The sequence below is a fragment of the Equus quagga genome, chromosome 11, assembly GCF_021613505.1.
Source record: "Equus quagga isolate Etosha38 chromosome 11, UCLA_HA_Equagga_1.0, whole genome shotgun sequence".
Lineage (NCBI taxonomy): Eukaryota > Metazoa > Chordata > Mammalia > Perissodactyla > Equidae > Equus > Equus quagga.
The window spans coordinates 90,585,495-90,654,142 of NC_060277.1; the positions used below are offsets into that span (position 1 = coordinate 90,585,495).

General features: G+C 48.8%; 4 protein-coding genes across 7 annotated transcripts; 2 read left to right on the forward strand and 2 right to left on the reverse strand.

The window, feature by feature from the left end:
- The first annotated feature begins 8,670 nt into the window (after nt 1-8,670).
- Nucleotides 8,671-22,320, forward strand: LRRC59 (leucine rich repeat containing 59). The gene is made up of 7 exons (XM_046676166.1): nt 8,671-8,990; nt 10,707-10,766; nt 12,437-12,595; nt 12,816-12,920; nt 16,433-16,505; nt 18,647-18,820; nt 20,316-22,320. The coding sequence occupies exons 1-7, from the start codon at nt 8,886-8,888 to the stop codon at nt 20,558-20,560; spliced, it is 921 nt and encodes a 306-aa protein (XP_046532122.1). The 5' UTR covers nt 8,671-8,885; the 3' UTR covers nt 20,561-22,320.
- Nucleotides 21,746-29,546, reverse strand: EME1 (essential meiotic structure-specific endonuclease 1). 3 transcript variants are annotated; one of them, XR_006890660.1, is made up of 10 exons: nt 29,502-29,546; nt 27,122-27,932; nt 26,909-27,036; nt 24,921-25,010; nt 24,705-24,826; nt 24,371-24,497; nt 24,034-24,149; nt 23,764-23,810; nt 23,058-23,247; nt 22,673-22,799 (listed from the first exon to the last, which is right to left on the reverse strand). XR_006890660.1 is itself a non-coding variant. In XM_046676164.1 (9 exons), exons 2-9 carry the CDS (start codon nt 27,906-27,908, stop codon nt 22,623-22,625), a joined length of 1,737 nt encoding a protein of 578 aa, XP_046532120.1. In that variant the 5' UTR covers nt 27,909-27,932; nt 29,502-29,546; the 3' UTR covers nt 21,746-22,622. The 3 variants fall into 3 exon arrangements, 2 of the variants coding, with proteins under 2 accessions (XP_046532120.1, XP_046532121.1); XM_046676164.1 differs by lacking the exon at nt 23,764-23,810 and having other exon boundaries at nt 21,746-22,799; XM_046676165.1 differs by lacking the exons at nt 23,764-23,810; nt 24,921-25,010 and having other exon boundaries at nt 21,746-22,799.
- Nucleotides 29,547-29,588: 42 nt separating this feature from the next.
- On the forward strand, nt 29,589-34,549 carry MRPL27 (mitochondrial ribosomal protein L27). Its single transcript, XM_046674458.1, has 4 exons — nt 29,589-29,648; nt 31,710-31,835; nt 32,235-32,302; nt 34,134-34,549. The coding sequence occupies exons 1-4, from the start codon at nt 29,609-29,611 to the stop codon at nt 34,338-34,340; spliced, it is 441 nt and encodes a 146-aa protein (XP_046530414.1). The 5' UTR covers nt 29,589-29,608; the 3' UTR covers nt 34,341-34,549.
- Nucleotides 34,550-40,738: 6,189 nt separating this feature from the next.
- XYLT2 (xylosyltransferase 2) lies at nt 40,739-54,736 on the reverse strand. Of its 2 annotated transcripts, none has more exons than XM_046676801.1 (11): nt 54,532-54,736; nt 47,622-48,114; nt 47,210-47,385; nt 46,710-46,912; nt 46,158-46,238; nt 45,744-45,960; nt 45,479-45,655; nt 44,961-45,223; nt 44,478-44,673; nt 43,489-43,822; nt 40,739-41,931 (listed from the first exon to the last, which is right to left on the reverse strand). In XM_046676801.1, the coding sequence occupies exons 1-11, from the start codon at nt 54,664-54,666 to the stop codon at nt 41,609-41,611; spliced, it is 2,598 nt and encodes an 865-aa protein (XP_046532757.1). In that variant the 5' UTR covers nt 54,667-54,736; the 3' UTR covers nt 40,739-41,608. The 2 variants fall into 2 exon arrangements, with proteins under 2 accessions (XP_046532757.1, XP_046532758.1); XM_046676802.1 differs by lacking the exon at nt 40,739-41,931 and adding an exon at nt 41,941-42,530.
- Between the last annotated feature and the right edge of the window lie 13,912 nt (nt 54,737-68,648).

Here is a 68,648-nt window from a genome sequence, read left to right on the forward strand (position 1 = left end):
CTTTTCTGATTTCTTCCTTCCTCCCAGGCTCCTCCTCTCCTCCATGCTGGGTATGAGCTACCTTCCTCGGAATACATTCACTTACTTGCTGTGACTGTCCTTAAATAGTTGACCTTTCTGAGCCTCAATTACTTCTTTTGTAAAACCAAAATAACATCTGCCTTATAAGGCTATTGCAAGTTAAAAGAAATAATACATGTTAATTACAGTCCTAGGCACACAGGATGTGCTTACATATGCTAGTCTGTTGTTATCACATGCAAACATACACCCACACAGCCCTGCACATTCACACAGATTTTATCTGTATGTGTTAGGGCACTTATCCTCTCTACCTTATATACAAATTATTTGTATTGACGGCAGGCTCCTTGAGGGTAGGGATAATAAGGTGTAGTGAAAAGAAACAGGACTTGGAATCAAAAAGTTTGGGTCTGCCCCTCAACCAGTTATGTGACTCAAGACAAGTTACTTCCCCTCCCTGAGTTTCTTCCTTCATAAAAGGGAGATAATCAAATGTCCTCAAGTCTCTTCATGGACATTATCAAAATAAGACAATGAGTGCTCAAAGGCTTTAGAAGTTGCCAAGCGCCAATGTATTATTCTTATTGAGCAATGACTTGCTCACCCCACGAACATAAAGAGCCAACTATTATGGCATGACCACTTGGGAAAAGAAAAAACAGCTTTATTTGTGAGATGGATCTGCAAGGAGACAGGAGAGGGATGCTTTCAGTTCTGTCTCCCTGATTCAGGGCTTGGGGCAAAATTTATGGAATGAAAGGCAAGGCAGTCTGACGTGTGGAGATAGATGATTGGAGGTAAAGAGAAGTGAGGTAATTGATGATCTGCACAAGGGTAGTCAAGCTTCATGGGTCTTCATAGGACAGAGGTTCACAAAATGGTGGTATTAGCATAATCTGAGGGTGGAGTTTTCAGCTCTTTGACATCCAAAAGGTCACTTATTGGGCATTTGCACAGGCCCCGTTGATGGCTTGGTGATCTCAACTGGCCTGAACTGGACAAGGGGTCTCAGTTCATGAAAAACCACTCTTAATGACTTTGTTGATAAGATGAGGTCAGTTGAACAGGTCCCAGAAGGCCCATGGTTAAAAATTCACCCTTTTTGTTGTTCATTCATAAATCTTGAGAGAAATGGAGTGACAACTTCTCTAGCTTCTTCCTGTTGATAAGGGGTGTAGGTTGTTCCATCTCACTGAGCCAGTCTCTTAGTAAGATAATCATGCAGGTGGGCTCCCAAAGTTAGGCCTATACTGTGTAAGCAAATAACCAGCTATTTAATAAGAAGAATTTCTGGAGAAACAAAAAGAAAAACAAGATTAATAGTTGGAGCAAATTATAAGCCAGTTTCTGAGCCCAGGGGGCAGCCAGTCAAGAAGATTTCTAGAAGTCAAGGTCAAAGCATCTTTTGCAGTTTGAAATGTCTCTGATGATGTCATCAGGTGTTCAGGTATCTTTTTGAGTGGCTTACACAGCAACAGGCATGAATCTGTCTTAAGTTTATATCAAGTTGTCCAGCTTCAGTTTGTAGGGCTTCAGGAAAAAGAGTGGTTTCAGTTCTCAATGATTCCAAATGAAAATGATGGAAAGAATTGAAAACACTAGTTTGGAGATTTGTGGCCAGATATTTCAGGGGACTAGAAGATTTCAGGATCCAGTCCAGTTTACAGATAGAAAACAAAAACCTCAAAGACAATTAACAGAACTAGAATCTAATATCCATGAATGTATAGTACAATTTTTTTTTTGAGGAAGATTAGCCCTGAGCTAACTGCTGCCAATCCTCCTCTTTTTGCTGAGGAAGACTGGCCCTGAGCTAACATCCATGGCCATCTTCCTCTGTTTTACATGTGGGATGCCTGCCATAGCATGGCTTGCCAAGCAGTGCCATGTCTGCACCCGGGATCTGAACTGGTGAACCCCAGGCTGCCAAAGCAGAACATGAGAACTTAACCATTGCGCGCCCGGGCTGGCCTCTGTAGGACAGTTTTTGTTGAAACATAATTTTTCTCTCTAAAATCACCCTCATTTTTACTAAAGATAGCCAAATTAAGACTCATAGGTTTGCAAAATAAGTCTAGTTTCAATAAACTTGGCCCAATTATTTACATAATTACAGCAAGAATAGCAATTGATCATATAGGCTCTTTTAAATCTGCTTTGCTGGGCCAGCCCCATGGCCGAGTGGTTAAGTTTGCACACCCCACTTCAGTGGCCCAGGGTTTCACCAGTTTGGATCCTGGACGGACATGGCATCACTCATCGGGCCACGTTGAGGCAATGTCCCACATGCCACAACTGGAAGGACCCACAACTAAAATATACAACTATGTACTGGGGGGATTTGGGGAGAAAGAAGGAGAAGGGGAAGGGGAAGGAGAAGGGGAAGGAGACTGGCAACAGTTGTTAGCTCAGGTGCCAATCTTTAAAAAAAAAAAAAATCTGCTTTGCTGGCACTTTTCATAAGGAATCTCAGAATGAACTTTAAAGACCTCTCTAGGCCAGGAAAACCAAGCCAAGGACTTGTCATCAGACTCTGCTTGCAATACCTATAGATTTAAGTGAATTCCTCTCTTCTCTGAGGTTCCCCCAAATATCCTGAGGTTCTTTGCATCTGCCAGAGAAGTGACCTTTTTTACTCACCTGGTAAGGTTGCTGGGAACCCTGTAAGCAAGGTACCAGGCAAATATTTCCAAGTGGCTTTACTCCATAAAGTCCAATCTCTGTTCCTCAAAGCTGTCTGATCATAACTGAGTCTATGCATGTTTCTCTCAAATATGACATTCCAGTAAAAACCTTGGTAATATAACCAATATTTTCACTTGTGTCTTGGAGACTAGATTCTTATTGCACTTATGCAAATAACTATATTGCCATGAAAATAAGAATGCTCACTCATCAAGAGTTTCCGAATTCTGGAGGCATCAGGTAGTGAGAAAAAAATAAATGTTTCAATTCTGCTTACAAAGGCATAATTTTACCAAGTTGCCATAAGTCATAGTTAGCTTAAGAGAAAAGAGGAAAAGGTTTCCTTAAATCTGGAAAAACAAAACATTAAAGATAAGTAATATTTCAAATTAAAAGTCATAAAAATTATAATCATCCTCATCAGTTCATTCAGCCCTATGTAATCAACTGCTGATCTTCTGTTACCAGTTTTATGAGGCCATCCGTTTCTCTGTTACAGTTCTGTAATTTTTTACCCAGCTCAGTTCTATAAGATGAAAGTTTGTCAGAAACCTGTATTCCAGAGCAAGTGTCAGAGTCCTTTCCACAAATCTCCCTGAAGATGAAACATTTGCTAAAGCATCAGAGTAAAACAATAACTGTCTATGAATGATGAAAGACTTAAAATGGCAACTGACAAAGAAACTTGGTTATTTCTGTGACATGCAACAATTTAAAATAACTGGAGTTATGACTGATAACCAGGACAGATCAGAATTTTTGGAATGTTATATAATTTTTAAAACATTTATATTAATAACATTTACCCATGCAATATAACCCAAGAAAGTTTATCATCATTTATTTGACAATGCTTCCCATGTAATTTAACATACCAAATAAACCTAATTAATTTAATATCTCCTTCTTTATAGAAAGAGAGAACAAATTCTTTGAGAAGTCCCAGGGCTCCCATTGGAAATTCTCAAAGTTCGAATTTTGGGGAAGTTTGTCAAAAATATCAAAAAATTTTAAAACACTTGGTAAGATAGGAAACAATCCTTAGTTATCTATTTAACCAAACTGACAGGAGAATATGTTAAAGGCAACAGAGAGAGTTAAACAAACAAACAAAAAACTCTTAGTTTTCTTAATAGACAGACCTCAGCTTTTAAGAACATAGGAAATTATTTTGACAAAACATAGAATTTCTGTCTTATAGGTAGACTTACTCAAAAATAAAGAAAAACCTCTTATAATCTGTTTATCAAGAACAGACTAAAAGTTCAAGAAAATTATCCTTTTAAGAGAGAGAAAACCAAATTCTAATTTTGAGCATTCTATGGCTTGGAAAATTTATAAATATGTTTTATAATTTCTAGAAATATGGTACTTCATAGTACAATCTTTTAATAAAATACGAGACATGATTACTAATAGACCCAAACATCTTTTAGTTACTCTAACAAGAAGCCAAAAGTAGATGAACTTAGACATGTCTAGTAATACTGTTTCAATATTTCATCTTATTTGAAAATGACCTAGACAATCAATGAATTTTTTATCATTTAATTTCACCTAGCAAAACTTCAAAGTTTCAAGTTACCAAGGAGATTTGAGAAGTTATTTTAAATATACACGTCATAACACACAATTATTGTTAAAAAGTTTACCCCAAAACTATTACCTTAGTTACATCTATTTAATTTACTTGTTCTCAATAATTATTTAGATTCCCTACAAAAACTTTGAGACATTAGGCAAAGTCAGCTATCATTCTAAGCTATTATTTTTGCTGACAGATTTTGTAATAGTGATGACATGATCTTATTTGACTAATAAAGTCTCCGTGTCGACAACATATTCAATGTTGACAACTCTGAGAACATGCCTATTTCAATCAAACTGACAAACTTAAATAAGCTTTCATTTACTGAAGATTAATTTATATCATGTTAACTTGAAAGACATTTGGGTTAGTTTCTATTACATTTAGAAATAATTTATATAAGTGCTTACTTTAAGCCAATTGAATAGAGCTCTTTAGAAATTACACCATCTGGAGGTGAGCTATCGCACATATATAACATACATATAGACACACATACACAAAGACTCCACAGCTATTGTTTTAAAATTACTGCCATGAATCAGGTACAGTAATACAAAGCTCACTAGTTATGAAAGAATAATTGAATCCAAATTTTGTTTTAAGCTTTTTCTACTACCATTTGTGGAGAAGACACCCAAGATGCTAGATTTTGGGCAAGGCGCTCTATAGGCAGTTTTTCTTTCCTTTTTTCCTTCAGTCTTAAGAATTAGTGATGGGCTAGTTAACAGTTCCTGGAGAGGCTATAGGCCTTTTTGAGATAAAGGAAATAGGTGGAATCTGAACTGCCTCTAGAGCTGCATTTCCAGTTTTGCAAGGATTTTTAAGGACATTTGCTCTTAATTCCTAAAAAATTGAGTTGTAACTTAAATGACATTGCAGGTTGATCTACCTTTCCAACTACATGATGCCTAACTTCTTTCCCTCTGAGTGCTTAGTTCTGTTTTAACTTATGGAAGAAGGCCTAAAAAAATGCCTATCCAGCTCTGAATATTGGCTTCCAGTTTGGCTGAATTTCTGATTATGAGTTGCTAAATCCTTTCAGATATCTTGTCAGGTTTCAGCTGGGTTGAGCTTTAACTATACCTGGCTGTATTAAACAGCAGTTTCCCAGAAAATCGTTCAGAGTCTCATTAACTCTGGGAGTAGATTACCTGGGTGTCTGTAAAGTCATGACCTAATAGGCTTTTCTTTTTTAGTTTTTTTTATCACTTATTTTTTCTTTTTGCAACAAAACTTTCAATAGGGTTACTTCAGAATTTTGAAGTCTTTACTTGTAAGCGTACTTTTTAAATAATCTTATCTAATGGGAATGTTCTTTCTAGTCGCCAATGTAATTCCCCTGAGGCTGATGGCAGTTTGGTAGGACCTTACCCACAAAAGGAAGCGCAACTCAAATTTCTGTCCAACCGTCTCTGACTGCAACATGGGGTGCAACCACATTTTTGTCTGACAGTGTTTTTGGGACCTCCAACCCGATGATTATTAAGCCAAGCCCTCAAGACACTGTACAAGCTTAGTAAGATTTTGTAGTTCTTAGTAAATAGTCACAGCTTCTGGAAACTTAGGTTTTGAGCAATTGTGCCAGAAGGTGGAGTCCTCAACTCTTTAAAGATTAAAGATTTCTTTGTTTCTTGGTTTGAAAGCTCAAAAGAAGCCCTAAGTGTCCACTGTAATTTTAAATTATCCCGGGTTATCTTGCCAGCTGTTTGCAGTTATTTCCATTTTATGGGGCTCTTTCCAAGGTGGCCACAACAAACAAGGTAATTTCTAAATTAGAGAGTTTGTCACAGTCACTGAGAAACTCAGTCCCCAAAACAGCCAATTCAATTTAGACAAATATCAACACAATACAATTTTACATACAACACAGACCAGGCATAACTAGCTAGTTGCTGGGAGTAGCTTAGAACCAGTGCCAGAAGCTACTCAGAACCAGATTTTTAGGAGCAACTCAAAATCAGTGCCAGGAGTTGCTCAGAACCAGGAATAGCTCAGAACTAGTGCTAGGAGCTTCTCAGGAGCAACTTCACGAGCGAGCCATTTATTCTGCCTCTAGTTACCTGGAGTGGTTCAGGCCCAAAGTTTGGGACTCAGTCCACTAGAATTTCCCAGAATACAAGCCAAACTTACATTTGCAGAGAATCAAACCAGAGATATAAGGTAAAGGGCAGTCATTTTCTTAAAGTTGCTCACCCAGAGCCCCGAGATGTCTTGATCCAGAAGCTGTTTCTTCTCCCCAAAGGAAAAAAATAAAACCACAGTGGGGCCTGGAGTACTGCAGCAGGAAATGGGAATCTAATCAGCCAAGATTTTAGACAAAATTGTCTAGGTGGCCACTTAGGGTAGACAAAAAGACCTTGCACCCTGCTCGGGGTTTCAGAGCCTTGGGCAGGTGGTGACAGGACCTTGTCCCTTCACGTCACCAAAAATTTTACTGAGCAAGGGTTTGGCACCCAATGCACATAAAGAGCCAATTATTACGGCATCAGTCTTTGGGAAAGAAAAATAGCTTTATTTACATGATCGTTCTGCAAGGGGACAGGAGAGAGATGCTCTCAGATCTGTCTCCCCGATTCAGGGCTTGGGGCAAAATTTATGGAATGAAGGACGGAGCGGTCTGAAGTGTAGAGATAGATGATTGGAGGTAAGAAGAAGTGAGGTAATTAATCTGTGAAAGCATAGTCAAGCTTCATGGGTCTTCATAGGATGCATGTTCACAAAATGGTGGTGTTAAAATGATCTGAGGGTGAAGTTTTCAGCCCTTTGACATCCAAAAGGTCACTTATTGGGTATTTGCGCAGGCCCAGTTGATGGGTTGGTGGTCTCAACTGGCCTGAACCATACCAAGGGTCTTAGTTCCCGAAAAACCACTCATAATGACTCTGTTGATAAGACAGGGTCAGTTGAACTGGTCCGAGAGGGCCCATGGTTACGTTATTACCCAGTTGCCCTTGTCTGTTTCCCAGAAGCCCAGCACAGAGCCTTTCTGGGGGGAGGGAGGGGTGTGTACAATGATTTGTTCAAGGAACAGACCATTGCACTGACTTCATTTGGTCTCAGTTCCCCTCTGAGATAAACTTTAATATCCCCATTTCAAAGATGAGCAAACTGAAGTTTGGAGTGGGTAAAGTGCTTCACTCATTCATTCATCAGGCAGTTGAATGAGCAATTATTGTGCACCAGACACTCAGGCACTGGGGATACAAAGACAAAATCCCTGCCTTTACAGTCCAGAGCCAAGGTCAGACACATAAAGAGAAGAATAACACAAGGTGGATTGTGAATTATAGTTGATATTTACTGGGTACTTACTAAATGCGGGTCACTGTGGTAAGCTCTTCATGGCTTTTACTCATTCAGTCCTCCCCAAATTCTCTCAGCTAGGTAGCATTATTATGCACATTTCTCAGAGATCCACACCTAAAGCACGGTGATTGCACAAAGTTTCATAAATAGCAAGTGGCAGAGCCAGGATTAATACCCAATTTGTCTAGTGCCAGCGGCCCCACCTTAGCCACCAAGCTCTACCACCTGTGATAATAAGGCAGCACGAAGGGCATTGCCAGAGCCCCCAGGAGGGACCTCTAACGCAGCCTGGAGTTCATGGTGGTCCGGGAGGTTTCCTGAAGGACTTGGAATTAGCTAGGCAGACAAGGTGGGTGGGTAAGGAAGGGCCATTGCAGGAGAGGGAAAGGTGAGGAGGCCACCTTCTGGAAGTCTATGCAGCATCCCATGCAGGGCCTTGGGCTTGTGAGGAGGCTGCAGAAGCAGGCAGGATCCAGTCTAGAAAGGAGAGACGTCCATACCCTACAGCTAGCTATCTGGAGGTGTGAAGGGTTTTAAGCGGAGGAGAGGCTTGGCTAGATATTTACGAAGACTATCTGGGCAGCTGGGTGGAGTGGATGGGACGGAGAGAGTAATCCAGGCGCGAGTTGATGGCGGCCTGGAGAAGGGCTGGGCAGTGAGGAGGAGATAAGAAAGGTCAAAGGCTGAGTTTTCCAGATGATGATGATTTGGAGATTGTTACACAGACGACAAGGAGCAATTTTGAAGGACACCCAGTTTCTGCTCCTAATCCAGGGGAATGGAGATGATCTGATGAGACCACTTTTGGATGCGAACCAAGGTCTTCTGGCCCCAGTCCCGTGCCCTTTCGCCTCCTGGCGCTGCCAGCGACGGTGCCTGAGCGCGGGCGCTCCGGGCCACCGGGAAATATTGCCGCTTGGCGGGGCAACCTAGCTCCGAGCACCCCTCCGGCAGCTGTGGCGGCTGCAACGCGTCTCCTGGACGCCAGAGGGCGCTCCCGCACACTCCCGGGCCGCTCTGGCCCAGTCCGTCTCTGTGGCCGCGGAAGGTGACGTGGACACGGAAGTGGTCGTCGTCGCGGCAGCGCCGGTGGGAGCAGGGCGCGGGGCTCGGAGTGCGGCGGGCGGTGGACGGGCGGCGGCGGCGGTCTCGCACCTGCGGCGGGAGGACGCGGGAGTTGTTGGTTGGGTGCGAGTCCGCTGTGCCGACAAACGGCTTCTCAGCCCCTTTCTCCTGCCCGTCGGACCCCAGAGCTGGGATCCGCTCAGCCGGCGTCACCATGACCAAGGCCAGTAGCAAGGGCGGGAACCTCCGCGACAAGCTGGACGGCAACGAGCTGGACCTGAGCCTCAGCGACCTGAATGAGGTCCCTGTCAAGGAGCTGGTCAGTACAGTCCCGCGAGGCCTAGGCGGCCACCAGTGCCTGGCGCTGGCCCCTGCTTGGGCCGCCTCCTTTCCCGTGCCTCAGTTTCCAGGTCCTAATACCAAGAGGATGGGAGTGGGACTGAGTTCCCGGGGAGGCCGTGTCCGGCCCGGGTATTCTTCCTGGGATGTACACGTGTCACTTTGGCGCAGTTCCAGAAGATGGAGAGGAGCTGCTGGTCCGGCCCTGGGCTTTTTATGGGTCAGAAGTGAATCTCCCCGCGTTCTGGGAGCTTTCACAGCTTTCGGCGCCGTGCCCGACCCAAAGTGGGCGCCCGCGGAACGGTTGCTGGAGAATGAATGAACAAATGAATGAACGACTTGGTCCGAGAGTAGGCCTCCGGGTACACTTGGGTGTGGCCCAGACCGGGCTTTTCATTGCAGCTGGCTGCCCCAGCCCTGAGGCGGCCTTCCCTGGAGAGAGTGAAGTCTCACTGCTTGGTTGGCAAGGTCTATTCCCTACTTGGCTGAAACTGGTGGGAATCTCACGCTGCCAGTGGCCCCCCCTTTCCACCCTCCTACTCCCAATCCTTACCCAGGAAACTGAGGCCTGAGGCTCCAGGGAGATTACACAACTAGTTTGTTGCAAAAGTGGAGTGAGATCGCATATCCCTGCTTTTCCCACCTGCCCCCCCATAACCCTACCTTGGATCACCTACACTTTCCTCAGTGCCTCTAACAACTACATTTGCTTCGGCACTTGGCCCAGTCTTCCCTCCTCCCTGGCTGTGTAACACCCAGGTTAGAATGGGATTCCCAGTTCATATTCCAGCTCCGCTGCTTAATAGCTGAGTACCCTTGGCAAGCTAGTTAACCTTTGTGCCTAGATTTCCTCATTTATAAATGGTGATAATAGTTCCTATCTCATAGGAGTGTTGCAAGGGTTAAATAAGATTGTAATGTAAAATACTTGGCAGGTAGCAAATGCTGATGCATGTGGCTATTATGGCATTCTTCTCAATGTAGTATCTAAAACTTTTTTAGGTAGTCAAACTTTATTCTTGGGACTTTCTGACAGTTGGAAAGTATAGGTTGGCCCAGAGTCCTTAACTGAATTTTTTCCTCCTCCTTCACCCCAGGAAGATGGCCACTCTTGTTTCAGCCTGGCCCTAGGACCAGGAACTGTTTACACCAGGCATCTGGTCAGCGCAGCATTGCCTCTAGGGAGAAAGAAGGGTCAGTTTTGCTGAGCCTCTCCAGCCCGGAACACCATGGGAAAATGGAGATGGGCTGTGAGGGCCTTGTTTTCCCTCTGGCATTCGCTCATTAACTCATTCATTCAGTCGTGAATCAGCCAACATGTATACTGAGTGCCTGGAAGGCCCTAAACTGGGGAATATGGAAATCACAAAGCTGTGTTAGACACAGTCCCTGCCCTGAAACCTAATAAGTAGGGATGCTGGAGAAAATATTAAAAGTGCTATGGAGAATTTCTAAGAATCTGTTTGTCTTTCTTGAATGTTCCACAACCGAATCCCTACTCTTTGCATTCTTCCCTAGGTCATGGTTCCTGGCTTAGTTTTTCCTCTCCTATCCCCAGGAACATTATACTTTAGTGCTGTTTTTTTTTAAAGGTCTTTCCTAATCGTGGGAACTTTCTCTGGAAAATGTTTTATTAGCAGATGTCACTGAATCATTCCGTGTTGGTTTGACATTTTGTTCTCATTCCCTTTCTTAGGCTGCCCTGCCAAAGGCCACTGTACTGGATCTGTCCTGCAATAAACTGACTACTCTACCGGTAAGATTGGCAAGTAGGCATGATTCCTTCTAGAGCCCCGATGCTTCTCCCTCCTGTTTGGGGGAGTTGTGTCATATGGTATAATCTCAGGATAGGCCTGCAGGCAGGCTACAGCTGAATCTGAGTGTGTTGGGGGCGGGGGGTGGAGTGGGGTGGTTCTCTCAGTGGGAAGGGAAGCAAGGTAGAGGCCTCTTGTTTAGAACAGTGAGAAAGTCAGGCCATGAAAACTAAAGTCAGCAGGACGCTGGCTGGGTCACTTATTGGGCTCATCCTTTTTCTGCCTTTTTTTATTCCTTTGATAAACAGTTTACCTCCCTATTGCATAGAGGAGGCTAGGACCATTTTGTAAGTTGCTGTGCGTTCCAGGGAGAAAGCGGTTTATGAGCAGCCTCCTTGTGCATCTTTTGATGGGGAACAGGAAAAAGTGAGGTTTTATAGGACTACTGTATCATTTTCCTCCCAATCCTTGACTTAGTCGATATACTTTTTTGTCTAGCACATCCAATCTATGGTCAAATCCTTTTGATTTTTCTTGTTCAACTTCTCCCAGTTCCCTTTTGCTCCACCTTTGTAGGTACTGGAGTCGTTCAGCCCCTCAGCCTCTCCTGGGTCGTGGCAGTGCTCCTTCACTGTCAGGCCTGTTTGTTGTCATTGTTGCCTTTTCCATCCATTACTCTGGCTGCGTTACTCCTTGCTGCTCTCTTGGGCTCTGGCTCAGAGATCGAGTCTCACAAGTTGGCAGCTTCTTCATTGGATCATTAGTCCATTCCCCTCTCAGTATTCTCTGGGGCCCCACTTGTCCATAGCATCTTCCCGTAGCTATCAAGAACTGTTTCTAACGTTGAAAAAAGCACCTGAGATCCCACTTCTCCGAGAGAGTGTTTTCTGTCTCATTACAGAAGGGTGGCAATTCCTTGCAACCTGACACCTGCTCTATACTGTCAGGTAGTTACTGAGCACCCCAAGTGTACTTTCAGTCTGAGTTTGTTCAGTTGTCATGCCTTCCCTGCAGTGCAGGTCCACTGGCGTTCACAAGTCCCCAGAGAACACAACTTGTGCCTCGTCAGCTGAGGTGGGAGCATCACTTCAGATGGGTGCTGAGCAAAGGCTTAATGACAAGAGGGATGTTTTGAACTGTGCTGAAGAAGAGCCAGGATGTGGGTAGGATGGGTCCCAGCCCAGTCAGTCCCTCAGTCATTCAGTCATTCAAAGAAAACTCATCGAGCGCCTGTGCTAAGTACTGTGCTAGCTGCTGCAAAGAGCACAGGGGAGAACACCGGGTGCTCAAGGGGTGCTGCATCTTTTTGGAAAATGGATGGTTGCACTGTGTTTGGCAGCTCTTGTGAAAGGTGAATATAGGGTTCTGTGAGAGGACAGAATGGGTCCCTAATCACTCCAGGAGCGATGTGGAGGATGGCTTGGAGAGAACTGAGGGTAAAGGAACCCACACTTATTTTGTGCCTAGTTTGTGCAAAGCCGTTTTGCATACACATCTCACTACTTACCACCAGGAGTGATGAGTGTGATGTCCATTTTCATTGGAGGTGGAATAGCTGGGAAAAGGTAGAGTCAGGATTTACACATAGGTGCCTCTGACACATAGGTGCTCCTGGACTGTTACATCCAAGCGTGTGAGCCTGAGGCTTAGGTGTTCTCTCTTTGGCTCCTAGTCGGATTTCTGTGGCCTCACGCACCTGGTGAAGCTGGACCTAAGTAAGAACAAACTGCAGCAACTGCCGGCCGACTTCGGCCGTCTGGTCAACCTCCAGCACCTGGATCTCCTCAACAACAGGCTGGTCACCCTGCCTGTCAGCTTTGCTCAGCTCAAGGTAACAATTCATGAACTAGTGGCCAGGTGTGGCAAAGGGCTCAGGGACACGGAGCATGGCTGGAGAAAGGCTGGCAGAAACAGCACCCTGTTGGCGCTGCCCCAGATTGCTCTCCCTGCAGCTGGGACACAGAGGAGCTTTCTTCCTGCTCCTTTTGTTCCACTTGGAGGGACTCTGTGTGAACTCGGGCTTAAGCAGCCTCTCTGCCCCATCTCTTTAGAGCCTGAAGTGGCTGGACCTGAAGGATAACCCCCTGGATCCTGTCCTGGCCAAAGTGGCAGGCGATTGCTTGGATGAGAAGCAGTGTAAGCAGTGTGCCAGCAAGGTAAGACGAAGCTCCTGGTGTCGCCTTCACATCCCCCCTGGGACCTGCCTCCGCTGCCTCTTGTTTACCACCCCCAGGACACCTGCAGCTGTGTGTTGATTAAAGCACTGAGGTCTCAGTGAAACCTGTCTCCTATGAGCCTGTCAAGCAAAGGGACCTTTGTTTCTCTGTTTACTTCACACGGAGTAGAACAGTACCGTCTTCTGCCCTACTGCAGCACTTCCCTTCTTAGGAAACCAGGACCTTGTAACACTGCACTATGTCGACAGGTGTTTAAATGGGATAGAGGGTTAGGGGCTGTGGCCTTGCTGAGTCACAGTAATTGTAGAAATTTTGATAATAAAGGTGTTAATTGTAAGTTTATAGCTGTAGACAGGCACATCTTGGGCAGATCTGGCGTTTGATTTCAGTGGAGCCCTCTGACACAAGAGTGAGGAGCTAAAGGCAGCATGGAAGGCAGACATTGCTGGTGGCCAGTAACCTTGAAGATGCCTTCCACTGCTTCTTAGGAAAAGCACTATATCCATCTCTCAGATACGCCAACTACTGTCATTTCTTTCCCTCCAGCTTTAGAACAGATTGCTGCTTCGTCACCTGAGCGCCAGATGACTTACGTGGCTATGTTTAGGGGGCATGGTGAACAAAAAGACTGAACTTTAAATGCTAGAATTAATGTAAGCAAAATGTGTGTGTGATGGGTCTCTATATGAATCTCAAGAGTAATGGCCGTTCTTTTCTTATCATTGGCTCAGGGCTTCTTATATAGTCTCGTCATCTGTATCACCCATTGTTACAAGGAACCAAGCCCAAAGTCAGTGCGATCAAATAGCTAAGGCAACAGTTTGCCCTTAGCTGGCAACAGTACATGTCATCAGTGGAATCTTGTTTTGAAAACTTGGTGCCTTAGGTCTGTTCTGAAGAGGAACTGTGGATACTATTGACCACTCTTCCTTTGTCCAACATGCTTTACATGTTTCTCATAATCCTCGTGACGCTGGGAAGTAGGTATTACTTCCATTTCTCTGACAGGAGCAACCCTCAGTATGCACACACCTTTCATTTATCCACTTATTCATTCAACAAATAATACGTTGAGCCATATGAAATTGCTGATCCACAGAAATAATTTTTGATCCACACAAGTCATTTTTACTGAGTGCAAATGTCTTTAATACTCACATATATCTCCCAGACAAAGCTCCAGGTGGCACAGTGTGTTGTGGATGTAGTACGAAAGCCGTGCTCCCTGGCACCGCTGCCCCAGAGCTTCAGCTGTCACCATGAGGCACTGTAGGAGAGCAGCTTGGGGGAGTCAGAATGAGGTCACTTGTCTCCAGGAGTTAGTTTAGGTCTCACCAGCTCTGACCTTGTGGGTGCATAGGTTAGTCATAGTAACCGATCAGCATGATGCAGAGTAAAGCACCTTTTAAAAATAATGTGTTAGGGGGCCGGCCCGGTGGCACAGCGGTTAAGTGCGCACATTCCACTTTTTTGCGGCCCAGGGTTCGCCGGTTCGGATCCCGGGTGCGGACATGGCACCGCTCGGCAAACCATGCTGTGGTAGGCGTCCCACATATAAAGTAGAGAAAGATGGGCATGGATGTGAGCTCAGGGCCAGCCTTTCTCAGCAAAAAGAGGAGGATTGGCAGCAGTTAGCTCAGGGCTAACCTTCCTCAAAAAAATAAAAATAAAAAAAAAATAAAAATAATAAAAATAAAAATAATGTGTTAGTGCAAGAGCAGTCATCAAGTGCTTACCGTATGCAGTGGACTGGGATCGGTAGAGCAGTCTGCCCTTCAGGGGCTCACAGTCTAGACTACAGGAGTCTCTGATTTCTGAACCTGGTGTGTGTTCAGATCATTAACTCCTCATATGTTGTAGTCAAAGTAAAAAGGGACATCTCTTAAACCTCCTAGCTCTTTGTTTAGCCAGCTGTACATCCGCTAAAACCAACTGAATGCTTGGTGCTTATTTAATAGTCAGAGTTCAGAGCGACACGGGGACTTTGTACTTGGATTGCCACCATCTGCCCCCCACCATCATGCTTGACCTTCCTCCAGATCCTGCAGCTCCTCATTGAGCAGGCATGTTTTAGTAAACATGACTCTTTGGAGAGGTGACAGCAGGTTCAAGTCCTGGGTTACTCAGAACAGGGTTCCTTGTGGCTTCACCCTAGGCTCTGGAAGGGAGCCGCTTTCGCAGGCCTGCTCCTCAGTACCTCATATGATGGGTGTGTGCTTGTCTGAAGTTTCCACAAAATAAAATAATTACATGTGAATACACGTCTGTCCTACACATTGTTTAGTACAGCAGTGAAACACAGTTTGCTGTCTTAACTTAGAATAGTTTAGGTTTTCCTCTCCTTATTAATGCAGTAAAGAAGATAAAGTAAAAAGCAGCAGTGTTTATTGAACCTGTGTAATGCCAGGGGTTATGTTAGGCAGCCAGTATAAGTTAGGTAATTTAATCTTCACAACAGGCTAGAGAAGTCTGTCTTATCTCCGTTTTCCAGATGAGAAAATTGGCTCAGAAAGGTTAAGTGACTTGCAAAAGTCACACAGTTAGCAACTGGTAGAGTCAGGATCGTGTTGGGCTCCAAGCTGACATTCTGGCCCCTCGATCCGAGGAATACCAGCTTCTAAAAAATACAAACAAACCAAAAAAAAAGTCTTTTACCTCCTCCTCTCTTGATGCCCATAGTGAGAATCTGGCTGTTTCAGTCAGAGGTCATCCATTGACTGAGCTGACAAGGACTTGAGGGGCTCTGGGTGCGAGTGCACTGTGTGGTGTTTGGGCCGAATGGCTCTTTCCTTTTCTCAAAGGAAGGAGCACTAGAAGTGAGCGGAACAAGCTCTGGTCTAGGAACTCTGAAGACCCACACTCTTGGCTGTGCTGCTTTCTAGCCATGCGATGTGGACAAATGGCCCTATCAGAGCCTTGTTTCCTTCCTTTGAAATGGGAATCTAGTCAGTTCATCACACATGGATTGAGTGCCTATAATTAGCTGAGCTCTGTGCTCACCTACAGACAGGACAGTAGTCCCTACTCTTAGGGAACTTGCAGTCTTAGGACTGAGATGGATAAGGAAACTCCCCAGGACCTGGAGGAGGGGAACCTGCGGTAGCCAAAGGAGGGAGGTCAGGAGAGCATCTCAGAGGAAGTGCTGTCCGTTCATCATAGAGTTGCTGGGAGAATTATATGAGATCGTGCACGTGAGAGTGTTTGTAAACGGCAGGACTTTTTAGAGATTCCAGCCGGCATTGGGTTTCACAGACTTTTTTCCCCCGAAAGCTTTAGTGACCAGGGCTCAGATGATTCTTCTCCAAGTAAGGTTGGTGCAGTAAGTTAGGATACAAAGATAGGATTGACTCCATTAGGTCTGCATTTCTGCTGGGCCAGGAGTCATCTGGGATCCTGAAAAGAGCCGTCTCTCTTTTGAGACACCTGCGCAAACGTGTGAGCTGTGAAGACTACTGCTTCGAGTAATTCAGCTCCCTCCTCCCCCTTTGCAGGTGTTACAGCACATGAAGGCTGTGCAGGCGGATCAGGAGCGAGAGAGGCAGCGGCGACTAGAAGTAGAACGAGGTAGGTGGCCATCCCTTCTCTAGTCATCTTCTGGGTCCTTATCCCAGCCAGCTGATTCTCATGCTTCAGGAGCTAGAATCCAGTAAGTGTCATGAAGAGCAGTGGGGAGCAGTGTGGTGGTAGACAGTATCATCTTTATCTGACGATTTTCTCTCCAGTCCCGGCTTCTCCACTGAGCTCCAGGGTCATATTCAACTGCTTGTCTTTCATGCCTGTTTGGAGGGTTAATAGGCTTGTCAGATTAAACATGGCTAAAACAGGTCCCCTTAACCCCTCCCAGTGTCCCCCCGTAATAGGAAATCACCATCATTGCAGTTATTCAAGCCTGAAATTGGAAGGACCTCTGTGATTCTTCTGTTACTCCCATATCCAGTCTGTCAGCAGGTCCTGTACATGACCATTTCTCCACCTCCAGAGCCACCACCGTAATCACACCGCCATGCTGTGGACCGCCACAGTACCTCCTAACACGAGGTCCTGTCTCCATACCTGTGCCCTCTCCATGAAGCCATTTTCCACACAGCAGCCAAGGAGATCTTTTTGAAACATAAATCAATTATGCTGCTATTTCCTTGAAACCCTCTAATGGGTTCCAGTTGAACTCAGAATGAAATTCAAACTCAGTAACATGGCCAACAAGGGTTGCCATGGCCCAAGCCTGCTTGCTTCTCTGGCCTTGTTCCACCCACAAGGGAGAGAAAGCAGTTAACTTGCACCACAGGAGTCTCTGCTGTTGCTTGAACACAGCAAGTACAGTCTCACCGTAGGGGCTTTGCTTGGTTTCCTTTTCCTTCAGATCTTCACATGACTGGCTCCCTACAGTCCTTCCTGTCTCTGCTCAGATGTTGCCAGGGGTTAACCTTAACCCTTTCAGAACCATCTAAACTAGAATGGCCATCCCACCTGTCATCCTCCATCACATCCCCTATTATTTCCTTTATGGCACCTATCACTGTCTTTTTTACTCTTCACTTATTTATCATCTCTCTCCTTCTTTAGAAAGTAGATGACTTAGGCACTAGAACCTGGCTTGTCTTCACTGCTGCATCTCAAGCACTTAGAACAAGGCCTGGCACACAGCAGGCGCTCTGTCAACTGGATGGCTGACTCTGAGCCCCCTTACGTGAGGGCTCCCGTGGTTAGAGGAGGAATGTATGCAGTACTGGTTACAGGCAGTCCCTGAGGTGGAACTCCTGAGTTAGAACCGTCCATTTTACACGCATGGCTGCTGTGGCGCCCATGTTTACTCTGTGACCACTGCTGCTTTTGCTTCTTGACGGCACATGTTCTCTCAAGGCTGGGGGTAGCGTGTTCTTGGCATTCTCAGTGCCCAGCTGGAACCTGGAGCTTGTTTGTACGTGGAGAGGCAGTGGAAAGCTACAGTACTTATAGTACTACTATTCAGCTACATGATGGTTCAAATAGGCTTTTCAGCCCTAAGAGGACATTTCACCATCATTTGTGGCATTCTGGCTTTGGAAAAATGTACCTCAGGCTTCCAAATAACTAATTTGGAAATGCATTTTTAGAACCCAGTAATTTGTAAGTTGGGTCCTGCGTGTAAACAGGCTTGAGCTGTGAAGTGAATCTGAACGTGTCCTGTAGATCCTGAGTTGAAGTCTAGAGGTTCCCTGTGACAAACTATTAGTCTCGCTTTTTCAGGCAAACATTTCCATCGTCTCTAACCATGAACCTGAGTGCTCACTTTCTCTTCTTACTTGCCCTCCCCACGCCACATTCCTTTCCGAAGCTGGGGAAGGTAGGAATCCTGTAAATCAACACCTCCATTGTTTCTTCTCCTCGTCTCTGAGCTGTATAGTTGCTGTGCCTTCTGAATTAGTACCTAATTCTAGAGGAGCACCAGACTCAGCACCCATGCCTTTCTCATGTCCCCCTTGTTACATCACCCTAATCTCTGCTGCTTGTGACTAGAAACCCCTCGGTAAGAATCTACTCAGCAAACCCTGAGAGCAGCTTATTGCATTTTAGGAAGAGCAGAAAGTCAGTTGTTTCCTTTTAATATATCTTAGGTGACCCATGGCATAAGGGAAAGGAAGCTGAAGCCATCCTTTTAGTCACTGAGGAAAGGATACTGGAAAGTTTGCGGGAGAGAAGTCATTTTGGGGTGTATTCTCTTGCAGAGGCTGAGAAGAAGCGGGAGGCCAAGCAGCGAGCTAAGGAGGCTCAGGAGCGGGAAGTACGGAAGCGGGAGAAGGCAGAAGAGAAGGAGCGCCGAAGAAAGGAGTACGATGCCCTCAAGGCAGCCAAGCGGGAGCAGGAGAAGAAACCTAAGAAGGAAACAAATCAGGCCGCAAGTACGTTCGCTCTCAGTTGCAGGGCTCCAGCAAGGGTGCCTTGGGGAGACTTGCTTACATTTTCAGGCATAGATGAGTGAGTGAGCAAGCAAGTGAGCGAGCGAGCGAGTTTGCAAACCTTGTCAGATACAGTATCCTCACGCCTGGGAGTAGCTTGGAGAGTTTGCTTACAGGGAATGGCGGACCTCCTAGGGAGTGAGTGCCCAGCTGGTGTGTTTCCCCAGAGCCATGAGCTTATGTGCAGGTGTTTTGGTCAGATGTGGCTTAAAGCATTCCCAGAACAGAGCTGCACATTTTGTAGGGGTTAGATTGTAAAATCCTATGGAAAAGCAAAGATTGCTTATGGTCAGATTACACCCCAAAATCCCCCAGGTCATCTGTGAAGTGTCCAGGGTGTGCTTTGGGTATGTGGTGCAATCTCAGGAAAGCCAGCGCTGCCTATGGTTCTTTCCAAGTCAGAACAGATCACTCTCTTTTTGCTTGAACACCACAGGAATCACTTGGCCTGCATTCAGAGAGCTGTTGTATAAAAAACACGTTAGTGTTTTGCCCGAATGTGTCCAGTTGAATTTGTGTGGTGATGGCTCCATGTACAAGGGAGGATTGTATACCCTCTGGGCCCAAAGAGACCCGTGAGGGAGAGGCAGCTGAGGGGCAAGGAGCTCTGGAGGGAGGTGGGGCCCCGAGGCCCTGTTCCTGCTCACTCTCTTTGGCCTTGAGCAAGTCACCTAACCTGACCACCCTTTTTGTTTCCCTATGTAAAATGAGGATCACACCTCCTCGCAGGATAGTGATAGGATTAAATGAGAAAATCTGTGTGACAGGATCATGCAGTTCTTGGCATGTGGGTGCTCAGTCAAGTTTTCCAAAATTTGGGTAAAAATCGTGAAAACAATTTTTGTCTAATTATAAATGTAATATGTGTTCATTGCAGAGAATTTAGAAAAGTTATATGTATATTATCAGAAATGGCAATCCCCTGTAGTCCCCCATTCCCAGCAGTAATCACTGTTAACAATATGGTGTACCTTCCAAGCTTTCTTTTTATATGCATCTAGTATAATAATAAGGCCATTAGCAATATTAATAACTCTTGAAACTGTTTCCCCAAATGGGGAGCACTCTATCCATGCTTGATGCCTCCTGATAGGCCCCTCCCCCTGGTCCCAGGGGGCCTGGATCGTCACCATGTTACGGAGGAGAACTTGGGACTTGGGGACTGTGTGTGCTAAGTGAGACATGGAAAAAGATTTCCAGTTTTGAGTGTAGTCCCTTGAGATCCAAGGGAGAAGGCACTTGTTTTTGTCTCTGCAAAGCAAAGTTTTTAAGAGCTCAGATGTCCTTATGACAGTTTTCTCTTCTGGGGCTGGGGAGTTTTCGTTAGAGAAGAGGGGAGTAAGTGGATCTGCGCAGAGGAGATTAGCACTGATGGGTAGAGTGTGGGTCTCCTCAAACTGCCTCAACTGTTTTGTCTACTGTGCCTTTGTCCCTCCAGAATCTAAGTCTGGCTCTCGCCCACGGAAGCCACCACCCCGGAAACACACCCGGTCCTGGGCTGTGCTGAAGCTGCTGCTGCTGCTGCTGCTGTGTGTGGCCGGTGGGCTGGTTGCTTGTCGGATGACAGAGCTGCAGCAGCAGCCCCTCTGCACCAGCGTGAACACCATCTACGACAATGCGGTCCGGGGTCTGCGCAGCCACAACATCCTCCAGTGGGTCCTGCAGACCGATTCTCAGCAGTGAGCTTGTCCTCAACACCCGCTGCCTCCCAGCCTTGGAGCTTGGATTCCTATGGAATTGGGTTCTGCTGGACACAACCTCTTTTTAGCATCAGACCTACCTGCCATCATCAAATGGCTGCTGATTGGTACTTGAGACCTCCTCTTCGTAGGACTTCTTTGTTCCTTAGTCAGGGTTCCCTGGTGGAATGAGGAGAAATGGGAGGTGGGGACAGTTAGCTGCATGCCTAAAGGAACAGGCTGGGGGGTAGGAAGAGGAAAGAACATAGCCTTTTCTAGTTGTTATACAAAGCTGTGTAAAGGCAAGGCTTGTTTCTACTAAATGGTCAGCTGTCACTACATTTATACCTTTTTTATGTCACAAACCCTCTTTCATTCCTCCCTGGGTAGCCAGGGCAGATCAGGAGGCAGTGTGTTTTTGGGGACTAGGGGAACACCACACTCAGCAAATCTAGCCTAAATTGGGGGGGAGGGGATACCTATTTTCTTAAGGACCTCAGACATTCAGACATTTTAGTGACCATACAAACTCTCAGGCCGTGAAAGGGACTTCAGGATCATCCAGTCTAATGTAACACCTGCAGACAGGAAAACTGAGACCTTCCATGACTTCCCTACAGTCTCCCAGCTAGTTTGAAGCAGAACTCCAGTATCCTTTCTTTTCCATCATTTTGCCTGCTTTGTAATGTCCCGAGAGGACAGAACTCACACCAGAATTGAGCATCTCTCAGCCAGAGTATAGAATCTCCCATGGTAGACAGATTTATGACCCACAAATGGAAATCTCATTGCCATGAGGGTCTTGGGCAGCTCCTGTGGAGTCCCCCCACAACTCGTGGCTTCCATAAAATGGGGATGGTCCAGATTCCTTGCCTCAATCTTAGAGCATTAACTCGCCAATTGCCAATAACCAGGAAGGCAGACCCTTGAAAGCCACATTGTGACAGTTCTGTTAATGACCATCTGTTAGTTGGTGTGACTAAATACCTCAAAGGCAACCTGGAAACTCAAGCTTCATGGGGACTGGGGTTTAGAATTGTTTCATTCTGGACCTATAACTACACCTGCGCAGTGAAGGGAAACCAGCAGCACCATGGAGTTTAAGAGCAGGGTGTTCACTAATGACCAGCACAGAAAAGGGCAGGACCGTCCATTCTCCTCTGCCAGATTAAGCGTTTTGTTACTCTGTGGCCTCCTTTGCCTCATCTTTTCACAGCAGCTGAATGAAGGGATCAGAAATGGCCATGTCGTGGGGCTCATTCACTAAAAACTCCCAATTGCAAGCTCCTTGCCTCCCCCCAGGGAGAGCAGGAACCTGTCACAGTTCAGAGACAAAGGTCAGGGTCCAGTTTTTTAGCCCTAGTGACCCATTTGGATAAGACTGCCACTCACAACTGTCTTGATATTGGAAGAAATGACTTGTTCTCTCCTCCCCCAAGGATAGCTCTGCTGCGTAGGCCCACACCTTACTCAGAATCACTATACATTCCTAGTCTTCCTCCAAGCTCCGGAGCCAGTGGTACAAATGCTTTATTGAATCTAAACCCAGAGTACATAAAATGAGATTGAGAGAATACAGAAGTCAGCATAGTGATCACACCCCTGTTCCTTGGCTGGTCGAGGCAGCTCCAGTGGGTGAGAGGAAGGCTGGAGCACATCCAGCCTAGTCACCAACCCACCGAGGGCAGTTCACTCATGATCTTGAGATTTGATGCTGCAGTTCTTTTGGATTTCTGCAATTATTAAATATGTGTCTGAGTGGTCTCTCTATGTTCCTTTGTCTTTTGAGGGCTGGCAGGGGTAGGGGTGGTTCGTACATGGCAGCTGATTTTTGCCAGGAGGGGAACATTAAATGCTGGTGAAGATAGAGGCAAGTATCTCAGCCTTCTGCCCCAAGTTGACAGGGAGACTTTCACAAATAATGACACCCAGGAAAGAGTCTGTTGTGGGCCTGACCCAGGCTTGGGCTCCGGGAGGCGCTTCCAATCTGTACTGTAGTCATGTTCTGAGGTGGGTGAGATCGCAGTCTCTCTCTAGCGTTCCATCCTTGTCCTTGAGGGCTATCATCAGTCTGCACTGTCTAAAGAGAGATCTGGCTGCAGAGTGGTCATCTGAAGGTAGATACGCCTGGACAGCTCTGGTCCAACCCGGCGGGAGGTGGATGTCACGCCTTCCCCACGACGCACCTGTATGCTTGCAAGCAAATTCTGGCATTCTTGCTCCGAAAAACACCGCTTATAAGCCTGAAAGTGGTAAATGATCTCTTAATACCATACCATCCATGGGCATTCCTCATCCATGAACAAGGTGGGTGGTAAACTTGGGTTGGGGATGAGAGCCTGTCCTCCCTCCCCAGTCAGTGTTAACAACTCTGATCTTAGCAGACCTGCACTGTTGACCTACAAGGCATTCTTGGGCCCTCATCAATGCTGTCCATGGAAACCATCTGGGAGTCCAGTAAGGCCAGAGGGTGCTGGGCGGTGACCCCTGGAACAGCATACCTGGACCAGGAGCTGTGGGGAGGGATAGGCATCCACAACAGCACTGGCCATTTCCAGGCTGACTCGGTTCAGCTGCTGAATCTGTCTCCTCCAGACCAGTGCAAGTCCTCTGCCAGCGCGATCCACCTTTGCCCCTCCAGCCCAGTCACTCTCCAGGCAGAAGGAGAAACTAGTTTGATCTCGGAGCTTCCTGCAAACAGCACAGTTGAAGAGCTGTGAGTTACTTGTTACTCTCCTGTACCTGTTCCCTTAACTAGGAACTTAAAACCTTCCCTCCTCTGACCTCAGAAGAGGTGGACACAATATTATATCTGACCCATATAGTGCTCGCTTTGTTCCCAAGCAGTGCTAGTTGATTTCCCTAAAAGCAACATCTAGTCCTTTCTCATTGAGAGAGAAGGTACCAGAAAAGTACTGGATTCTTTTGCATATCTTGAGATTGTTTTGTATTGACCAAGAGGGAATGTGCAAGGGGTAGGCACAAGGGACTAGGTATCAGGCAATTGGGAGCCTAGTTCTGGTTCTAACCAGCTAGGTGTTAGACAAGTCAGTCTCCCCCAGGCTCAGTTCCCTCAGGTATAAAATAAGAGACTTGGACTGGATGGTCTTAGGTCCCATATTAATTTTAAATTCTGACTATGAACACTCCTTGAACTAAGTAGGCTAAAAATTTGTTTTATGGGGTCTTATTACAGTGTGATCTGACCTGTAATGAATTCTGGTAACTTGACCTGCTGGTAACCCAGTTCCAACCTGCAGAACAGAAACTTACACACAAGCTAAAGCAGAACATTTTAGGGGGACAGCTAGAGGGCTCTTCCCAAGAATGCCTAGCAGAGGTCAGCCCCTTCTGCCTCAAGCTTGAGAGACAATGGACTGACAGCAGAGTTGAGGGGAAAGGGACATCTTTGGGTACCAGAACCGCTGTAAAGGACAAGGCCCAGCGGTGGAGCCAGGACTTGCCAGGGGCACTCACTTGAAGGGCGCCTCAGCCACAGCCTTTGTGAAGGTGCATGCAAAGTCAGCCAGCTCTTTCCAGCTCTGCACAATTTGAGCCTGTGCTTGTGTGTGTAGCTGCAGATCCACCAGTGCCTAGAAACCCAAAAGCAAGATGGACTGGAAGGGTGGGGAGAGACTAGTTTGAAGTTGTTCTCCTCTTGCTTTCACTGAAGCTGCACCCCAGCCCCTTGGCTCCCCGTTTGGCCCCTTCTCTCTTACTCAGTGCCAAGGAAAGTTGTACCGAGCAGGCATTTTACTCTTTATCAATAGCAAAGCAGACCCCCAGGCTGACTCAGGCAACAGGAAGTTCTTACCTCTTCTATGTCTACCCTGGACACCAGGGGCCCCGGGTTGGCCTCCCGTTGTCTTTGCTGTTTCTTCTCCTTGGCCAGTTCTCTATTTGCCACTCCCTGTTTCCTTCTCCTTGGAGGATTCGGAGCACTGCAGCAGGGGAGGACATCAAAGAAGGGCAGCAGCTCCAGGCTGAGCTCAGGTAGAAGAGGTGTGAGAAGACTGGACCACAGTGTCCCACAGGGCTTATCAGGGACCCTATCTTGGAGAGGGACCCAGATCTTGGATGAATAAATTCACCCCTTTTGGCCCAGGAGTTGCCCCTGTTAATGCTAAATCTCGAGGACAAATCCAAACCTGAAGGATTTCTCCTGATCCACAATCACCAGTGACAGAGCTTTCCCCGCTGTCCTTGCTGTGATGTCAGTGACAAAGCTCCGAAGTGTTTCCTTCCCTTTCTCGGTGCTGCCCAGACTTCCCTGTGTGAAGGGGCAGAAGCTGCATTAATTTTTGCTCCCTAGAATCAACCTCTGTCCCATGCGTCAGCACCGCCCCGCCTTTCGCTCTGCCCACCTGCTTGAAGTTATAGATCATGGACACAAACGCCTCTGCCTGGAGCAGCACCAGGACCATCGGCTCCTCCTTCCAGCCCTCCTCTCCATCCTGCCAAAGGACGCGGAACCCAGCAGAAGGAGGCAGATCAGCAGGTGCTCAGCACCTGCGAGAGAGTCCCGGGCCTTCTGGGTGAATGAACTCACCTCCACCAGCCTAGCCCATTTTGCATTATCTTTTTTCCTCTGGAATGAAGTCACAGTGGCAAAAAACAATAACGCATGATCCTGTCCCTCCCAGTGCTCAACTATTCAACCTTGGTGTACTGCATCTCAGAGGCAGCGAACAAGCAAGGAGCTGAGATGGGCTGAGCAGTGACTGCCAATATCCCTATGCATTTTGGATAGGGGAGTGGAGGGAAGGAGACTCTTCCAAAGGACTTGGGACAAACAAGTAACTTGGACTTTGAGGGCAGATGCCACCTATGAGCTGAGCGGCCCTTTAAACACATGGATTTTGTGTGACAAAGATAAGAACCATAAGGGAAACGTCAGTCTTTGAGAGCGCCTCCTCTTCACCACAGTCAGGGCACAATCAAATGACGCCAAGGCGGCCTCCCGGCCCACAGTCCCCAGCAGAGCAGTACCGTGGAGCGATGGGGAGCAGGACTGCAGAGCTTTCTGACTGGGTCTATAAGCAAAAGCTAAGACTCATACTACAGCAAAATGTAGGTGGGAGGGGCTCTGGGTTCTAGTTCCCACCCAGCCACTGATCAGTTGTGATCCATCACAAGGCTTTCAACTTCTCTAAGCCTCAGTATCCCCAACTGTGATGTGGGGAGAAGTCCTTACAGGATAACTGTTACTGAAACTGCCCTAAATCACGAGATCCAAACAAGAGAGGAAAAAATCTTAATGTTTCATCAATACACTCTTGAAAATGAGGGGTGGAGTATTCTGGATTCGCAGGTAAGAGGAGTGGAAGGACAGGAGCTGTAGTAACCAGGGGAGCCAGGAGAGGGAAGGAACACTTACTGAGTGCCTATGACGTGCTTGGTGCTTGGCTATCTCATTTAGTCCCAACAAGAGAAGGGACTGAAAGGGACGTAGCCGTGGCCTCACTTTATACATGAAGCACGAAGAGATGAAATAATTTGCCCAGGGTCATAGCGATAAAGCCATGAGGCTGGGATTCAAACACAAGCCCGCCCATTCCCCAAGCCCAGTGAGAGAGAACTAGGAATCCTGTGCAGATTATCTTCTCTGCCCAAAGATCCACTCTCCACCCGTCCCCACTCTGCTCTCTGCCGGAGGTGATCTCTACACACCACATCACAAGGGCCGCCCGTCCGCTGGCAGGGTATGGCCAGTGGGAATGCAGCAGGCGATTGGAAAGAGGGAGGAGTGAAGTCAGGCCATGTCTTCCCCTGGCTCCCTCCCAGTGGGGTCGCCTAGGGTTGGCTATGCTCCTCTACTGGATGTCAAGCTTCTCTCAAGGTGGGTCCTCTCTACATTTCTCTCTCCTTCCTGACTTTTGCAACCTCATCCCTTCAGGCCTAGGCATGGAAACAGCTATGCCAGTGGTTCTCAACCAGGGGCGATTTTTCCCCACAAGGGACATTTGGCAATATGTGGAGACATTTTCAACTGTCACGACGGAGGGGAGGGAGGGGTGCTATTGGCGTCTAGTGGGTGGATGCCAGGGATGCTGCTAAGCATTCTACAATGCACGGGACAGCCCAGCACAACAGAATTATCCGATCTGAAATGCAAACAGTACCTGAGGTGGAGAAACTGGTTAATGCTGTTATTACCCTGAGGTACTGCGCTGTCCCCTGTAGTTTCCTTGTACCCTGCCCATGCCTTGGAAATCCTCCTCAAATTATCCTAAGTCGAGCGTGCCATCTATTTTCCTGCTGGGGCCTTGACTGATAGATATCCTTTAGAATAAAGGCATGTTTATCCTGTAACTCTAAGGGGGAGGGGAGACATCAGCCAGAAAAGCCCTACCTCGGCTGGCCCAGCCCTCCTCCTCCAGGTGATGCTGCAAGGCACGGCCTGTGCCTCAATCACACAGCAGCACTCCATGGACTGCAGTGCTCCGAGAAGCTGGCCCCCACCTCCCATTTGTAAAAGCACTGCAACAGATGGGAAACGGGCTGTCAGTGGGTGGCCCAGAAGGCAGTTAACTCAGCAAAGAGTGAAGATAGATGCTATGAGGACCTGGATCGAGCACCACAATGATGTGCTTTAAGCATTCCTCTGGCCTCTGAGCTTTCAGCCTGTTAACCAGCGCTGCCTTCTTCTTCCTTTCCTGTTGTCTCAGGGTGTTTTCCTTCTGGCTTGCTTGTCCCCGCTGCTGGCATTCCTGTGCGCCTTTCTTCTGGACCTTCCGACTATGCTTGGTTCTCTTCTGAGGCAGGGGTTCCTCAGCATTTGTTTTGGTTTCTATCAAGCTGTTGCTCTGGACAGGGCAGGTAGCTTGGCAGGCTGGAAGCTGACGGTGTGAACTGTCTACCAAAAGGTCTTTGCTATTTAATGCACGCCTCTCTGAGGTGTCATGGAGGGGAATATCAGGGATCTTTGGAAAGGGCTGTTCTTTCCAGTCACATGATGCTCTTTCTTTATTTTGATGACCCAAAACCCTTTTAACTGGGAAACGAGACTCCTCAGGGCTCAGCTGCTTGTGGGTCAAAAACTTACGTGTAAGCCTCTCAGCCAGGGGAATAAACTCCTCCTCATCGTCACTTCCACTGCTTAGCACCCTGACCGGCTGGGTTTGTGTGACAGTTGCAGCTACATCTGGAACAGGTGATGGATCTTTCAACCTTGGTGATGAAGGACAGGAAGCCTCAGAATCTGAGGCGTCAACCACTACAATCTTCTCCTCCCTCTGAGGGTGCCTCCTCGTTGTTGAAGATGGTCCCTTCTTCAGAAAGGTAAATGTCGGCAACTCCTCAGAGTCACTCTCACTGGATTCCAGCGAGACTGATGACTTCTTTAGAGCCATCAATACTGCTATCAGATTAATTCCCTAAAAGGAAAAGAGAGATGAGATGCACTCAATCAATTCAGTCTACTAGATGTGTTCTATCGCCTAGCTTTATGGGAGTAAATACAACAGACAGAGGGAAATAGAGAAACAGAGAAATAGGACACGGTCCTAATGCGTTTATTCTGGAACTCAGAACAGCTACGTCTGTAGTCTAACAGAAACTCACTTCAGATCCTTTCTAGGTCAAGGTGAGGTATAAACAAAGTGGAGGTTACTATTACAAAACTTCAACGGGGTGATAACACCACCCTCTTGTTGATGTCCGCATTTGAATTGGAGATGCCAAGTCATCCGCTTTTAAAAAATTGAGATATAGGGGCTGGCCCTGTGGCCAAGTGGTTAAGTTCGTGCGCTCCGCTGCAGGTGGCCCAGTGTTTCGTTGGTTTGAATCCTGGGCGTGGACATGGCACTGCTCATCAAACCACGCTGAGGCAAACTCCCACATGCCACAACTAGAAGGACCCACAACGAAGAATATACAACTATGTACCAGGGGGCTTTGGGGATAAAAAGGAAAAAAATAAAATCTTAAAAAAAAAAATTGAGATATAATTCACATACCATAAAATTCATCCTTTTAAAATATACAGTTCAGTGGGTGGTTTTTGGTATATTCACAAGGTTGTACAACTCACTACTTCTAATTCCAGAACATTTTCATCACCCCCCAGCCAAAAATTCCATAGCCATTAAGCAGTCACTGTCCATTTTCCCCTTCCCCTAGCCCTTGGCAACCACAAATCTACTTCTCTCTCTAAGGATTTGCCTATTCTGCATATCTCGTATAAATGGAATCATACAGTATGTGGTCTTTTGTGACTGGCTTCTTTCACTTAGCATAACATTTTCAAGGATCATTTCTATTGTAGCATGTGTCAGTACTTAATTGCTTTTCATGCCTGAATAATATTCCACTGTATAGATATGCCACATTTTATTTATCCATTTGATATATATTTGGTTTGTTTCCATTTTTTGGTCATTATAGTAATGCTGCCATGAACATTCACATCCAAGTTTTTGTGGGGACATGTTTTCGATTCTCTTGCATAATACCAAAGACGGCAGTTGCTGGGTCGTATATAAGAGTCATTCTTCCAACAAATATTTACCAGCGCTGTTGGTGTGAGCCGGGATGAGCCACGTAACCTTTTTTGGGCCTCGCTTTCTTCTTTAGTAAAATAGGAATAACAACAATACCTACTTTATAACGTTGTGAGAACTAAATGAAAGCATGCACCTGCAGTGCTTAGTACAGTCTCTGCCACACAGCAGGCGCTCAGTAAAGTAAGCTGAAGGACTAGGGAGGGACCTCATCCCTGTCCCACCCTGGGCCTCGGCTGACTCGGGCAAAATGATGGGTCGGACAAGCCGGCCCCGCCGGGCGCGCTCCGCGCCTCTCACGCCGGCCCCCGGGAGGGGCGGTTCGCCTACACTCCGCGGCGGAGGCTCTGGGCGCCCTGACCACCAAACCCCCGCGGAGCGGGGCTCAGGGGAGAGCCCTGCCGCGCCCGCCGCGCCCGCCGCGCCAGCACCCCCAGCGCTCACCTGCGACTTCCCGCGCCACTCTTTCAACTGCCCGGCAGGCCCCGGAAGTAGATCACCCGGTAGCGGAAGCAGAAGTTTTCTGAGACCGGAAGCGAGTTTCGGCAAACATGGCGTCGGCGGTGCTGGCTCTACGGACGCGGATAGCTGGTAATCGGACCCAGTGGTCCTTGCGGGTTGAGGGGCGGAGGCGGAGTAGGGACTTTGCAGGGAGCCTGGGGTGGAGGCCATTTCTTGCGAAGGACCCTGGGTGCAGAGAAGGGAGTGTGTGGGGCCCAAGACGTTTGCCGGACGGCTGTCGCTGATCGTGTGACACATCTAAGGCACCGAGCCCTGTGGGCGGTGGTTCGAGGAGCACGTGTCTTTCCACTGCCTGGCTTGCAAGTACAGCTTTCCTGGCGGTTGGTGACATGGGCACGCCGCTTCCCCTCTCTGGGTTTGTTTGGATTCCTTCACCTATAAAAATGGGTTAATAACATTGGCACTTTGGAGCTCAAACAGTTAATACGTTCCTTCAGCAGATTAAGTGCTTTGTGCCAAACACTGTGGTAGGTGTTGGGGATCTCAGAGAAGATGGAGACATAGTCTCCATCCCCTGGACGCTTCTTCTAGTGGATAAACCAATAAATGAGCGCATAAATAAAATGGTTGTAAATGGCGACAAGCGCTGTGAAAGAAAGTAAAACTGTTTCTGTGTGTCTTTTTTTGGGGGGTTGGGTTGTCAGGGAAGCTCTCTGAGAAGGTAACATCTGAGTTAGGACCTAAAGGATGACAGGAGGCCTAGCCTTGGAAGAGAGTGAGGGCAAGAGAGTGACTTGACCCGCTTTTACATTTTGAGAAGCAAACCATTGCTCTTATGTGAATTTAAAGGGGATAGGAGTGGAACTGAGGAAACCAGATGGGAGGCTGTAATAGTAGTAGCTCTGATGAGAGATGACTTAGCTAAGATGTTGGTAGAGTCAGTGAACTCGGAGGGAAATGGATGCATCTGAGATCTATTTTGAAGGTAGAATCCACAGAGCTTGCTGGTGAACTGGATATGTGAGCTGAGTAAAGGGAAGGAATCTGCAGTGATTCCTTGATTTCTGCTTAGGTGGTAACATCATTTACTTTGAGGAGGAGGATGTGGAGTAGGGTGAAGGGCAGAGATGTGTGAGTGAGATAATATAGGTAAAGCAAAAGCCCAGTTTCTGAGCTTAAGTGAGTGAATGAGTGAATGAATAGGTGTTTATATGTAGGTAGATCCTGGTGCTGGGCATTTAACATGTTGTCTGTTTATCTCTGGTGCTTTGCCCCAGCCTGGTCTCTGTTCGCATTAGAACTTTAGAAGCCTAGGCTTCAGGAACTCTGAACTTAGAGGCTCCAGAGACCCACAAGGCTTCTCTAAAGACCATGGGATAGCCCTGATTAGCCATGGCTGTGTCTGGAGACCTGAAGGCAAGGACTGCCAGCCCTGGGCTTGTCATATAGCAGGCGGCTTCCATCTTGGTTAGTATGCATTTTAGTGCACTTTCCTTTTTAAAATAAATGCCATTGAGCACTTTGGAATGAGTATGGAGAGGTCAGATTAACAAGGGCAGGGTGTCAGTCTTCTCGGTTGGACCTGTGCTTGATGGGCTTGCTGAAGAGAGTCCAGCCTTCTGGGATGGCCAGGAGCCTGTGGGAGCCACCCTCAGAGAAGCTGCCCTTTTTGTTTACAAGTATCTGGTGTGCACTGGATGGGTGGATGGCTAAGAAAGTGGTGGATGAGGCCCAAGTAGGATCCTCTCTCTGGGTGTCCTGTTGCTGGGCTCTGTGGTCTGGCCCCTCCACAGTGCGTGGAGCCTTGAGGGATGTGGTGAGTGAGGCTGAAACAGGCAGCTCTGTGATGTCCTCTTGCTGGCTTCTGTTTCTGTGGTGTTTGTTTCTCAACAGGACTGAATGTGTCAGGACCCAGGGCACATGGTGTTTACTTAATATTTCCCTGCTGCCCTCTTCCCCCGGCCACACACACACAGTCTGTTGCAGTGCTTACACCCTGGACAATACAAGTAGTGACTTGTCCCCCGCCAACACAGTCAAGTGGCATTTCTGCTCACATATCTTCCGCACCTTCCCTGCCACTGCCCCCTGCCATCCCTCAGCTTAGCAAATGGCCCATTGAGTCAGGGAAAGAGTCTAGTTGGGAGCCTCTCCGTCTGAACAACATGTCTGTTCTCTCTGCTGTTGTAGCCCTGCTGAGCCCGCCTCAGGCCGCAGCTCTTGCCGTCAGATATGCATCCAAGAAGACAGGTGGCAGCTCCAAAAACCTTGGTGGAAAGTCACCAGGCAGACGCTTTGGCCTCAAGAAAATGGAGGGTGAGGGTGTGCCTTGGCTTCCATCTCCCAGCTGCACCCTACCCTCCTGCCCCTGGCATTCCTTTGAAGAGTAGGAAGACCCTGCAAGTGCCTGGCCCTCACTCTCCCTTAGCTCATGAGAGCATTTGGCTCCAGATTAAAGAGGCAGATAAGACCTGAGGTGGGGTGGGGGCCCTGAGGAAGAGCAGATGTGAACCTTGGCCATGCAATTGGAGAGAGGAGGCTGCTGGGTGGGGGCCGGGGGTCTACTTGTGTCGGACCATCTGGGAGTTGGTTTTATCCAGCGGGAGACTTAGAGGTTGGCACGCAGCATTTGAGCCATCCTGTGTTCTTAGTAGCTCATCGTGCTGCCCCATCACTGGGGCCCAGAGTCAGCACACTTGTGGACTTCTCTTCCAGGTCACTATGTTCATGCTGGCAACATTCTTGCGACTCAGCGCCACTTCCGTTGGCACCCAGGCGCCCACGTGAGTTTTTTGTGGCCCTCCCCGCTTTTTTCTTTTCTAGGACCACCTCTCCATGCTCCTAACACAGCAACAATAATAATATCAGTTGCATTTATTGGGTGCTTATCAAATGCCAAGCATCCTTCGTCCTTATCCCATCCCTGTGAGGCAGTAGGTATCATCTCTATTTCACAGGTAAGATGCCAGAGACCTGGAGAGTGGAGGGGCCCAAGGGACAGAGCTGGGATTTAAACCGGGTCTGCCTGACTCGCAATCACTGTGTTTTGCCTGGTATAGCATTAGCCTGGGTCTCTCGGATCTCCTTTCTAATCCCTAGTTCTTGGAGGAGATGCCTAGTGATTTAAGTTATTTTTTGAATCTTGGGAAACTAATTTCAACTTGTTCACTTTTCCTTATTTCTAATAATTTCTCTTTTGCATAAAGTTTTTATTAGATGGCTGAAAGAGAGCTTGAATTTAGTAAAATAGAATTCAGTGTGCTAGAAATTAGGTCCATACCAGGCAGGGATTTCAGTTTCAGCAAGCTGGGATTACTTTCTGAGGTAGAAAAGTTCTTGTTAACACAAATCTATGCTATACTCTTTACATTATTTTAAATATTAGTGTAGTTTCCTTTGTAATCTATCCGCCCTCCACGCCCCCTGCCCCACCCCCCGACTGTCCCCTTTTTGTCAGTTTTAGTAGGTACAGAAAGACTGATGGTAGCTCATAATTATTTCAGAAATGCTAATTTGTATGTAAATTGATTGTATTTGTAGTAGCTTTGTCTTTTAGAACTTGAGACCTTGGCTATGTTAACTGTTGGGACTTGCTAAAATAATAACGTCAACAATAATAAAAGCTAACATGTTTTGAGTGAGTCAGTATGCTAAATTTATTCAACCATTTCTTTTTTTTAATTGAGTTCAGGTGACCCTGGAGTAGTGAATATTTGTCCCCATTTTATAGATGAAAGAACTGAGACAGTGAAGTCAAGCACCTTGCCCAGATCACACAGTGGCACGTAGTAGTGCTAGGATTTGCACCAGGCATCCTGGCTCCACAATCCATTCTTTTAATCAGAGAAATTCTGAATAATGCTGGACTGCCTGGTGAAAATCACCACACATCCAATCTCAAGTTCTAAAAGAAAAAAGTTAAAATATATACAGTTAAAAAGCTGCGTATCCAACACATAGTTTAATCTCTTTGCTCGTTATTTCTCATCTGAAAAACAGGGTTAGAAACAGTGCCTACTTCACAAGGTGAGAGTTGACTGAGTTAATGTATATGAAAGAGCTTGGAACATCCCTTACACACAGTGAGCACTGTATAAGTGTTGGCTGGTATTATTCTTGTTGTTTTATTAGCATGTGCCTTACCCATATAGCTTTAGTCTATACTTTCCACAGAGCCTGAACGTTATAGATCACTGTATAGATGAAAATGTATTTCCAACTACTGTTTAATATGACAACTCCAGTGTTTTTTAAGTCTAAGTGAAGCAAGCTCCCAGGGGCAGTGATTAGGGGCATTTTCCTGGGCCTGTTTGGGGATCTATTTGGTATGGCTTCTGGCCAGTTGCAGAGATGTGGGTCCAGGTATCAGCCATCAGGGACTGAGCAGCCACCAGGATTGGCTGTTGGAGTTTTCTTTTCCCTCCTCTGTCATGGAGTCAGTAGAGAAGTAGAAGGCAAGGAAGGGCCAAGCAGTGGGAAAGGGAACCCAAGATGGAGCTTTCTGACCCTCCCCCCTTCGGCCTCAGGGCCTGAATCCTTGTGTGAAGTCTGTCCTGAAGCCGTGGGATGGACCCCCTGGCTGTCTGTCCAGCTGACCAGGTCTATGTGTTGCAGGTGGGGCTGGGGAAGAGGAAGTACCTGTATGCCCTGGAGGAGGGGGTAGTCCGCTTCACTAAGGAGGTCTACGTGCCCAATCCCAGCAACTCGGAAGCTGTGGATCTGGTTACCAGGCTGCCCAAGGGTGCTGTGCTCTACAAGACTTTTGTTCACGTGGTTCCTGCCAAGCCTGAGGGCACCTTCAAACTGGTTGCTATGCTTTGAACTCCTGGTTGAGGCCATTGGACAGAGACTGGAGCCCAGCTCACAGGAGAGGGTGGTACCAGGAGAAGTCAAGGGTTAGGGTGATGACATGGCCTCCTGAGGAAGAAGTCTGCTTGATGGTGACTGCAGGACACTCTGTGAAGTGACTGACTGGGAAACCCCTTGGGAGACCTGACCTGAGCCAAAAATAAAGTTAGCTGGAGTCATGAGTCTGTGCTATGTGGGGACAAGCCTGGATGGAGCTGTTTTCTGATTTGGTCTTCGCCCATCTCTAGTGCACACCAAGCAGGAGAGAGGCCTATCAGAGTGAGGAAATGAGAAGAGGGGACTTTGTTTTGAGGAGAGGATTGCTTTAGCACCGTTCCCCGGAGAGGAAGGAAAAGGAGTGCTTGAGGGTGTCACTGCTACTTCCCCTCCTGGGTCCTACAGAAGTCAGGGTCCTTGGGGGAGTGGGTGGGAAGGGCCAATGGAGGAAGCAACACAGTTCTGTTTCTCTCCTGGAGTCACATTCAGAGGAGCTGGGGCGGCAGTCCCAGAAATGGCCACATGGGAGACCCTTCCCTGCCTCTGTAGGTCGAGGGCAGAGAGGCCCCATCTGCCTGGAATACCGAGGTCCTTCCTCCAGTGATAAGACAGAACGGGTGAAGGTGACAAATGGGCTTCTTCCCCCTCACCCAGAGAGACACAGCAAGCTCATTCTTTTCTGGTTCTTAGTTTATCTCAAGCCATAAGCAGCAGCAAAGAATCTGGCTTCAGGAATACTCAGTCTGGGCCTAGAGTGGACTGGGGCCAGGCCTTCATTGTCAACCCAACCCAAGACCTTTAGAGACATGGCTTTGCATGGAAGGGCCAGGAAGGAAGTCTCAGCTGGGGTGGATGGTCGTCCTGGCTGTTGGAGGTAGGTGATGTGGGCTGAGGCCCCAGAGAGGGGCTTGTAGAGTCCAGTGGCTTCCTTCCAAGGACTTTCCTCTGCCCTGAAGGCAGGAGCTGCAGGGACTGAGGGCAGAGGAACCTCCCAATTCTGGAGGTCTGCCTTGAACTTGTCACCTTGTTCTCTCAGGGCGTGATCCCAGATTCCCCACCTCCTGCAGATCCTTGGCAAAGGTGATCCGGGGTTTGTTGAGGTTCACTTTGGCTTCCTTCTCCTGGAGTCTCATGTACCAAGGCCCAGCTGGGGGAGATTGGTGGGGGCATCTCCAGAGGCTCAGCGCTGTCCCTGGAGAAGTGGGAAGGGGCAGAAGGGAAGAGCTTGCTCCCTTCTGCACAGTGGTGTTTCCCTAAGCAAGGCAGGTGGCTGCTTCCTGAGGTGGGTGAGCAGAGCCACGGTTGGGTGATGGTGCAGGCAGTGACCTTAGGGCTTCTTCGTAGCTCGGTGGCAGCTGCAGGGCAGAGCAAAGGCATTAACCAACCCCCACACCCCCCATACACACTTGCCCCTTCTTTGGACTGCTGCTTCCTATCTCTCCTCTCCCCCAGTCACGGTCCTTTCTGGAAACAAGTTGAGTCCTAGAGCTGTTGGCTCCATGGAAACTTTTCTGCAGGAGCCCATCTTGAGTTGCAAGGCAGGCCTCCTTGGGCTGGTGTCTGCCATCCTTCCTTCCACCCAAAGAGGAGAAGTGGGGCCTCCAGCCAAATCCTGGGGCCATCAGTGGCCCTTTCCTTGTCCTGGCCCGAGCGACTCTAATTGGGCATTATGTGTAAAAAGAATAATATGAAAAAAGCTCAGTTCTCCAAGGCACCCAAGGCCGGGAGGGCTGAACATTCACCTCTCTGCAGGCCCAGAGTCCGAAGCGCTGTGCAATCAGCTGGTGAATCTGCTGCTGCCGATCCTTCTTTCGAACACTCTCATAGCTGGGCAGGCGAGCCAGCTGCCACAGGGGCAGCTGGTAACTGCTAGGTAGCCCCACACAGAATACCTCGGGCCCCTGGGGATAGCCCTGTGACCAAGAAAAGCCAAGGGAACCAGGCAGGCACGCACGACGCTTCTCCAACTTCCATCTGGACGTTCTTCCCCAGAGTGATACCACAGGCCCTCCTCCTCTCCGAGTCTCTCTAGGCCTCCTCCCATCCTTCTCTTAGCCACACTAGGCTGCCAGCACACACCTCTCCCCCTACTCCCAGGTGGCAGCCCCAAGGGTCCTCCCTTACCTGCATCCGCAGAGACTCTCGGCACCTTTCTGCCTGGACCTCGGTGGGGTGTCCCATGGTGCTGAGGTAGGGAGGGGGGCTGTCCTGGGAGTTATGAAGGACAACTCAAAGTGGAGCTCAGCATTTAGGGTCAGCAAGCAAGAGAGCAAAGCCCAAACCATTTCTGTCCCCATGTCCCTCTCCCCATCCCTTTAGTTCTCACTATCGAGTTCAAGGCACAAAGCTTAGATCCTCATTTCAGAAATGCACTTGGGTATAAAGAGATTCCACTCCTTTCTAGCCACTAGTCATTCTCTCATGATCTGGCAGCCAGCTCTGATGACCTTTGTGGGGAGAGTCAGAGAAAACCTCCTCTTCCTGTCCCACCTCTCCATCCTCTGTCTGGTGCCCCAACTTGCAGGGATCAGAGCCTGGGGAGGCTGCAGGTCAGAAGATTTCTTTTGCTTTCTGTACCCAGGATCCCATATGGTGTCCCATCCCTGAGGAGAGGACTGACAATACCCCTACCACCACCACCCCTCCCAGCAGTCGGGGCTCTGAGCCTTCCCCTGGGAACTAGGGAGACGGTGGGCCTCCAGTTGCTTGGAGAGCTGGGAAAAGACCATTGTCTTCAGCCGCAGCTCCCAGCACTGGGTCCTGTTTTAACAATGGCCATGGAGGAGGCTGGCCAGGATGTTGTTAACTCTTTGCACACTGCTGCCCTGGCCCCGAGGGAACCCAGGCTGGAAGATGTAGAGTCTGTCATAGAGTAGATTCCAAAGGCGTCTTCCATACTGAAACATCTTCTTGGTCAGAGAGCAGGTGCCCCTTTGTTGGGATTGGGCTAGGGGACCATGAAGGGAAGGGGTTGTTGGGTAGGGGTGCTTACGTTTTGGCTGGGGCTCCGGAAGAAGTGGCAGGAGCAGAGGACCTGGCAGCACTGGGGCTCCCGCTGGTACAGCAGCAGCAGCAGGATGGCCGTGATGAACACCAGGGATGAAACTACCCTCCCCCAAGGGTCACAGCCGGGTTCAGCCTGGGTCTGGCATGCAGAGTCCCGTCTCCCCTCCCCAGGGTTGGAATTCGGCTCCAGAAGTTGGGTAGGAATGACCTGGCTGGGTCTGGTGTCAGCTTGACATGCAGGGGAGACTGAGGCGCAGGCAGCTCCCTTTGTGCTGCTGCATCAGCTCCCTGTGGGAGAGGTTTGTGCGGGAGAGTGGAGTAGCTTTATCCTGTCTCTTCCGTCAGCCCAGGGAAGGAGGCATGTGTGTGAGGGAATTTACAGAGGGACATACTTAGGAAGGGAGGGGCAGGAACTTGTGGCAGGACAGACACCCTTAGAAATGCTGGATTTGAGAAGGCAGCGGAGGGCTCGAGAGTCTGGACTCAGACTCCTGTGTCCAGCCCCTCCTGCTGTCCTAGACTGTGGCATCATGGAACCTGGCAGGGAAGGGACCTCAGGGATCCTATACTGACCATACACAGCATTCTTCCCAAGTGGCTTACTCTGGATGACCCTATAGAGGAGGCTGGGCTTCTGGCCTATGGTAAGGGGCCAAGGGTGCATCCGCCCCAACCCTGGGACTCGGACAGCAGTAGGGACTTACCGGTGGCCACAATTATGGCTAGGAGGCTGTTGTCCATGGTGATCTCTGCACGTGGAGCATCAGTGGCAGAGGGGTGCCAAGAAAGGACATCAGCCTTGAGCTACCTTGGGGACAGCCAGCAGGGCCACAGGACTGGCTCTCCCTCAACACTGGGTCACCCCCCAATCCAGGAACCGTGGCCCAGAGGGGCAACTTCATTCAGGGCCAGGATATCTGTGGGCAGCTCTCCAGGTTCTTGGCTTCTGCCCCTGCTTGTCCTGGTCAATTCTATGCCATGACCTAGTGTCCCCCAGATGGCAGTCCCCTCTGCAGGCCTGGCAGCCACAAAGGTCCTCCTAGAATCTTCAGGAGAACAGGCTCTGCTTCCACTAAAACTGAGAGACAGCCAGGGGAGCTCCAACTTGCCCAGATCTCTGCACTTCTCAGTCCCAGCTCCCCTCCCAGCCCAACTCTGCCACCCTCCACTTCCCATTGGCCCAGGTAACTGGGCTCCACATGCCAATTGGCTGTCTCTGGACTTGTCACCTCAAATGGAACAGAGGTGTCCATGGTTGCCCTGGAAACTGGGCACGTGCAGGGCCACAAAATACAAAAGCCTCTCTGCCCAGGCTCTCCCCCTCCCTGCAAAGGAATTAGTGTGCAGCTCCAGGGGCCCAGCCTGCCCCAACCGGCCCGCTCCCATCCCCATCCCACATCCGCCTGCCCGGAATCCTGATCTTGACCCCAGGGGCCCAGCCAGGGGAGGATTTCAAAGAAGCCTCAAAAAGCCCAAGCTTCCAGGCTGAGCTCCCCTACAAAAAGATGAGGGTGGGGACCTCCGGCAGCAGACACGCCGTACTCACGCTTGCCTCAGTGACCCGGACAGAGAGAGGGGAGGGGAGGGCCCCTGCTGCCAGGCCCACCCCCTGGACCTATCGGGAGTCCTGGAGCCGGGTCCTGCAGTGCTTCTAACTCATGGGGCCAAGAGGGCCCGCCAGAGCAGTGGGAGTGGGGCTGGACTTCCTAGTTCTCCCACTGGCCTGCAAATTAGAATCGCCGGGGGGAGCTTTAAACCCACGCCACTGTTGGGTTGCCATCTCAGACCAGTTAACTCTGAACCCTCTGTGAGGATCACATCCACTGGGCTGAAAGTGCAAACGCAAAGTGTTCACAGCAGGTGACAGTAATGAGTAACTAGGACCTGGGGTGATAGGGTGGGAATGGCAGAGGCTGAAACAGCGCATGTCCCGCCTAGGTTCAAAAAAGAGGGCTTTGATAACTTGTGCTAACCCAACAATAGCATAGCCACAGCCCGGATTAAACCTGCAGGCTGGTCTGTGAGCCCTTAGCCAGCAGAGTCTGTGTGTTCTGATATTTACTGCCTGTGCCTAATATGCTGAATGCAGAGATTAATTTTTCTTTTCATTGACTTGAGTTGATGTAAAAAAAAAAATTCTGGAGAAGCAGAGTAGAGCTTCAGATGTTCGCTAAAATAGGAGCTAGAATAAACAGTCATCTTAGCCCCTGAACCCAAACACTGTTCTTCCTTGGAATTCTTGCTGTTAGCCCCTTCCTGGTTACCTGCCCTTAGGAAAGCAGGAGAATGTAGTGATAGTGGCCTGGAGGCCTCCTGCTTCCGTCTGAAGCCTGCTGCCACCACCTAATAGCTATGACTTGGGGCTCATCATTTCACAGTTCTCTGATGTGCTAAATGAAGATAATAAAAGTGCCCTTTGTTGTTGGCTGTGGGGATTAAATGAGATACTGCATGCCCCGTCAGCACAGTGGCTAAACCAACAAAAAACCCAATGCTGTTACTGGTGGTCAAGGGTGCCCTCTACTGGCAACTAGGAAAACTTGCCATGTGGCATCCTGGGCAAGAACTGAGCCCTTTGTTCCCCAGGCTGAGCTGATCGGAGCACTGTGACTGGCTGATAGGGTGCTTTTAAAGGGCCGAGAAACCTTCTCCCTTCCACACTAAGCAAAGCGTGAGGTGATATTGAGCCCTTGCTGACAATGGCAGGATAGTTAGAGGGAGAAAGGGCTTGAGAAAAGGAGGGAGCCAGGATGAACCTTTCCACCATGGCCCTCCAAGGTGCTAGGGCAGTGGCCAGGGACCCCAGCCCCCGCTGTTCCTGCCCCTAAAGGGACAAGCACCAACGGTAACCACCAGGCCGTGGCTGGGTCAGGACTCTCAAGAACTCAGCTGGCTCTCCTGCTGGCCTACTAGGTGGTGATGAGGATGTCTCTGAGCCTCTGTGGGCCTGTTTACCCCTCCGAAAAAGAGAGGGCTGGATTAGATGGGTTCTTGCGTCCCATCTGGCTCTTGGATGGGTTCTAAACTGTTCTCACTCTGGGGGAATGAGACCTCCACCCTCTCACAGCTGCCAAAATACCAGCTAAGACTTTTATTATTATATATTTTTATTTACTTATTTTTTGGGGATGAAGAGTGGCCCTGAGCTAACATCTGTTGCCAATGTTCCTCTATTTTGTATATGGGACACAACCATGCATGGTGCATAGGCCCATGCCCAGGATCTGAAACCGTGAACCCCGGGCCACTGAAGTGGAGCACGTGAACTTGACCACTACGTCACTGGGCTGGCCCGCAGCCAAGACTTAGGTGAAGGTCCTACAGTGATGGCTCCCTGACACCCAGGAGGAAACACACAGAGGCTTAGCTTAGAGAGATAGAGATATATTTCTTCTGTTGCATATTTCAGACTTCACACTGAGCTTCAGGCACAATGCTGCTCCAGGTTCTTCTGAGAGCCCTGACAGAGTCTTCTTCCCACGCTGCTCGTGAGGGCTCCCCCGACTAAGGCGGGAGCCCAGGCCCTGCTTGCAGTTCTGGGTCGCTGGGAGACCCTGCACTGGTCTCAGCAGGCCTGGTGCCCTGCCTTTCCCATCAAGGGGCAGGGTATGTGGAAAGCCCTAGAGCCAGCCCCACCCCCTCTTCTACGGTCCCCTGGCTACAAGAGGGGAGGCTATCCCGCTAGAGTCCAGCTCTGCAGTGCTCCCCCAAATCACCTGTTCTCCAGACCTCGGAGCCTGGCACGGCACTTGCACCCCTGCAGAGCCTCAGCCGTGAGCACCACACGCCCAGGCTGGGGGATGAGGCTCTGAAGAATGAGGTGGGCCCAGCCTCCTCCAGGGCAACAGCAGATGGGCTGGTCAGGCCCCTGCTCCCCAGAGCCATGGCCCACTTCCTGGGGCTGCTGTGAGCCCTATTGCACATCTTTTGTTTCCAGTTCCTCCCCCCACCACCCCTTTTCCTTAAAAAAAAAAACCAAAACTGGAGGAGAAGGTGAGCAAGAGCGGGGTGTGGAAACTGGAGCCCTTCTCCCCACATTCCCGCCAACTTCTGGTCCTCAGCAGAGCCATCAGCAGGAGTAAATACTATGCCCGCCTTCCTGCCGTCTATGCGGGTTCTTGATGGCTGACATGGGGGTACTGCCTGGGCCTCTGGTTCTTGCCTGTGGGGGGTGGACACCCTCCATTTCTTTAAGGTGCAATTCTCCGGGTCTTCCGGAGGCGCTGGCTGGGGCCCTGCTACCTGAGTCGCCCATCTGCTTTGACAGGCCCCAGCTCTGATTTGGGGTCGGGGAACAGAGAGCTCCAGCTGGTCAGTCTGCAGAGCTCCAGGGAGGGGCAGGCGGAGGGGCCCATGGCACACAGTCCGGCCACAGACCAGAAGCTGCTCAGTTCCCCATCTGTCCAGGCCTCGAGTGCGGGGCCTGTGAGCTCCACGTGTCGCCGGGCGGCCTCCTCCACGAGCTCTGGCTGAGGCAAGTTCAGGATGCCGCTCAGGCCCTGGAAACTCTGCTCCATATACTCGTTGTGGGGTGGCCCGGCGTGCAGCCAGCTGGCATCATCTGCGGGTGCGGAGCAGACAGTAAGCGTGCCCTGCCCAACTGATTCCATGAAGGCCAGACCCTGGGGGTCAGGTCTGGGCATCCCAGTTCCTGCTCCAGCTCAACCACTGAGTCACATCTTGCTGAGTGACCTGTGACCTGGGTAGCCCCAGGTCATGGAACTTTCTGTGCTTAGAAAACTGTTAATTTTATAAAATCAAGACAGTAAGCCCTAAATTCCCAATGTGAGGATTAAATAAAACAGTGGCTTCAAGGTGCTTTAGAAAATAAGGTAACCTTCCCATAATGGTCTAGTCTGTGTTACCTACGGCCCTCTCAGCCATCCCCAGTGGTTCCCAGAGCCGTCAGAAGCCTAGGACTCAGGCCTTCCAGCCGTGGGGGCCTGCTTGCTTCACCAACCTTCCTTCCCACCACTCTACTGCATCCTACTCCCCTCCGCCCTCTGTTTCCTCATGTACCACACACTGCCAACTTGGCCCCCTCAGCTTGAAACACCCTTCTCTGTCTGCAAAGGTCCAGCTTCATTCAAGGCTCAGCTTCCATACCTGCCTGCTGGAAAGGTTGCCTCCATTCTTCCCCTTCTCCTTCATCAGACAGTCCTAGGAGAGCAGGGGTGTGGCTTCCTGTTCTAGATCTGCCACGGCCCCCAGTACCTCATCCTCCTCTGGGTTACCCCTGCTCTCACCTACCTTCTCCATGATAGGATGTGGCTGGAGGAAGGAAACATCTACCTACCTCTTGAGCACCTACTGCATACCAGCCACTTCTACCCACCTACTCATCCCTAATATCTCCTCAGGGGTAGTTACCTGTATTAGGCCCCCCGTGTGGGAACCTGTAGCCTATACCTGTGTTCAGAGCCTGCTCCCTTAGCCTCAGGCAAGTGGGTGGAGGGTCATGTGACCCTGCCCACCTACTATGCAATGGACTAGGATGGCCAGTCAGATTTGCTGTCTCAAGAACGTGGAACTTGGGGACCAAGAGGCCCTCATCAGTCTCTGTTGCACTGAGAAGCCATGTATCATGTATTGAGAGGCCAGAGCCTGAGGCTGATAGAGAGAGAGAGGACAGGACGAGGGACAAGATGGCCCCAGAGAAAGAGACAGCACTTCTGGTTCCCAGTGAGACCTGAGACATTTCCTGGGTTCTCAGGGAGAGCCCTACATTCTTCCAATAATTTCCCCTTTTTGACTCGAGCTAGTTTGAGTGGATTTGTGTACCACGCACCCAGGAGGTCTCCAGTGGTGGTTGTATTACTCCTACTTATGTGTCATAAGACTGAGGCTCAGGAAGGACAAGTAATTTGCCAAGGATAAAAGTCCAACTGAAGTGTCAGAGCTCTGTTCCAAAGCTGCGTCTCCCTGACTCCAAAGCTTCCCTTTTTCCCGCACCACAGTGCAGGGTCCTGGAGGCTAAGGCTGCACGACCAAGCCCCACCCTTCCCATTCCCCTCCTCTAGGGATGGGGGTCAGCTCTGATGGCCAGCTTCTTGGGGTCACCTGCCTGGCAAATCCTATTCTGTTCGGCTTCTGGGCATCATTTGGGAAAGATCCTTACCTTTCCTGAGAGGTAGTTTGCGGTTGAAGGTCAAGGGCAGCACGAGGAAGCGGATCTCACCCAGGGGTTCCCAGAACTGAAGCAGTCGAACCGTCCAGGCCCCTGGCCGCAGGGGCCGGCTCAGTGGGGGCTTGTACTGCGTGACCTCAGTCTCCGTGTCTACTGCGATGTCATAAGACGTGGCCACCACATAGGTGGGGTCAATCCACACCACGGTGGCTGTGAGGTTGGGGCCCCGGGCCCAGCGCTGCATGGCCATAGGCTCGTCCAGCGGCCCCAGCAACCCCCCAAAGTTCCGGAAAATACGCTCCTTGGGGTCCCACTCGGTGCCAACCTGTAGGGAGGGAGGCAGCTGGGCAGGAGCCTGGCGGGAAAGTCCTCTCTACTCTGATGCTGCCTCTAACTCACTGTGACCTCGGGCTAGTTACTGTCTCTCTCTGGGCCTCCATTTCCCCATCTACAAAACGTAGTGCTCAGACTAGGATTTCTTTAATCTCTCTCCCAGCTCTGAGAGTCCTTGTAGGCTCCCATTCTGACCTGTTCTGCAGTGATGGGGACAGTAAGGCAGAGAGGTTTGAAGCCCTGCCCAGAGACCATCCCCACATGAAGCCAAGGCCTCTGAGAAAGAGACCAAGGAGACACTCAGAAGCTTAACCTATGGCCTGAATGGAACATCCAAGTCCCTCTAGAAGAAAATCCCTGTAGTTTAGAAGACTGGCTTGTGTTGTAGTGGAACTACAGTCCCCTCCCTGCACACTGCATGTCCTCTGTACGCCCCAAGTGAGGTGCTCCTCAATGTGCACATGCGAGGTTGATAGGCATGTGCACAGGGCATGGCCAAGGCTGCATCACTGGAAAGAAGAGCCCAGGGACCCAGTCCTGAAAGGCCTAACCCGGTCCTTACCCTTCCCTTGGTGTCTGTCCCTCTCTTCCCACTACCCTGAGTCTTGCTGGGGGTCAGGAGAAAGCAAGGGGAGGGCCTGTCCCACCTCCAAACTCTGGAGCCGGCTGGCCTGGTCACTGCGCCCCAACAGCTTCAGCGACCCCTGGGGCATCAGCCACATCTCAAGCGTCTCTGCTGGCCCCTGGGCTGAGGGCTGCACCGCCTGCGTCACCAGGTAGCCCTGGAAATGGTCGTCATAGAAATACAGGTGCACGCTGGACGGCAAGCCCCTGGGCTCAAACCTAAGAAGGTTCCAGCAGGGAGAAAGGGAGATGCCATCAGCACACCTGACTTGGCCTGGAGTCCCAGGAAGGGGGCTCTGGGGAGTCCCATCCCCAGGTGCTTCCTTTGCCCCAAATCTCACACCCATAGCACCTATGTGCCTGGCTCCTGCTGTCTTTGTTTTATTTCCATTTTTCCCGGCCTCAGACTGGGGGCTCCCTGGGGACAAGGGCTGTCTCTTTCTGATTGGCCTCCCCATGGGGCACCACACCCCGAGGGCCTGCAATATGTCAGAAGGAGGTCTCACCTGCAGAGTGGGGTGGCCAGCGGGGATGCAGCGGTGGCAGCATGGCGCAGGCTGAGGCGGGCAAAGGCAGTATAAGCGGTGAGCATGACATCACTGAGCCCACTGGGGCCATCGGCCATGTCATAGGTGTTCTCCCAGTAGGCCTTCAGGGCTGGTGTGCCGGGGGGGTAGCTGCCGTACAGGTGGAAGTCCAGGATTTCCAGTACCTCCTGGTTCACAGTCGACTCAAACTTCCGGGCAAAGAAGGTGGGTCTGGAGACTTGCTGGAGACAGGCAGGGAGGGTGAAGGGGTCTGGAAGTCCCAGAGCACAAGGCAGGGGAGGGGGACCCTCCCAGAACTTCCTAGAGATCAGCCTCCTGGGCTCTTCCTGCTGCCACTGTTGCCCAGAGCCCCGAGGGGTGCTCCAGGGGAAGGCCCCCAGATTCTCTGACTAGCCCACCCTGAATCCTTTCTGACTCTGGAAAGCTGATGGTGAAAAGCTAGCAAGGGGCAGCCACTGGGGGTCGTGGGAAAGCACCTGCAGTCGGAGGAAGTCCTGTGGCTTGAAGTCATTGGGGGAGCAGCCACACCAGTCCACGATATGCTTGTACTGGCACTTGCAGCCCAGTTTGCGGTTCCAGTTGGTGACCCGCAGGTTGTTGTCCACGAGGCTCTCACAGGCTGGGCTGTTCTCCAGCACCGTGTGGAAGAAGGACTGCAGACAGCAGGGCAGGGTGGAGGGTGAGCCGTGGGCACCCCGTCATGTGCCCTCCCTGGCACTGGTGCGGGCTCAGGCCACCCACCTCAGCAGGGAGCAGTGTGTACGTGTAGAATTGGCGTAGCTGGGCCACAAGTGGGTCATCTGTGTACACCACATACTCCACGAAGCTGCGCGTTAGCACGAACCAGTCAGAGCCGCCGTCCACCACGATGCCTGCTGGGATCTGCCGTTCACCCAGGCGCCACATGTGTGAGTCACACTCATGGAAGAGCCGGTCCAGGCCCTGTTTCTTGATGAACCTGTTGGTGGCAGACCGCCATGGCTGAGGGTTGTGCTAGGTGGGGTCCAGGCTCTCTCATCTGCCTGGGAAGCAGCACTCCTCAATCTGTGATTGGTTTGGAGGCTTTGTAACCCAGGGCCTGGGCCACCGAGCCCCCTGTGTGGGAGAGGATGTGATGAGACCCCAGGGCCAAGGCCTCCTCCCCGACTCCCTCACCTGGAGTTGTCCCGGCCATGTGACTTGAGAAAATTCTTGTCTCGGTTCTTCGACAGGAAAGCCACCAGCTCCTCGTTGGTCCTGGAGAGGGAACGGGGTGTGGGCAGTGGTGAAGGGGGTTGCTCAGTCACTGGCCCAGAACAGACTCCCTCCAGCACTCTTTACCTTCACCCCCAGGCCCCTTCCTTTCTCACAGAGAGCAGTTCCTGGCCTCGTGCCCTACCCCCAATTGATGCTCTGGAGTGGTGGGCACCTGAGACGCCTTAGGAAGACCACCTCATCCTTCCTCCACCCCTTGCTGTCTGACCCAGCACCCCCAGGTACAGACCTCTGGCTCCTCCTCCTCCCCATCTCTTGTCACTCTCAATCTCCAGATCATCTTTCACCAACCCCTCCCCTAAAACATTGCTGGGCCAAGGGACCATATCTGGGCTGTGTGGATCCCAGAAGGAGGCATGGGGGGAGCAGTGTAGGAATCCATCAGGACCCTCCAACTGCGAGTGCCCAAATGGCCCCCCTCCCATCTGGAGGGTTCAGAGCACCTCCCCACACCTGGTTGGGTAGTCGGTGGCACTGAGGTTGATGAAGAAGTCCCAGGCCCAGCCAGGCACCTCCAGCAGGTCCTGCATGCTCCGCAGATACATCCTCAGCAGGCTGGCCCCGCCCCAAATGGTGACCATGCGCCAGGGCGTCACCCGCACGTTATCATACTGCCGGGCCAGCTCCACCACCTCGCGGTGCAGGTAGTTGGAGCGCTGCAAGGGGGAGAGGGGGACGCTCAGCAGCCACAGGTGGACCCCCAGCATTACAACCTCCCCACTCTACCCCAACCCCAGGACAGAATATAAGTGACATGGAATGAAGAGAGCAGAAGCCAAGGCTCCAGCTCCTAACTAACCGTGTCACCTCGTGCTGGCTGTTCCCCCATTCTGGACCTATTTCCCGGTCTCTGGGCCACCAGAGCGGGTGAGAGACCCTCTCTGTCTGTGACCTTCTGGATCTCTGCTCTACTCAGATCCCCACGGTCTCCTCACCAGCCCTCCCCATAGTACCTTGTCCACATGGATGTAAAAGAAGTGCTGCTTGTGGTACACAGCCTTGAGAAGACGCTTCAGCTGGCGGATGGCACGGCCATGAACCACCAGCATGTAGGCAATTCGTACCGGAGGGCCATCCACGGGCTGCTGGGCCTGGACCTCATCCCACTGGATGCCAGGGCTCATCTTCCCTGAGAGTAGAGAACAAGGTGGGAAGAGGGGGCCGCCTGCCTTCCAAAGGAAGAACCCTGGACTTGGAGCCTGACGGTCCTGGGTCCCAGCTCTGCATCTGCGACTCAGCACTGATCACCAACTTGGGCAGGGAGGTGGGCCCCTCTGAGCTTTCATCCTCTGAGAAATGGGGGTGAGGATCCTTGCCATGCCACCTCCCAGGGCTGCCACCTCTCCGCCCAGGCCTGTGTCTTACCAGCCAGCTGGCAGTGCCGGGGCACAGCCTTGGGCATGAGGTTCCCAGCCTGGTGCAGGCACACCACGTTGGCGATCTCCTGCTGGCACTGCTTGGAGCTGGCCCGGGCCAGTGCAGACAGCGCGTCCTTGCCCACAATCTCACACTTTGGGGTGAAGCCGTTGTCAGTAGGCTGGGGGGCACCCTCCACACTCCCTGTGTCTCCGTGTGGTGGGAAGCCAGCTGCCCCAACCAGCGCCTCCCCAGCCGCTGCCCCACTCAGGTTCTGGCGGCCTGGGGCCTCTGGGGGTGGGGCTGGCGGGACCCGCCGGCTGGCTCTGTGCCGGCTGGTTACTGCCCGTACCACCTTGGCCACAGGTACACCTGGGCTCTCGGCACGGCCCCGCCAGCGCCCATGCCTTCTGCCTGCGCTGCCCCGTCGCCCAGCTGAACTGTCTGTGTCCTTGGAGCCCTCGCCGGGGTCCAGCGGCCGTGGCTTCCTCTGCCTTCCTTTCTGTAAAAGACAGGCAGACACAGGTCACTGGGGCACTCTCCTCCTGCTCCTTTAGCTCCCTGCTGGCCTCAGGCCCAGGGGCTCCTGCCATCTTTACCCAGAAGTTCTGTTCATGTGAGGATTCTGCACAAACAGCACTTCCAGAGGGAGCTTCCCTGACCAGCCGGCTGAGGAAGCGTCACCTCCCCCCATGGCACCATCGCATCCACATCCCCACTATCACACGGATGACAGGACACTGCCTCTCTTTTGTGCTTTGGATTCAGATACGACTTTCTTTTTCAGCAGATAGGAAAATGAATTTCCACATATATCACAAGAGAGAGGTGCAGAGACCCTGCAGACGATACAAGAGCGTCCACCCAGCACTCCGACCCGGGCCTGGCTGGAAAGAGGCAGCGTTCTTCAGAAGGAAAGCACTCTGCTGATGAGGGCATTTCCATGTGGGAGTGCTGAGGCCACAAGAGAGTGAAGGGGTCTTGCCTGGTGGGGAGGACAGAGATGCAATCTGAGACCCCAGGACGGGCTGGGTTCTCTGGGAGGCAGAGACTAAGATAGAGTCAGAATGCAAGAGATTCACAGGGGGTAGCAGCTATGCATGATGGGGGAGCGGGAGTAGGAATCAGAGGGAAAGCCTCTGGACCACCATGCAGGCCTGACACCTGTGCAAGGACAGGGAGAAAGGAAGAGCTTCAGACTACAGTTCAGCTCGGAGAAAGCCTTGGCCAGCTAATGGGAAACGCCGGCGCAAAGACGGCCTGTGGATGCGAGCCCTTGTACCACCACCACACTTAGTCACTGGCTGGGAGCTGCCCAGGAAGAGCCCGGCTGTGGCTAGAAGGCTGAGGCAGAGCCTGAAGGCACCTGCAGCTGGAGGCTGGCCAGTAATGCTACTCCCAGCAGGTTCTCTCTCGAAGGGAAACCTGAGTGGTGTACCTCCATAGCTGCCACACCCTGCTTCCTGGCTCCTCCTGCCTCTTCTCAACCCAGGTGCTTCCCTGGATGGCCCGGTTACATTTGAAAGTGTGTATACACACCCTACCCTTCTCTCCAGCCTTCCCTGTCCCCGTGCGGTAACCCCTCTTCCCTGCCCGACCAAATCCTATCCATCCTTCAAGATCCAGCTCCAAGTCCCCTCGTGGGAAGCCAGCCTATTTGCCCCAAGTGGGACGTTCCTCTAGCAGACTGAGCTCCTTGGGGAGAGGCTTTCATGTCAGCCCCATCTCCCCAGTGCACACGAGGGCATCTGTTTGGTGTCTGGTGGGTGAGATGTGGAAAGCATGGAGGAGCAAGAGGTATAGTGTGACAGACTCTGGAATGACTAGGGCTCTGTCACTCCTCCGCAGGTACCCACCGTCTCTGAGTGTGTTCCCTCAGCTGTAAAATACAGGAGAGAAGTGTCAGTGTCAAATGAAAGAGAGCCTGAGATAATGCAGCTGGAAAGAGCTGTCTCCATAAGCTGCCCCCTTTCCTCTCACCATTCTCTGTAAACCACTTCATGGGCCTCCCCTCCACCACCCGAGGGCAAGTCCCTTTCTGGCCTGGCCACAGCCTCTTCTTGAAGCGCCCTCTTCATTTGGCTTCCAGGACGCCATCCTCCTGGCCTCTCCTTATCAGTCTTCTTGGCTGACCCTTCCTTATCTCCCAAGGCTACCCTGGGGCCTTTCCTTGTCCTCGCTTCCCGGGAGATCTCATTCAGTCTCTAAACTCCATCTATTCAGAGGTTTCTCTCTCTGGCCTGGATTGCTCCCCTGAACCTTCAGGTATTTAACTGCCAGCCTCCTTGACATCTCCCTTGGGAGCTTGATAGACCTCTCAAACCCACAAGTCCAAAAGCGACTCCTGAGCTTCCTCCCCAACCAGCGTCTGCTGCAGTCTTCCCCATCTCAGTCAATGACGACTCCATCCTTCAAGTTGTCCAGGCCAAAAACTTTTGCAAGTCATCTTTGACTCTTGTTTCCCTCATACCCATCCCCTGTAAATCCTTCCAAATACATCCAGAATCTGATCACATCTCATTGCCTCCATCACTGCCTGCCTCTGCCTGGGGTCCCTGCTCCTACTCTGGTTTCCCTGTAGTTGGTTCTCATCACAGCAGCCAGCGTTCCTGGGAAAACAAGGCCCATCTCACCAGCCCTCTGCTGGAAACCGCCCACGGCGCCCCCTCTGAGGACGAGGCCCAAAGCCCTTACAGGAGCCTACAAAGGTGGTGTGAGCTGTGTCTGGCTGCCCCCTCCCGCCACCCTGCCCCTCTCTGACCTCATCTCCTACCAACCTCTTCTCATGCTCACTCTTCTCCAGCCACAATGGCCTTCTCAGTATCCCTCCATCCCACCTGACACTCGCTGTGCCCTGTACCTGGAATGCTCTCCCCTAGATGTCCCCACAGATCATTCCTTGCCTTCTTCCATTCTTTGCTCAAATGGGATCTTCTCAGTAAGACCCTGACCACTGTACTTAAAGCTCCAGCCCTCTTGCCGCCTCTGCTTTGTTTCCTCTATGGCACTCAATGCCTTCGCTCATCCTCTACTGTATTCAATATATTGTTATTCTGTGTCTCTCCCCTTCAAGGATGTAAGCTCCATGGGGACAAGGCTTTTTGTCGTTTTGTTCACTGAATGTCTGGCAATGGGAGACACTCAATAAATATTTGTTGAATGAATGAATGAATGTAGAGCTCTGGGTGCAGGCTCAGCATTCAGTGCCGCCATCCTTATTCTTATTACTGAAAGTGGATGGGGAAACAGTCAAATGCGAACTCAGGAGAGGGCTCAAGACCCTCAGACGCTTTGGACTCTTCTGGGTTGAGTTTTCCCTGCCCCTCCTCGCCTAGCACCTTCCTCCCTTCCTCTGTCAGAGCACAGCAGGCACCTCACATGTCAGGCTGACAGCCGCCTTAAGGCCAGAGCCCCACCCCTACACCCTAGCACCCATGCCCTCTGTGCCTGGCATAGCCCTCTAATCTCTTGAGAGGTGTGCAATGAGAGCTAGGGCATCCATCTCCATCTGAGAAGAGGCACCTGCAGGAGGGAGGGCAGGGTGGGGAGGAAGCAACAGACCCCATTCTATATCCACATTGGGGAGGGCACCCAGAACTGGGCAGCCCCACTGAGTGCAGTGTACATCAACCTGGTGATGTCTGACCTGGCCACACAGTGGGCAGAGAAAGACATTCTCGAGCTTAGGTGGGTAGAGATGGCGAGGAGCTGGGGGCTCTCAGGATGGAAGCCAGTATCAGCGAGACAGGAAGCTGGTCTGGAGGGCAGGGCACAGGGCACAGGGCCAGGCTGGCTGTGGTGGGGGACAGGATGTGGGAGGAGATGGGCATCTTGGTGCCCTGCACTGCAGCAGGGAGCTTGCTGACCCTGAGAAGGACACCCCAGAGGAGGCTGGGGAACTAGAAGGCAGCAGTGAGGAACGGGAGGGAGGTCCCCTAGTGGGCAGCCAGCCCCCACCTCTGCCCCTTGCAGGCATGTTCATATGATTAGCAGCAGGGCCCTATACTTGTGCCCCTAGAGGAGCTGCCCTCTGTGGTCCCTGAGGTCAGAGTCCCCTCTGACTACTGAGGGTGGGGACTGGCCCTCTGACCTCTGGTCTGGATGCGTTCCGGCCTCTGAGGCCCCCTCCTCCCCACTGAGGAGGCATTCAAAGTCCTCTGCCACTTCCTGGCTCCGCAGCTCCTCAGAACCCTTCTCTGAGCCAGGGAGACCACAAATACAGCAACGCTTACCCAAACCCCCCCACCTCTGGATTTCTCAGACTGTGTTTAAAGTGAGCGGTGAGACAATGTTTGTGAAAGCTCTGAAAACCATAAAGTGGCTCTTTGGATGTTAATGGGCATCCCTGGTCTCCACTCTAGTCCCTCCACAGACGGGCGGAGTGTGCATCTTAAATGCACATCTGATCCCATGACTGCTTAAGCCCCTTCGGTGCTCTCCCACTGCACTTAGAATAAAACCCCAGCCCCTCACTGTAGTCTCGAGGATGTGCCCTGGGCTAAGTCTTAAACCCTCTTCCAGGGAACCACCACACCCTCCTTTCCATTCCTCAGAGGCCCCTAGCTAAGCCCATTGTCCTCGGGCCCTTTTGCCCAAACTCTGCCGGCCTCTTCCCCAGGCTGACTGGTGCCTCCAGCTCACGGGCCACTTCCTGCAGAAGCCTTACCCGACCATCTGCTCTAAACCAGCCCCCTTGTTATTCGACTGAATTTCCTTTTCACTGTCAGCCTCTCCCTGCAGAGTGTCTGCCCACGAGGGCCGAGACCTTGTCTATTTTGTTCATTTCTCTATTCCCAGTATCATCACAGTGCCTCGTACAAAGTAGGACTTAATAAATATTTGTTGAATGAATGATTAAATGAAGGAATGAATCCCATTCCCAATGTGCAGAGCTGAGATAATCAGAGTTATTTACTGATGGCTTAGCATATGCCAGGAACTCCTGCAAATACTTCACAGGTATCATTTTTATTTAATCGTTACAATCACCCAACGAGAGAGGTGCTATTATCCCTGTCTTGAGGGGGGATACTGATGAGGACACAGAAAGAGGTTGGGTGACTTGCCGGTGGTCACATGGCTACTTAGGAGCAGCGCTGGAATAGGACATAGGTCGGTGAAGCGGGGCAGTCCAACCTCAGTGTCCACCTTCCTAAGCACTATATTAGGCTGCCTGGCAATACCCAGGTCTGGTGCGGTGGCTGCTGAGGGAGACCAAGCACCAGTGGCTGCTTGGACAGCACAACATTTAGGTCATCAAGGATCATTTTCCATTCTAGTCCAGGGATTCCCCTATCAAGCTTCTGCCAGGAAGCAGAGGAGAGGGGAGAGGGGCTCCCAACCACTCTACTGCCCCACTTCTCCACCCCAGCCCGTGGGCAGGGCAGCAGGGACCTTGAGGCCTGGACAATCTCTCTGCCCAAACAAAGACTCACAGAGCCATGCCACTCAGGGCCATTTGTTTCTGAGAAGCCTCAGATGCTTTGCCATGCCCCTCCCCAGGGTGGTCACAGGCTTCTGTCACATACTCCAGAGTCAGAGCGCTCCCTAACTGCCTCAGCAGCCCATTCCATCTCAGAATGTCTCATCTGCCCAGAGAGTCTTCTTACACTGAGCCCGAAACACTCGCTTCCTCTTCCTCCTACTTATTGGTCCACATAGAACAAGCTCACTCCCTTCGGATGTCACAGAGCTAGCCTCCCCCACCACCTCCTTTTGGACTTATGGTCTCAGGTGACTCTGTTCCAGCTCCCCTCACCATCCCAGCTGCTTGGTTCTCCCAAAAAAGGCAAGAGCAGCTCTTCTCCCAGTCTCCGCACCAGGCCTTCCAGACGGCCCAGACGCAGGAAGGGGAACCTTGGCCTTCCGTCTGCCAGTTGGAGAAACCCAGGACGACATGGCAAGCAGAGCGTCTGACCCAGAGTCCTAGGAGCACCAGAACCAAGGGGGTGGTGCTGAGGACTGGAAAGTCCTGTCCTCTGCCCCACAGCTTAGGGCCAGGGTTTGGCCTATCCTCCCGGACCTTTCAGGATGGCCCCAGACCCCACTGCACCCTTCCTGACCACGCTGGGGAGGACATATGTGGGCCTCCAGCTAAAACCACAGCAGCCAAGAGTGGGTGAGACCCACGGGGCAGGGACTTGGGGACTGAGCAGGACGGGTTTGCCCCTGCTCCGTGGCCTGGGGCTCTGCTAAACCAGCTGCTGCTGTCCCCATTCCCTTAGAGCCAGAGGGGCCCCCTCCCCAATTCCCTAATGTCTTAAGGCCAACTCACCAGCTCACTTTCCCCTGCCATCCTCTCCTGAAGACCCACACAGGTTCTTCAGACCCCTGGCTGAGACAGCCATGCCTCGGGGACACTCCACGTCTCTCCCTCGGGGTCGCTCCCTTTTCCCTCAGTTGCTGGAGTGAGTTCCAGCCCAGGGCTCCACTTCCCCACCGGCCCTTGCTCGTCAGGCGCCGCTAGGCGAGGATGCCCGGGGTCCCTCGGCCCCACTCCTCGACCCATGGCGCGCACCCCCCCCCCGGCCCCCTCCCAACTTCAGAAAGTTTGGCCTGGGGCACCCCACCTCGGAGCAGGCTCGGGCCCAGCCCCACCTCCCGGCCCCGCTCCCTGCGCCTGACCTTCATTGCTCCCCAGGCGGTAAACCACCCCACCAAGACCCGCCCCTCTCACCCCGGTCCCCTGTCCTCCCGCGGCCCGGGCCTCTGGGTCACGCACCGCCCCCGCGCGCAGTCCCCGGGCCCGACTGGGAAGGGGACGCCCGGCGTCCGATGCCGCGCTCCAGGCAACCGCCCGCGCTCGGCACGCACGCGGCCAGTGCCCCACTTCCCCAGCCGGGGCCGCCCGCAGCCCCGCCAGGACCCCGCGCGCTCCCGCGCCCGGCCTGCCCGCCTGCCCGCCCGGCAGTCGGAGCACCTCGCCCGGCTCGTCCTCCTCCAGGCCGCTGAAGCTCCACACCACTAGGCCTTGCAGCAGCAGGATGGCCAGCGCCGTCGCGATCGCCAGCTTGTAGCGCCGCACCAGCTTCTGCACTCGCGCGCTCGCCACCATCTTCCTGCCCGGGACGCGGGGCGCGCGCCCAGACCTGCAACCCGTCCGCGGGCGCGCGCACGAGCGCGGACCTTGCTGGCTCCCCCTCGGTAGGCGGGCCGGGTGCGCGCTGGGGCGGGGCCGGAGGAGGGGCCCGCGGGTCCGAATCGCCGCGCCCCGCAGGCCAGGGGCGGAGCCTGGGCCCGCAGAGCCGCCTGCTCGAGCCGCGGAGGGCGTGGGGCGGGGCGCGGGCCTCCCGCGCCGGGTCTGCTCCCCACCGTACCTTCCCTGTCTGTGCACATGCTCCTTCTCCTGCGTGTGCTCACCTCCTCTTGGACCGCAGACCGTGGTACCGGGGCCCGACCCCTCTCTTGCTCTCCGACTGGTATCTCGGGGGAGCGGGAAAACTCAGCCCCGCGCGGATAGACTCTCCGCTCCAGGGCGCACAGAGAATGCTGTAGCTCCCAGAAACGCCAAGTTGACAGAGACTAAGTGCCACAGGCCCTTGCTTTCTTTGCGACCCTGGAGGCCGCACTTACGGGGCAAAGTCTAACCCCCTTGACTGGCATCTGAGGTCCTTCACAAAGCCTCTTACCTCTCCCCGCCCTCTCTCATCATAAGCATCCTCAGGCCTCTGCTAGAGACGCGGTTCTCAAGGTCTAGGGTGTGTGAGAATCACCTGGAGGACTTGATGAAACAGATTGCTGGGCCCCGTGCCCAGTTTCTGCTTTGGTAGGTCAGGAATGGGGCTTGAGAATTAGAATTTTCAACAAGTTCCCAGGTGATGTTGTGCTGCTAATCTGGGACCCAACTTGGAAACAGCTAGACCTTGGCATGTGCTGTTCCCCCCATCAATGGCGTCCTCCCCTAGTGCTTCCCCAGCACTGTCCAGTCGAGCACATATCTGGGCGTGATTTCTCTGGGATCGTGCCTTATTCACCTTTAAATCCTTAGCCTGGCACTGGACACCATGCTCAATAAATGTTGTGAAAGAAAGAGCAGGTGAAGCCCAACTTCCTGTTTAACCAGCTGACCCTAATATTTTTTCAGACCCTGGCATGTTCAGCTCCGCGTAGACGCGGTCTGAACACCTGCCGCTGTCTCCTGAAGCTGGCAGGTCCACGGAGAGAGGAGAGGGGAGGGGAGGGGAGGGAAGGCAGTGTCCGCCAAAGCCAGGTGCACGCCCCTGCAGCGGAGCCGAGCACCGCAGCAGAACAAACCAAGACTGGAGATTTAACAGGAAGACCCTCAGAATCATTCCAGAGAGGTCTGGGAAAAGAAAAGGTAAACAAACAAACACACAAAGTTTGAAAGCGATGATAAAGGGTTTGGAAGTTGCTGGGAGCTGAGCTTGGTGAGGGAATTCTAAGCTGTGCTGAGTACAGGAGATCCAGATATTTGATGGCACTTACGTGAAACCTCCTTTGCTCATCTCTCACCCCTTCAGTATTCGTGATCATTCCTTTCTTCAGCCTTCCTTCAACGGGAGAATTGTACACAATGTGTGAGATGACAGTCCGGCTACCTAAGAGAACCTGCACTTCAGAGATTTTGGAAAACATCAGTTGACATGCCAGCAATTGACGTGTCAATTAAATATGCATCTCGTGTGCTCATGAAATCAGGTCCCCTAGGGCTGCCTGCCAGTACTCCCCACCTCACCATGAAGTAACTGTTTTCTGCTGATTATATAAATACTCAAATAATACATACTTATATACATTTAAAACATAGAAAAAATATAAGGGAAACGGTAAAAGTCGCTTGCAGTCCTACCCCCTAAGATATTCATCATTAATATCTTGGTGGCCATCCTTTTCCCCATGTCTTTATGAGTACATAACTTTGCATAGATGGGGTCACATTACACACGGTTTTTAAATATAGAAACTAATTATAAGTATTTCTCTCCCCTTCCCCTCCATGTTAGCAGCCTGGCTGGCTTGCTTGCTGTCTTCCTAACTTCCTTCCTTCCACCTTTCTCTGTAACAGTTGACACACACAGATTTTTTACTTTGAGGGGGATGGGTGTCATTATATTTAAAAAGTTGACTCATACTACATACACTTCTCTGCATCTTGCTTTTCTCCCTTCACCATAAATATGGGGCAGAAGTTCCTCCAAGTTGGATGGGATGGATCTAAAATTCTTTTTTAATGGCTGCATAATATTCCACTCCCTTCATGAATGGGTGTTCACTTGGTTTTCAGTTTTTGCCACTACCACAAGGCTATAATAAACATGGTTTTACACATATCCCTAGGCACTGATGCATTTATTTCTATGGTAGAGTTTCCCAGGAATGGGATTCCTGGGAAAAGGGGAATTTTTAATTTTAATAGCTATTGCTAGATTGCTTTTCCAAAATGCTGTGACAATTCGCATTGGCAACAGCACTGTGTCGGAGTATTGTCTTCCTGCATCCCTTCCAGCAGCAGGTGGTAGCACTGTTTTTAATTTTTGCTAACCTGAGAGGTGAGAAGTGACCTCCTCGGTTTTCTTAATTTTCGCTTCTCTGCTGGGGAGTGTCTGTTAATTGGTTTTTTGGCTGGATTTGCTCGTCCCAGAATTGCCTCTTCAAAATCTCCATGAGTTTCTCTAATGCTATTGCATCATTTGTCTTTTTCTTATCAATTTTAAGAGTTGTTCATCCTTTTAAAGTTTAAAGTTTCCGTCAATTTATCGCTGCACTTTGACTTTTTAAGGCTTTTCTAAAATTTTTAACTTTTTCGGGAATCAAATATATTCCTCTTGTTTTATGGCTTCTCGTTTTCTGTTCTGGTTCAGAAGATCTGATCTTTGATGAGGGATGTCTTCGCATATATTTTCTCCTGCAGTTTTTATTTTACAGATTACATGTAAGTCTTTAATCCGTCTGCAGTTTGTTTTGTGTGTGGTCTGAAGTAGAGTGTGGGAGTCTTTATTTAGCATTTATTCCCTGTCACTATATCAGTATCCACTCAGATTTAACTGTTTTTTAAAACAAATTTGTTACTGAGGTATAACGTGCAGAGACGGGTTTAGATTTGACCACACGAAATGCAAGGTTCATTGCTGCCCTCTTTTTCTTTTTCTTTTTTTTCTCCCCAAATCCCCCCAGTACACAGTTGCATATTTTTTTTTAGTTGTGGGTCCTTCTAGTTGTGGCATGTGGGACGCTGCCTCAACGTGGCTTGATGGACAGTGCCCATGATCCGAACCGGCGCAACCCTGGGCCGCCAAAGCAGAGCACATGAACTTAACCACTCGGCCAGGGGGCCAGCCCCCTGCTGCCCTCTTTCTCCTCTTCAGCTTCCCCTAAAACTTCCATTGTGCTTTTTTTTCTTTTATTGCAGAAAGCCTTAAAAATACAGAAATGGCTCCTCAGAAAATCAGAATGAGAAAGCATTTTTTGTGGGGTTTTTTTTTGAGGAAGATTAGCCCTCAGCTAACATCTGCTGTCCATCCTCCTCTCTTTGCTGAGGAAGACTGGCCCTAAGCTCACATCCATGCCCATCTTCCTCCACTTTATATGTGGGACGCCTATCACAGCATGGCTTGACCAAGTGGTGCTGTCTGCATGCGGGATCCGAACCAGCGAGCCCCAGGCCACAGAAGCAGAACGTGCGTATTTAACTGCTGCACCACCGGGCTGGCCCCCATTTTTGGTTTTAAGTGGGCTGCTTGTATGATCTATCCTGTCTCACATGAAGTTATTATCCTTAGAGTGGTAGTTTTAGGAGCTAGTTTATGAGGCATGGGTGCTGAATGTTTTCAAATGCGTTTTTGGAAGCTCGAGTCAACACTTGGCTCAGGACCAGAGGACATGGAGGCTGAGGACCAGCGGACCTACATCCCCAAGGCTGTGCCTCCAAGCATCTCCCCAGCCTCTGTCTTCTCGCCTTTATCTGGCTACCCTGCTTCCCTGTCCATTCCTTGTCCTGACACTTCACTGGCCTGTCCACTGGGCCTGATGCTGGCTTTACTCCTGGATGCTACTGTTGGGAAACCCTCTTCCAGCCCACACCCAACCCAGCTCTGGAGCCCTGCGCCTCTGCTTCTCAGGATGTAAGTCCCAATATCTATTGAAATGATCATATGGGTTTTTCTAATGTGACCTTTTGAGATGATGGATTATTTTAAAAATAATTTCCACATATTAAAACATTTTTGCATCCTTTAGGGTAAATGTAACTTGGTCTAAGTAGATTTTGTTTTTGTTTTAATATAGGTTGAATTGGACTTGCTAATATTTTATTTAGGATTTTTACATCTATGTTTATAGCAGAGATGGATCTATGTACCAGAAGCTGCAAACTGGTGACTCATGGAACTTGTTTATCTGACCAGCGCAGGTTGATTTTGAATTCCTGGTGAAGGGGCACACACTCTCTACTTCCTGTACCACCCACTTTTCACTGTTATTTCAAACTCAATCAACTTCACCCATTTATATTACTTTCCGGTTCTTAAAGACACTTGTGTTTGCAAACTCTGGTCTGTGGTTTTCTTTGCTTATTATTTATTAATTTATTTTTTGGTAGATTTGAGAATCAGAGTTATATCAGTTTACAACCCACATTGAGGAGCATTCTTGCTTTATTCCGTGTTTTGAAATAATTTGTGCAAAAATACACACTGCTGTTCCTGAAACATTTAAAAAGTCTCGCCAGCAAAGGTAACCCAGGGAGCTAATTCTTTGGTAACTTCTATTTTATTTCTTTCTTGGTTATTGGTCTATTCAGAATTTTGTGCTTCTTTTTTGGATCAATGTTGAAGTTTATGAATCTTTTTCTGGAGAAGAATTTAAACACTCAACTATGTCTCTCTTATTTTTCTGTTATTTTGTTTGTATTCTATGTTAGTATGAATTGTTCCCAAAATGAAAGGGTGACCTCTCTTTCAATTTTCTATTTAGCCAGCTGAGAGCCCATATGTTGTATTAGCTTTCTCTTTGGTCTCCCGAGTTGTCTAAAAAACCTGTGGTGGGCACATGCAGTTCACAAAGGAGGTGTCAGCTGGGCTTCCACTCCCAAGCAAGAGAGCACGTTGGGCAGAACATTCTGCCCCTGCAAATCGTCTTACTGCCACCTGGGGTCGATGTAGGAAGCTGGTCCATAATTAGAAGTTGCCCGGAGGGACTTTTACTGGTCTGATCCACATCTCTGGACAGCCCACTAAGCCCAGACAAAATGCCCATTACTTGCACCCCAGAGTTGTAGTCTCAGTGCTCAATTCTGTCACCCCAAACTCTGTCCACTAGTATGTTTCCACCGTGAGAAGTGGAAACTCCATCCCCAAGTTGTTTAAACACTCACGAGAGGCAGGTGGGAAAGTTCTTGTTCTGACATACCCTCTATGCTCCAAACACATAACAATGAGAGAAAAAGTTTTAGAAGACATTAATAAGACGTAAACAGGCTAAAAAGCAGGCTAAACATCTCAGTGGACATGAAAGAGAACTAACTGGAAAGCAAAGTGGTGAGTAGGGCCAAAGCCGAGGGCTGATGGGGTCGTGGGAGCTAAAATGTTGCACATGGAGTAGAGGATAGAGCCAGGCTGTCTGGCTGAAGCCAGGGACTGGAGTGAGGCCCCCTCACTCGTGAAAGGAGGCTGGAAAAAATGGCAACTGACCAGCTTTTAGGAGCTATGGCCAAAACTGTGGGCTTAAGGAGGCAGCTGAGCAAAGACAGCCTCACAACCAAGAATTGGGTCAAGCCATCCTCTAACCCTGTGACTGGGTCTGTCAGACCCCCACATCGGTGGAGAGCACAAGTTCACAGCTGCATCACAAGGCCAGTTCCGGACTAGGCACAGTGGATGCGAACACCAAACTAAATCCACCAGATGAGACAGGAAAAAGTGAAAAGCAGAGCACAAAGCAAAAGCAGAAACTCCCAGCCATGATGAGCCTGCAAACCAAAACTCTAAAGCACAGGAAGAAATAAAATACTAAGGAAGACAACCAACCAACTCAACAACTGAAATACAAAGTCACAGATGAAATTCATTTCTTTGGGATATACTGGCAACACTTGCAAATAAGGAATTTATCTCATTTATCTCAGAGAGAAATGAAGACATCATTTGACAAACAAGAAATTATGAAACAATGTAGATGAAAATGAAATGAACATATGGATATGAAATATAAACAATTATAAATCTCAGAAATAAAAATATAGTCATGAAGTGAAAAAAATCTCAATAGACGGGATGAACTTTAGACTAGATATAGTTGAAGATAAAGTTAGTGAATTGGAAGATAGTTCTGAAGAATCTACACAGAGTGCAGGTGGAGAAACAAAGAGATTTAAAATAAGAGGGAACAGTTCAAAAAGCAGGAGAATAGATTGAGAGACTCCAAAATATGTCCAATAGGACTTAGAGAAGAAGAGAAAAAAGAAAATGGCGGGGGAGCCAGCCCCATGACGTAGTGGTTAAGTTCAGTGTACTCCGCTTTGGTAGCCTGGGTTTGCGGGTTCCGATCCCAGGGACAGACCTGCACCATTCGTCAAGCCATGCTGTGGCAGCATCCCACATACAAAACAGGAAGATTGGCACAGATGTTAGCTCAGAGCTAGTCTTCCTCAAGAAAAAAAAAGAGGAAGATTGGCAATGGATGTTAGCTCAGAGGAAAACTTTCTCACCAAAAAGAAAAAAAAAAAAAAAGAAAAGAAAATGGCAGGAGGCCAGCCCTGTGGCTGAACGGTTAAAGTTCTGTGAACTCTGCTTCGGTGGCCCAAGTTCATGGGTTCAGATCCCAGGCACAGACCTAGTCCACTTGTTGGCCATGCTGTGGAGGCATTCCATGTACAAAGTAGAGGAAGACTGGAACAAAGGTTAGCTCAGGGCTAATCTTCCTCACCAAAAAAAAAAAAAAAAAAGGCAGGGAAGTAATATTGAAGATACAATAGCTGAGATTATTTCAGAATTGAGGAAAAATTAATAACATATGGTAAGATTTTAATTTTTACCCAATCTGATAATCTATGTCTTCCTACATGTGCTTAATCAGTTCACATTTATTGCCATTAATGACTTATTTGGACTTTCCTTTACTGTTACACTATATTTTCTGTTTACCATCCTTTTTCTCTAGTTTTTCTCTCCTTTCCTACCTTCTGTTGAATTGATAAAATCTTCTGTTTTCCTTGTCTCTCCCAGCTCTTTTTTACTGCTTTTACCAATTTATTTGATGCCTTCTGCTTTTTTGTATCTTCTTGTTTTTTAATTGCCAACTATTCACCCCATTGGTGAGAGAGGGATTTCTGCCTTAGGGTTATGGAGATGGCCGAACACATGGCACCCATTTCTGGGTGGTTTCTTAGTCACACATGTGCACTGTCCAGGGGAGGAGGGAACAGCATACTGTGCAGTGTTGTACAGGGAACAGAGTAAATTCAGGAACAGAGTGAACAACCAGGGGCTGCAAGGAGGCAGGGTTTATAGTATCAAAAGTGTGAGATGACCCCTGGTTTTTCTGGGAGGATATTATGGGCTTCTTTGAATAATTATGCAGGCTAGCAGGAACTGAAACCCACTCCTCAGGAACAAACAGGACCTGCCCTGATCCCCTTGATAAGGAGGGTTGTTTGGGACTTAATATTGGGCTTTAGTTTTAGGCCTAACACACATTTTGCTGTTAATTTTCTTTTTAGTGCTGTATAGACTGTTTACTGTAATCCTCAATAATTTAGAAGGCAAGAATTATAATTCTTGGGGCCGGCCCGGTGGTGCAGTGGTTAAGTGCACACGTTCTGCTTTGGCAACCTGGGGTTCGCCGGTTCAGATCCCGGTGTGGACATGGTACCACTTGGCAAGCCATGCTGTGGTAGGCATCCCACATATAAAGTAGAGGAAGATGAGCATGGATGTTAGCTCAGGGCCAGTCTTCCTCAGCAAAAAGAGGAGGATTGGCAGCAGTTAGCTCAGGGCTAATCTTCCTCAAAAAAAAAAAAAAAAGAATTAGAATTCTTTACTAACTTTACTCAGATTTGCCTTAGAGATTTTCAGATGTGTTTGATATAATATTCAATGACCATAGTCCATATAAAACTAATTTTTACTCCCTGTTGTGGAAAATAAGTTTGTCCCCATTCATTCCCGCTTTCTCTTAATTTCATCTGGGATTACAAACTTTGTCATTTTTATTTATAATAGCTAATCTCTTTTAAAAGAATAAATATTTCTTTGGAATCTTCAATTTGAAATAATTTTTAAAGAAAGAATTATTTAGGGGCCAGCCCTGTGGCCAAGTGGTTAAGTTCACATGCTCTGCTTTGGTGGTTCAGGGTTTCACTGGTTCAGATCATGGGTGCGGACATGGCACCGCTCATCAAGCCATACTGAGGCAGCGTCCCACATGCCACAGCTAGAAGGACCCACAACTAAAATTACACAGCTATGTGCCAGGGAGCTTTGGGGAGAAAAAGGAAAAATAAAATCTTAAAAAAAAAAAGAAACAATTATTTAGAGTAATGCATGTATATTAACTTTAAGTTATATAATATATAACTTTAAGTTATGTTACATTTAATGCCCTTTACCAAGTAGATCATTTTTTAAATTGGATTAGAAATTTCAAAAGTAAGGTGTATTTATTGCAACAAGTCACCTCAAAAGTGTTTCAGAACAGCCAGCGATCTCCCCCTCTTTCCCCTCTGCCCCAACCCTTTAGAATTAAGCAGCCTTGACAGTTTGCTGTGTTCTTGCCACATCTTCCTCTCTGCTCACATAAATACATGCAGATGTAAACTCTTTCATATGTTCCCCCTCAATGTTTTACAGAAATGGGATCATACAGGAATTACTCAACTACTTGCTTTTTTTTTTTTTCCTGAGGAAGATTCGCCATGAGCTAACATCTGTGCCAATCTTCCTCTATTTTGTATGTGGGTCGCTGCCACAGCATGGCTGCTGACAAGTGGTGTTGGTCCACACCCAGGAACTGAATCCAGGCTGCCGAAGCGGAGCACACCAAACTTAGCCACTAGGCCATGGGACCAACTACATGCTTTCTTTAATCATCATTTTATCATTTAATCATCGTTTAAATCATTATTTGTTTATGGACATTCTTTTAGGTTCATTTTATCATGGACACCCTTCCAGTTAATACACATATAGCTAATTTATTAGAAATAGCTACAGACTGTTTATTACTTTAGTATAGACGCACCATAATTTATTAAACCATCTACACGTTATTGGACTTGAGGTCATTGCTAGTTATTTTGCCACTATACATATTGCTGCAAGAAGCATCTTAGTTCATATATCCTTGAATACTGGTGTCTCTATTTTTGTATGACAGATTCCCACAAGTGAGATGAGTATGTACATTCCAATTTTTAAAAGATATTGCCAGAAGATTGAAAAAAAAGATGCTAGCAATTCATATTCTTTTGAGAAGACATGAAAGTCTTTTTTCATTAGAAGACATAAACCTCTAAGCAGACACCTCAAGCTGGATTTTTTTCTCATTCTTGAGTTTTTCTTTTTTTTTTTTTTTAAAGATTTTATTTTTCCTTTTTCTCCCCAAAGCCCCCTGGTACCTAGTTGTGGCATGTGGGATGCTGCCTCAGCGTGGCTTGATGAGTGGTGCCATGTCCGTACCCAGGATTCAAACCGGTGAAACCCTGGGCCACTGAAGCGGAATGCGCAAACCTAACCACTTTGCCATGGGCCGGCCCCTCATTCTTGAGGGTTTTTTATGTTTTTTTTTTTTTTAAGATTGGTACCTGAGCTAAAAACTGTTGCCAATTTTTTTTTCTGCTTTTCTCCCCAAAGACCCCAGTACACAGCTGCACATTGTAGTTGTGGGTCCTTCTAGCTGTGGCATGTGGGACGCCACCTCAGCATGGCAAGACGAGCTGCACGACGTCCACACCCAGGATCTGAACCGGAGAAATCCTGGGCCGCTGAAGCAGAGGGCATGAACTTAACCACTTGACCATGGGGCCAGCCCCATTCTTATTTTTACATGTGATTTTTCTCCTAGTATCTTAGCATATATTTTCAAGTGATTTATTCAAGAAGAGCACTTGGGAGGTATTATTTTTTTATCTTTTTATTGAGGTGATAACAGTTTATAACATTGTGAAATTTTATTTGTATGTTGTTATTTGTCAGTTACCGTATAAATGTGCCTCTTCACCCCTTGTGCCCACCCCGCAACCCCCTTCCCCTCTGGTAACTACTAATCTGTTCTCTTTGTCCATGTGTTAGTTTATCTTCCACATACAAGTGAAATCATACGGTGTTTGTCTTTCTCTGTCTGGCTTATTTTGCTTAACATAATACCCACAAGGTCCATCCATATTGTTGCAAATGGGATGATTTTGTCTTTTTTATGGCTGAGTAGTATTCTATTGTATATATATATATACCACATCTTCTTTATCCATTCATCAGTTGATGGGCATTTGGATTGCTTCCACGTCTTGGCTATTGTGAATAATGCTGCGGTAAACATAGAGGTGCATAAGTCTCTGATTTGTTGATTTCAAGTTCTCTGGATAAATACCAGTAGTGGGATTGCTAGGTCATATGGTGTTTCTATTTTCAATTTTTTGAGAAATCTCCATACTGTTTTCCGTAGTGACTGCACCAGTTTGCATTCCCACCAGCAGTGTGTGAGGGTTCCCTTTTCTCCACACCCTCTCCAACATTTGTTATTTGTTGGCTTGGTGATTCTAGCCATTCTAACATGTGCAAGGTGATATCTAAGTGATTTGCATTTCCTTGATGATTAGTGATGTTGAACATCTTTTCATGTGCCTATTGGCCATCTGTATATCTTCTTTGGAAAAATGTCTGTTCATATATCCTCTGCCCATTTTTTGATCTGGTTGTTTGTTTTTTTGTGGTTCAGTTGTGTGAGTTCTTTATATATTTTGGAGATTAATCGCTTGTTGGGTATGTGATTTGTAAATATTTTCTCCCAGTTGGTGGGTTGTCTTTTCCTTTTGTTCCTGGTTTCCTTTGCCTTGCAGAAGCACTTTAGTCCAATGAAGTCCCACTTGTTTATTTTTTCTTTTGTTTCCATTGTCTGAGTAGACGTCATATTTGAAAAGATCCTTCTAAGACCAATGTCAAAGAGCGTACTGCCTATGTTTTATTCTAGGAGTTTTATGGTTTCATGTCTCACCTTCAAGTCTTTGATCCATTTTGAGTTAATTTTTGTGTGGTGTAAGATAACGGTCTACTTTCATTCTTTTGCATGTGGCTGTCCAGTTTTCCCAACACCACTTATTGAAGAGACTTTCCTTTCTTCATTGTATGTTCTTGGCTCCTTTGTCTAAGATTAGCTATCCGTAGATGTGTGGTTTTATTTCTGGGCTTTCAATTCTGTTTCATTGATCTGTGTGTCTGTTTTTGTACTAGTTCCATGCTGTTTTGATCACTATAGCTTTGTAGTATATTTTGAAGTCAGGGATTATGATGCTTCCAGCTTTGTTCTTTTTTCTCAGGATCCCTTTAGCTATTCGAGGTCTTTTGTTGCCCCATATGTATTTTAGGATTCTTTGTTATATTTCCATGAAGAATATCATTGGGATTCTGATTGAGATTGTGTTGAATCTGTAGATTGCTTTAGGTAGTATGGATATTTTAACTATATTTATTCTTCCAATCCATGAGCATGAAATATCTTTCCATTTCTTTATGTCATCACTGATTTCTTTTGATAATGTCTTATAGTTTTCATTTATAGGTTTTTTACCTCCTTGGTTAAATTTATTCCTGGATATTTTATTCTTTTTGTTGCAGTTGTAAATAGGATTGTATTCTTGAGTTCTCTTTCTGTTAGTTTGTTATTAGGGTATAGAAATGCAACTGATTTTTGTCAGTCGATTTTGTACCCTGCAACTTTGCTGTAGTTGTTGATTATTTCTAACAGTTTTCTGATGGATTCTTTAGGGTTTTCTATATATATAATCATGTCATCTGCAAACAGCAAGAGTTTATTTCTTCATTGCATGTTTGGACTCCTTTTATTTCTTTTTCTTGCCTATTTGCTCTGGCCAAAACCTCCAGTACTATGTTGAATAAGAGTGGCAAAAGTGGTCATCCTTGTCTTGTTCCTGTTCTCAGAGGGATGGTGTTCAGTTTTTCCCCATTGAGTATGATGTTTGCTGTAGGTTTGTCACATATGGCCTTTATTATATTGAGGTACTTTCCTTCTACACCCATTTTATTGAGAGTTTTTCTCACAAATGGATGTTGGATCTTGTCAAATGCTTTTTTGCATCTATTGAGATGATCATGTGGCTTTTATTCCTCATTTTATTAATTTGGTGTATCACATTGATTGATTTGTGGATGTTGAACCATCCCTGTGTCCCTGGTATAAATCACACTTGATCATGGTGTATGATCTTTTTAATGTATTCCTGTATTTGATTTGCCAATATTTTGTTGAGAATTTTTGCATCTATGTTCATCAGTGATATTGGCCTGTAATTTTCCTTCTTTGTGTTGTCCTTGTCTGGCTTTGGTATCAGGGTGATGTTGGCCTTATAGAATGTGTTAGGAAGTGTTCCATCCTCCTCAGTTTTTTGGAATAATTTTAGAAATATAGGTATTAAATCTTCTTTGAATTTTTGGTAGAATTCTCCAGAGAAGCCATCTAGTCCTGGACTTTTATTTTGGGGGAGGTTTTTAATTACTGTTTCAATCTCTTTACTTGTCATTGGTCTATTCAGATTCTCTATTTCTTCTTGATTCAGTTTTGGGAGGTTGTATGAGTCTCAGAATTTGTCCATTTCTTATAGATTGTCCAATTTGTCAGCATATAGTTTTTTCATAGTATTCTCTTATAATGCTTTGTATTTCTCTGGTATCCATTGTAATTTCTCTTCTTTCATTTCTAATTTTGTTTATTTGAGGATTCTGTCTTTTTTTCTTAGTCTAGCTAAGGGTTTGTCAATTTTGTTTATCTTCTCAAAGAACCACCTTTTTGTTTCATTGATCATTTTTACTGTTTTTTGTTTGTTTGTTTCAATTTCATTTATTTCACCTCTAATTTTTATTATTTCTCTCCTTCTGCTGATTTTGGGCTTTATTTGTTCTTCTTTTTCTAATTCTGTTAGGTGTAGTTTAAGATTGCTTATTTGAGATTTTTCTTGTTTGTTAAGCTGGGCCTGTGTTGCTATGAATTTCCCTCTTAGGACCACTTTTGCTGCATCCAATATGAGTTGGTATGGTGTATTTTCAGTCTCATTTGTCTCCAGATATTTTTTTATTTCTCAGGAGGGATTATTTTTTAAACAACTTCCACACCTGAGAAGGTCTTTTTGCTGACATCATCCATGAATGACAACATGGCTTTTCCTTTAGGTTTTTCTAGATCAGAGTATTTCAAACTGCAGGTCACAACCCACTCTATTTAATAGATTGTGACTGCATTTTAAAAAACATGGAACAATATAGACAAGAATAGAAAATATTAAAGTGCATTGGATGTAGTAAGGATAATTATTGCATCATGAATGTCTGAAGATTTAAGTAAGAGGGAGATTTACATTTTCTTTTTGTATCTTTTATCATATTTACATATATATATAAATGTGTTACAAAGAAAAATGTATTTCTAACAGTGAGTTGAGGTAAAAAAATGACATTTACTTCTTTGGATGTTGTGAGAAGTCTGAAATCATTTTAGTTTTAAGCTCTTTGTTCTTTTTCCCATTTGTCTGCAAGATCCTTATTTATCACCCCTCCCCCTAATTTAAGCCTGTTTTAAAAATTACAAAGGAAACATATGCATGTGGTGGTTTGAAAAAATACAACAGAACAAAGGATATAAAAAGAAAAGCAAAATCTCTCTCCCTCTTCAGTTCCCCGTTCCAAGGGGGTGTGTGTGTGTGTGTGTGTGTGTGTGCGCGTGCGTGCGTGTGTGTGTTCCAGAAATTTTGTTAACTCATTTTCCTTTGAGAGTTCCACTACAGCGTGTCAAAATGTGGTCCTCTTTTCATCACCTTTGCTTGGGACTCAGAACACACTCTCGGTTTCCAGCTGA

Bases quoted from the DNA above. Each gene is read 5' to 3' on its own strand.
- LRRC59 (XM_046676166.1), top strand. From the start codon at position 8,886: ATGACCAAGGCCAGTAGCAAGGGCGGGAACCTCCGCGACAAGCTGGAC. The intron at 8,991-10,706 runs GTCAGTACAGTC...TCCCTTTCTTAG, and splicing joins AGGTCCCTGTCAAGGAGCTG to GCTGCCCTGCCAAAGGCCAC. The intron at 12,921-16,432 runs GTAAGACGAAGC...CCCCCTTTGCAG, and splicing joins GTAAGCAGTGTGCCAGCAAG to GTGTTACAGCACATGAAGGC.
- MRPL27 (XM_046674458.1), top strand. From the start codon at position 29,609: ATGGCGTCGGCGGTGCTGGCTCTACGGACGCGGATAGCTG. The intron at 29,649-31,709 runs GTAATCGGACCC...CTGCTGTTGTAG, and splicing joins TCTACGGACGCGGATAGCTG to CCCTGCTGAGCCCGCCTCAG. The intron at 31,836-32,234 runs GTGAGGGTGTGC...CTTCTCTTCCAG, and splicing joins TGGCCTCAAGAAAATGGAGG to GTCACTATGTTCATGCTGGC.
- XYLT2 (XM_046676801.1), bottom strand. From the start codon at position 54,666: ATGGTGGCGAGCGCGCGAGTGCAGAAGCTGGTGCGGCGCTACAAGCTG. The intron at 45,961-46,157 runs GTGAGGGAGTCG...TGCCACCAACAG, and splicing joins CATGGCCGGGACAACTCCAG to GTTCATCAAGAAACAGGGCC. The intron at 45,224-45,478 runs GTGCTTTCCCAC...GCCTGTCTCCAG, and splicing joins AGGACTTCCTCCGACTGCAG to CAAGTCTCCAGACCCACCTT.
- EME1 (XM_046676164.1), bottom strand. From the start codon at position 27,908: ATGGCTCTAAAGAAGTCATCAGTCTCGCTGGAATCCAGTGAGAGTGAC. The intron at 27,037-27,121 runs GTCCTCATAGCA...CATCTGTTGCAG, and splicing joins CATTGTGGTGCTCGATCCAG to TGCTTTTACAAATGGGAGGT. The intron at 23,248-24,033 runs GTGAGTGCCCCT...TGCTGTTTGCAG, and splicing joins GTGGCTGAGGCGCCCTTCAA to GAAGCTCCGAGATCAAACTA.